We start from the raw sequence: 72089 nt of genomic DNA, 5'->3' as shown, positions 1-72089 counted from the left end.
ACGTTTCAAGGCTCCCATTCCACATCACAATCTGGGGTCTCGAGAGTTCAACTCAGATGCAGAGTCTCATTTTCAAAGGTGTTACATTTGCATAATTTTACATCTGGGGATATCAGTAGTTCAGGTAAATCAAATAAGTTTGTGCCTCTGCACAAATAAAAACTAGCTCCCTTTCCCCAGGCCCCCATCATCCTCTTATAACCATTCCTTCGGTTCTGGCTCTTCCTCAAACCTCCCCACATTGCATCTCATGCTCAGAAATGACTTGGGCTCCGTAGCCATTTCACTCTGCCCTGCCCCGTGTGCCTCCCTTAAAAACACAAAGCTTACTGTGGTGGTGGAAAAGGGCAGGAGCCTCAGTTTTAGGAGACAGGATTCAAATTCTATTTCTGTACCATCAGAAGCCTAGTGATCAATGTCTCCTGCCTGGCCAGTTGCAGTAGCTTCTTAATTGTCCCCTTGTACTATTTCCCACCTTCAATGTTTCTTTCTATTCAATGGACAGACTAATAACTTGAAACAATTTGCTTTTTTATTAAAAAAATAGTTAGATACAATGTATAAATGTAGATAAGAAAACATAGAGAAAAATTCAAATTTGCATGCAATCAGCAGTCTCTCTACTCCATTAGCTTCCTAAGAAGCAACCACGTTCACCAACTTACTGTTGATTTTGCAGAGATAGTCTATGCATATACACATATGTATAATATATATAGGCATATATTTTTGATGATTTTTTCTTTTACACATGAATATTTTTTTATATGTAAATTTTTTCATGACAGACATCAGAAACTCTACATTAACTTTAGGAAAATATCCAAGATTTTTAACATGGTCTTCAAGTCCCTGCATGATCTGGCCCTTCCTGATTGTGCAGCCTTGTCTCATGCCATTATCTTTTTCATTTAGAGGACTGTAAATCAAGTAAAATCTGGGCTATGTCTGTCTCATTACTGCTTGCAGTTGCAGGTTCTAGCATGTACCTGAGCCTTATTAACTGTTCAGTAAATATTTGTTGCAAAAGTGAATGAATAATACAATTTATTATAGATAACTTGATCATTCACAATGATTTTGAAATTGAAGTTAGTAATATTCCCATAAATTGAAATATATATATATATATTTATCTTTGATCCAACTCAGGCAAAATATTCTGAGTCCCCAGGATATTTTACTAGCTGTAATCTGATTCCCATCACTGAATCTCTGTAGAGAGGATGTGTAGGTAATAGTAAAGAGTTCCATTCTAGTGCAGATAGGAATCCTGGATTAGAAACTTGGGTCTTTCATATGCTAGTTTCTGGTCTTGGACAAGTTACTGAACTTCCTTAAGTCTTAGTTTACCTTTAATATGAAGATTATTATGGTATCTGCCTCACAGAGTTATTGTGAAGATTCAGTGACAAATCTAGATAGCATATTAAAAAGCACAGACATTACGTTGCTGACAAAGTTATGAATAGTCAAAGCTATGGTTTTTCCAGTAGTCATGGATGGATGTGAGAGCTGGACCATAAAGAAGGCTGATCAGCAGAGAATTGATACTTCCAAACTGTGGTGCTGGAGAAGACTCTTGAGAGTCCCTTGGACAGCAAGAAGATCAAGCCAGGCAATCCTAAAGAAAATCAAGTCTGAATCTTCATTGAAAGGATTGATGCTGAAGCTGAAACTCCGATACTTTTGCCACCTGGTGCAAAGAACTGACTCACTGGAAAAGACCCTGATTTGGGGAAAGATTGAGGGCAAGAGGAGAAGGGGGTGACAGAGGATGAGATGGTTGGATGATATCACCGACTCAGTGGACATGAGTTTGAGCAAACTCTGGGAGATAGGGAAAGACAGGGAAGCCTGGTGTCCTGCAGTCCATGGGGTTGTTAAAAGTTGGACACGACTGAGTGACTGAACAACAAGAGGTAATGCACCTATCTCAAAGAATAAGTACGTACATACAGTATTTTCCATCATGTAGTAAATACTTATAAAAATATTACATGATAACTGTAGCTACTTGCAGTTATTGTTATTACTTAGAGTTGAATCTTAATTTCTAGGGCCTCAAAATGAGATTACTTTGAACTCTATGCCAGGGCTTTGAGATGCTTTACTTATGAATGATTTAACATACATAGGATTGGCCAAATGCTGGATATTTTATTATTTCTGCTTGATTCAGATTCTTGTTTAACCCCGTGATTTTGAACAGCCATTGTTGTTCAAAAAACAAAATGGATTTGAAGGAGTATTCATATTGATTTATTGTTGGTTGTCTGCAGAAATGTAAATAGCCCTGAATGTGTCACTCACTGGGACAGGATAGTGCTTTTCATAATGGACAAAATAGCCTTGTTTCACTGTAATAACCTGCTTGTGGTGAAACCAGTCATGGGATTCCTTCAACACAGCAGAATGCCTGCTATTGTCATCTGCGTTATCAATGAGCAGACGTCTCTCTGCTGTAGCTATTACACAGCACTGAGGTTTCCCTGACCTGGGAACGGCACTGAGGGATTTAAATGGGAAATGCACACGTCTGTCTCTTTCATACAGACATGCATCCACTAAGCACAGGCAGTAGATGCCGAGGAGTTAACACAACTTATCTACTGTGTGTGTGTAGAAGTTGTAAGGGTTAGAAATAGATCGCCCATTCTCATTGTCTTATGGACATACATGTGTACTTTTCTTTTATAGAAGTATGCTCAGAATAAGCATTTGGGACTTTTTAAGTTGTTTGCATTAGATGAGGTAGGTTTACATAAAAATTTTTTTTTTAAATAATCGCTATTTACACTGACTTTAAAACTCAGTGGGGGAAAAAACCCCAAACTTGTTTCCTTTGCTTATCACCCTGTTCCTACCTAAGCATTTTCCCAGAGTTGGAAAGAATCCTTCCATTTTACCCATTTGGAAATAAATGGGCACATCAGTCTCTTGCCTAAGGGTCACTGTGGGTGATGCGATTGGATACAGTTTCCTGATCCTAGATGGATGCCCAGAAAGTGAGGACCACCAATTAATTGAGTGATCATCTCTAACCTTCTTTGACAAGCCCTGGCAAAGTGTTTTTTGAGTGTGTGTGAAATTTATTGCTTTTATTTTTGGCTGCGTGGCATGTGGGTGCTTAGCTCGCCACCAAGAATCAAACCTGCCCTCCTTGCAGTATAAGTGCGGAGTCTAAGCCACTGGACTGCCAGGGAAGTCCCTCTAGCATAATGCACTATATGTATATATATATATGAAATATATATATATATATGTATATGAAATATATATATTTCAGTGCCCTTAATCACCACAGTAGCATTAAACAGCAATTTCAAACCAGAGCCACACTTTGAATGAGGACTTATTACTCAGACCAGTTCAGTGAGAATGCCAAGCTGAAGATACAGAGCCTGCCTAACATTATCAGACTAGTTGCAACTGCACTTTATACAATGAAAGAATCAAGTATGGGAAATATCCATGTGATAGATTTTTTTAAAATTGAAAATGGATTATCAGCATCATCCTCATCTCTAGAAAAATGTGAGATGCACATGTGAAGTAATAATCATATTTATCATATGCTTGACACTGTTCTAAACCCTTCCCTGCTGACTCAGACGGTAAAGAATCTGTCCGGAATGCAGGAGACCCAAGTTTGAACCCTGGGTTGGGAAGATTCCCTGGAGAAGGGAAAGGTTATGCACTTCAGAATTCTTGCCTGGAGAATTCCATGGACAGACGAGCCTGGAGGGCTACAATCCATGCGATCGCTAACAGTCAGACATGCCTGAGTGACTAACACTGTTCCAGACCTGTTTGAGCATTAACTCATCAAACTTCTTTCCTCATTGGGACAATGAGACATGTACTGTTACTGTTCATGTGTTCGGTTGAGCGGCTGAGGCAGGAAGAGGTCTACGGCAGGTGTATAGAGGTAAAATCTCACATTTATCACTTTCATATGACACACAGATCTGACCTGGAGGCCACCAAGGTAGTTGGTTAATTTCTCTATTGTGTATTTATAAACATTGTAATGGTAGGAAATAAACTGCTCATTCCCAATATCTTACACTACACTAAGAGTAGATTGTAGAGGTGTTCATGAAAATGATAGTAACAACCATGAATTGATTATTTCCTGGGTTAAGCCAGGCACTCTTCTAAGGGCTTTATTATATATATTATTTAATTCCTACAGCAGCCCAAGGAGAGAGTTCTTATGTTCGTTTCAGAGCAACAAAAGTTAAGGACTTTGTTCTAAATCTTGGGAACAGGAGAGTACGGGTTTGACCTCCCAAGCTTATGTGAAAACCATTGATCAGTAGTGTCTCTGCCTGGACAAACTCTTCATCTTGGTGGTGAGGAGAATGGTGTAGGCTGTGCTGGCTGCAAAGACACTGGGCTACTGGGCTTATCTCTTGGGTTTCTTCTCCCTCTACCAAACCTCAGGATCATTCCAGCCCCTTGTTCTCACATCTCATTGCCGCAGTCCCCCGCTTTCCTTCTTGATGTTCCATGTCTCTAAGCGCATCCTCTGGCTAGTTAGCATGCGGCCCACTTGAGAATCTACTTCATAACTACATATACGGTGGTCTCTCCTGTATCCAGATTCACTTTCTACAGTTTGAGTTACCTGTGGTCAATCGCAGTTTAAACATGCATGTGTGCTCGCTCAGTTGCGTCAGCTGTGTCGACTATTTGCGACCCCATGGACTGTAGCCTGCCAGGCTTCTGTGTCCGTGGGGTTCTCCAGGCAAGAGTACTGAAGTAGGTTGCCATGCCCTCCTCCAGGGAGTCTTCCTCACCCAGAGATTGAACCTGCGTCTTCTATATCTCCTGCATTGCAAGCAGATAGATTCTTTACCCACTGAGCCACCTGGAAAACTCCATAGTTTGAACACATTAATTGAAAGTTTCCAGAAATAAACCATGAGTTTTAAATTGCGTGCCATCATTCTCAGTGGCGTGATGCAACCTCATATCTTGGCTTGTTCCATCCTGCCCAGGATGAGAATCATGCCTTTGTCCAGCCCATCCCACAGCTTAGTCACTTAGTAGGCCTCTTGGTTATCAGATCTACTGTTGTGTTCAAGTCACTTTTATTTCACTTAATAACAGCCCCAAAGCACAAGACCAGTGATGTCATTCGGATATGCCAAAAAAAAGCAGGTAAAGTGCTTCCATTAAGTAAAAGGGTGAAAGTTCTCCACTTAATAAGGGAAGAAAAAAATATCCTATGCCAAGGTTGCTACAATCTATCTTCTATCTGTGAAATCATGACAAAGAAAAAGAAATCTGTGTTGGTTTTGTTGTAACATCTTAAACTGCAAAAGCCATGGCCACAGTGTGATAAGTGCTTAGTTAAGATGGAAAAAGGCATTATATTAGTCCAATAAGATATTCTGAGAAAGAGACCACATTTACATAAATTTTATCGCAGTATATTGTTATAATTGTTCCATTTATTATTGTTGTTAACCTCTCACTGTGCTTGATTTGTAAATTAAACTCTGAGTATGTAAAGGAAAAAACATAAAACATAATATAGAGAAGATTCAGTAGCATCCATGGTTTTATGCATTCACTGCGGGTCTTGGGAATGGATGCCCTGTGGTAAAGGGGAGACCGTGGTAGTGGGAGCAAATGAGTTAATATGTTTCAGAGACTCACATATATTTGGCATAGACTCTAACCAATATAATCACAGCTTATTATCCTTTGCAGGCAACAATCATTCTTTTATTTGTTCAATAAACACCGAGTGACTGAGATGGTCTGGGCACTGCGTGAGACCTACATTAGTATTTGTGACAGGAGCATTTTGGAAATGCAATGCCCCATTCATTGGGGTGACTTTAATGGTGGAAGCCTTAGGCACCTTGGCAGCCAAGTTTTTTGGCTCCTCTCAAGTCACATTAACTCAATGGCCACGGACTCTGCTTATCTGAAAGGCTGGTCTCACTGGCACCACGTTAGAAAAAAAGTGATGGATTTGATTCCATGGAGAAGAAAAGAAGAAAATGGCTCATTTGAGGCTAGCTGAACTCTTTCAGATGTAGAAGGTGCCATTTCTCTGACCTGGGAATATAAAATATGTGAAATGGAACTTAGCTGACGTGAAATTCAGCTTCAGAAGAGAAGCTTAGTTTCCATGATAGAACAGTGTCTTTGTAATTTTTTTGTTATTGTTGCAAGTTCATTTAAATAACTGGGTTTTCCTCTCCCCATTACCAGGCCAGTTGAGAGGCCCTTTCTTTGGACTGGCTTTGCCGTTGCTGCACTGTCTCCCCCCGCACCCCCCTTTTGAACTTCAGCTTTTTATGTCATCCGGGATGACTGTCATCTGTAAGCACTTGGTGGAGAGCTCTCCCTGACTCTCCAACAGTCAGTTTGCTGTAATATGAACAAGTTGTGAGACTCGGAGCTACCTCAGACAGGATTTTTGGGTCTAATGAAGCCTCTCTGTCAGGCCCGATTTGGATCCAGTTAATGAGGGTCTGATTGAATCTGCCATCCTCATAGAACATTGTGAGGTCTTTTGGGGCCAATAAACGATTCCCCTTATTTTTCTGCACAGACGCAAGGGAGAGGCTGAGTTGTCAGTGGAAGCCTTTGTGTGTCACAAGCGATCAGGAGTCATGTGTTTGGTGGATGACTTGCTAGGTCATCTTAGATAGGCCGTTTAACCTTGTTGTGTTTTTGTTTCTCCCATCTGTGAAAGCATGATAACGCACAGTGGGCTTCTAAAGAAAGAGCTCTTAGGAAGGATACAGAAGGTGTGTTACTCGAGAGGCTTTTGCAAAAACTCTTGATCGTTGTTTACCAGAGATTGTAATCTGGAGGTGGCATAGTAGCTTTATGGCAAATTTGAGCCAAAGTCTTTGCCAAGGAAATTTCAGATCTGAAGGAAGGGAGGGGGCACTCCTGGTAATTCCTTCCAGAATGTCGTTAGGAAGTCTTTGACAAGGGCTTTGACGAGGGCTTGCTTGTTCATGCTGTTGTTTTGTTGTGAGGATACCATTTGAGAGGCTGAACTAAACCTTTTCACAGTGAGAAAAGGCAGATTCCTATGTGCTCAGCCTCAGATTATAAACCACCACTAACACCTGGGTAGCTTCGTTGCTTTGGAGGGACTTTTCCAAGCTTAGGAGCAAACTCAGCAGAAACCCTGATTTTCTGTCACCATCTTGTTTACCTGCTCTCCGCCTCCTCCCTCCTCCACGCCTCTGAAACTATGAGCAGAGAGGCTCCTGTGGCTCCCTTCTGTGTGAATTTTCCATTGGCGGTGACCCAACTCTCAGAATCATTCTATTTTCCCCAAAGGGGATCACCAGACGCTTCAGTCTGTGATCAATGAGCAGTGTGCTATTTGGCTTTGCCTGGGCTTGCCCACGTGTCTGCGCAAAAAAATGTAAACAGAGCTGCTGCAGCTCTGCCCTGGGGTGAGGGGAAGGACTTCAAGTCAAGAAACAAAGGGAGACAGATAGGAAACATTGTTCCTTTCCCTGAGTAGCTGGTACTTGCAGGAGGATGGGTTTTCTCTGTAAGAGTTCTGGGGCATTGGGTGGCAGTGTTCTAGCAATGAGGGGTCCCTAGGGTAGACAGTCATCTCCTAAGACCTGTGATAATTTGTCCATCTGTGTTACTCCACACTTAAAAAATTCTCAGCCATTTCATGTCTTGCAGTCTTACAGGAAAAATACAGAGTTATGTGGTTAAACTCTAAAGCAATAGTTGTATTCACTGTGTATTATTTATATCAGCCAAAAACTGGAATGGACCTAAATGTCTTATAAGAATAATTTGGTTAAACAGATCATGATATCTATCTGTATATTTCCCTGCAGATATTTCTGTTTCTACCATATAAAATGAGGATGTAAAAGAGTGGGTTTTTAATTTTAAATTTCTGATGAGCTTGGCAAGCTTGATAAAAGTGATCAACCACCTCCTCAGACAACAATGTCTATATGCTCAATATTTTCAGGGGATTTCAGCATAAACTTCTCTATCTCGAAGGTTAAGAGCACTCAATATCAAGAATTTAGTAGAAGTAATATTCATATATGGAGTAGTGGAACAAGCAGCTTATAAAAGTCTAAAATGTCATTAAAAAAAAAAAAAAACTCACCTACATATGTATTGGGAGAAACAAGTATTTCTCAGTGTTCTTAGGATCCCTTGCTGGGTCTGAAAATTCAACTGACAAAGACTAACAGAAGAAAAGCAAACACATTATTTAACACACTTATTAATACATTTATTAAAAATAAACACATTTATTTAACATCAGCTTTACATGTTACGGCAACCTTCATAAGGAAATGAACACCCAAGCAAAAAACAAACTTGAATATTTTATTCTAGCTTCAATAAAGAGGACAAGATAAGTTAAAGAGTATGAGGTACCTGCACCAAACTGGGGAAACTTAGCAAAGCCAGTTTTCTAGGATTCTTCATGGTGTTCCCTTGCCTCCAGAGATGGGGGTGCTTCCTTCCTTTGGGTGCTGGGGGAGCCCTTTCACTGGAGGGTTTTAAGCCTCTTTGGGGAAGAAAGGTGAAGGAGGAAGAGGTCAGGGTGACCTTCCAGTTTCTGTTGTTTGTTTGCGAACTCCTTTAGCTTAAAATATTCCAGAAGCCAAGGTGTCATCACAAAGTCTTTGACAGGCTAAACACAAAGATGCTTAACCACAGCTTCTCTGGAGGATGATAATAGTCTCTGTGTACTTATTTGTAGCTTCTGCCTTTCTAGAATTATCCACAGAATTGCTTTCATATGTTGCATGAAAGTGAAAGTGAAATTCACTCAGTCGTGTCTGACTCTTTGCGACCCCATGAATTGCAGCACGCCAGGCCTCCCTGTCCATCACCAACTCCCGGAGTTCACTCAGACTCACGTCCATCGAGTCAGTGATGCCATCCAGCCATCTCATCCTCCGTCATTCCCTTCTCCTCCTGCCCCTAATCCCTCCCAGCATCACAGTCTTTTCCAATGAGTCAACTCTTCACATGAGGTGGCCAAAGTACTGGAGTTTCAGCTTTAGCATCATTCCTTCCAAAGAAATCCCAGGGCTGATCTCCTTCAGAATGGACTGGTTGAATCTCCTTGCAGTCCAAGGGACTCTCAAGAGTCTTCTCCAACACCATAGTTCAAAAGCATCAATTCTTCAGTGCTCAGCCTTCTTCACATTCCAACTCTCACATCCATACATGACCATAGGAAAAACCATAGCCTTGACTAGACGGACCTTTGTTGGCAAAGTAATGTCTCTGCTTTTGAATATGCTATCTAGGTTGGTCATAACTTTTCTTCCAAGGAGTAAGCGTCTTTTAATTTCATGGCTGCAGTCACCATCTGCAGTGATTTTGGAGCCCAAAAAAATAAAGTCTGACACTGTTTCCACTGTTTCCCCATCTATTTCCCATGAAGTGATGGGACCGGATGCCATGATCTTCATTTTCTGAATGCTGAGCTTTAAGCCAACCTTTTCACTCCCCACTTTCACTTTCATCAAGAGGCTTTTTAGTTCCTATAAGTTTGTTTAAATTTTCTTTAAGAAGTTGTAATCTTTTTTGGCAAGTGTGTTAAAAACCTGGGGACATTTTTAGCACTGCTCTTTATTCAGCAAACGATGAAATGCTTGAAGGAAGGGACATTAGGATGAAGGGACACAATTTCCAAGTGACATTTAATTAGGGCCAAATAAGAAGATACCACACTGACAAATTTATTTTCAGTACGAAATCCACAGATAAAACAAATTTAAATCAGAACCAATTAAAAAATTCTAATCTTACACAGAGTGCACAAGAAAAGTCAGTTTATAAGTAACCTTTAACTTGTCACCACCAGCATTTCCACTCCCAGAGTGGCCTTTGGGGACCTGTTCTGGGTCTGTGCTTAGTCACTGAGTCATGTCTGACTCTGCGACCCCATAGACTGTAGCTCACCAGTCTCCTCTGTCCATGGGATTCTTCAGGCAAGAATGCTGGAGTGAATTGCCATTCCCTTCTCCAGGGGATCTTCCCAATCCAGGGATGGAACCCTGGTCTCCCTCACTGCAGGCAGATTCTTTATTGTCTTAGCTACCAGCGAAGCCCCCAAATGAAGGATCTGCCCTCCCTGAGGACCTAGGACACCTCAATATCTTGAGAGATTACGGGTCTGACATTCTTGTCTTGCATCTTAGAAGGCAGCTGAGAGAACTTGTTTCACTACTTCTGACCTTGCTATCACAACTCGAAGGTTAAGTTCACACATCCCCTCTTCACAGGCAAGAGTCTTTAATGAAAGAGAAATTAGTTTGGGAACTGCAGTGGTATCTACTTGGCATCCATGCCCCTTTTCATGGGTGGTAGGGTGCCTTCATCTTCCTTTGGAGAAGGGCCTTTTCCCAGCCTCAGTGGCCACAGATTCTGTGAGGCTGGAGGGCGGGTATCACCCTCCTCTCCAAGACAAACATGTGACCCAGGCCTGAGTGATTAGCGCATTCTCTCTCTCTCAGGCCAATGGCTTCAGGGATGCCCAAATGATCCATCCCATCAATGAGATTACAAAGGAATAGCTCTTGATGGAGATTTCTACACCGTGGTTTCTTTATGGAAACCTGGAATCCTTGAACGATCCTGCAGAAGAGTGAATGCCAAAGAGCAGGGCAGATGGAAGAAGGCAGGGAGGGATCGGGGTAGGAAATCAAGTCCTAGGGCTTCAGTAGATCAGTGTCTGCTTGAACCAAAGTGGCCACTGTGTGTGGGAATTATTTGTTTTGTTTTTTCTTTGTTTAAGTCAGCTTGTATTAGAGCTATTTCACTTACAGCCTATTGGATCCTCATTCATATACTACTGTGATAATAATAATACCTATTGACTGTGTGTGTGCTCAGTTGTGTCTGACTCTTTGCGACTCAATGGACTGTAGCCCACCAGTCTCTTCTGTCCATGGAATTTTCCAGGGAAGAATACTGGAGTGGGTTGCCATTTCCTACTCCAGGAGATCTTCCCAATGCAGGGATCGAACCCGTGTCTCTTGCATTGGCCAGCAGATTCTTTACCACTATGCCATCTGGGAAGCAATAATTCCTGTTGAGAACTCCCCAAAGAGCAGATCTTGTGTAAATCCTTTATATAGATTCTCCTATTTAATTCTTATGATAGATTTTTGTCTTTTTAAGAAAAGAAACTGAGGCTCAGAAAGGTTACGTAACTAGCACAAGATCGCTGAGCAAGTAGTAGAGGGACTCAAACCCAGATATGTCTAAAGCCTGGCATTCCTAACGAGCATACTCTGAACTTTGCAGGGATACTGGATGAAAGTCAGGCCTGCCAGCTAGTGTGCTGTTCATTTTTACAGAGGGAGGTACCGAGGAGAACAAATGAGTATTTAATCAGCATGGCCAGTTTTAGGGGGTTAAACTTTCTTCACCTTCAGTGGAGTGGTCGGTGCCCCCTTGTTATCACTTCGTTTTGTTTTCTGACTACCGAACAATATTTAATGGAAAGCTCTTAACTGTCTTCCGGTTTTAGTCAAAGAGTCTGGCAGAAACGAGCTGACCTGCAGGTGCACCTACAACAAGGGCTTTGGGGCTCCTTGGGCCACAGAGAAACAGACCTGGAGACAAAGTCCTTTAAGAGTCAAGGAGGAGCTACGGGCCACTTTGGCGCTACGTTATTATAAACCAGAGCGGGCTTTCTTTTCAACGATGACATGAAAACAAGGAGATGGATCAGTTCTGTGCTGCCCCATTCCCCGGGTAGCGTTTTCTTACACTTTTACAGAACGGAAGAGTTTTCTCTTGAAGTTTGAAGAAAACAAGGGAAAACATGTGCCTGGGAAGTGCCGAGTATGGTTTTGACTCTGGCTGTGAGGTTCACGCTGTACTCATAACATCCTGTTCTTCTCTGCTGGCTGTGATGTGGTAGATAGCAGTCCCTCCCTGGGCTGTTAACAGCTGAGCTCATTTTTCATAAAGATGCTGCTCTGTGAGACTGAGGAAGTGGGCCATGGCCACCTCCTCCTTCGTTACTCTTACGGTTAAGGATGGGTTTTCCCAGTGGCCCTTGCCATCTTCTCTAAAATTAGGTCTTTAATGCCTCTGGGATATGTGGCAAACTTAAAATTTTACTGGAAGCCCACAGAGTATTAGTGAGTGGGAAATGTGCCTCAAAAAAGTCATTTGTTTAGCATAGGAGAAGTCTGCTCTGTCAAAACCTGCAGCTACGGAGTCAGAAGAGGAAGAGTGGCTGCTGGGGGAAGGTGTGATGCCACCTGATACTGAGAAAAAGCAGAGTAAGAGCGATCATCCTAGGGACTGGGATTTCTGCCTTTGGATCCATCCCTTCAGTAGGGGACTGGAGCGCTTAGAGCTGACTTTTTTACACAATATACTTATCAGTTTCCAAATGACCTTGGGCCTAAAAATCACATCTATTACAAAGGCACAAATGGAATAAGGAATAGAATCTCACTTCTGTGGTCAGGGAGCTGACCCAAAATTAATTCATTGTATTTGGAGATTCTGAAGGCATAACTAGAATAGAAATGACTTCTGCTAGTCAGTTACAAAGGAAATTGTTCCCCTTCTGTCTTCAGTGAGTTGCAGAGTCACTGCTTTGCCATCCAGGAGATGGACAACATAGTAGGTGTGTTTTTTGAATGGCTTTTATTAGAAAGCAAGATGGTATCTATTCTTGTGATTGTGCTTCTCATTGAGCAGTTCCAAAATTTGCCTCATCACTGGAATCAGGAAGATGCTTTAAAAAGGACAGAGAGATCCTTTGTCAAACTGAGACCTACTGAATAGCACCAGGTAAGAACAAAGCCATTCATAATTTCATCTGGGTGATTATTTTAATCAGCTAGGGAGCCACCACTCTATTCTTCCCTCCTTGGGATAGATAAATTGATCAGATTAGTAACTTGCCATTTGAGATCTGTAGGCATCACCTATTGGACAGGCCAGCTTTCAGTTAGGGGTGGAAGGCAGGGTATGAAAAGTGAAGATTAGAGGGACATGGCAGAAGCAAAATTGGACTGATTGTTAGCAGCATGGTAGAATCATATATGAAGGCCCTAGATGGACATAGAGGATTCTTGAGATGGTTGGCTGTCTGGCTACCCACTCCAGTATCCTGGCCTGGAGAATTCCATGGACTGTATAGTCCACGGGGTCACAAAGAGTCAGACAAGACTGAGCGACTTTCACTTTCACAACTAAACAATAAAACAAAGGATACCACATGCCCATTTACTCATTCAGTCATTTAATTCAGCATCTTTTATTGAGCAGAACCCATGCTTGTTGGGTATGGGGGTAGGGGTTGGGGAACTTAATAAATAAAACACAGTCTCTTCTTCCCTCTAAATGGCCCCAGTTCTAAGGGCATGTAAGAAATTAAAAGGAAATAATCAGCTGTCCCTGGGCAGGAGAAAAGGGTATGCCAGAGAAATCTTAGAGAAGGAAGTGCCTGACCAAGGTGTTTAAGAATGAAAGGGAGATTCACCTGGAAAATAGATCCAGTCTTCTCAGGCAAAGGCAATAGCTTGAACAAAGGCAAAATGGCCTGTGGGTCTATAGAAGTTTATGAATCAATAACGTGCCATTATAGTGTGAGATGGAAAGTGGTGGGATATCTGGTGATTTGGCGGCATCCAAATCATGCGGGGTCTTCAGTGTCCACACTTCTGTTCTAAGGAAAGACCTTGGCACAACTCCAACACATGACCATATAAACACACAACAGAAGAGAACAGAGGCTGTTCAAAGACACAGGTGAGTATTCATGAACTCTTGCTTTTATTATGTATATACCTTGGAGTCAGGGTTGTTTAAGATTCTACTTCTCAGAGAAGCTGGATATATTAGTATAGCAACTTACAACTTTTAGAAAATTAGTATATTTTTTCCTTAGCTGCAGGATATGTTTTTTTAAAAAATGAAAACCACTTCTTGCTTCGATTTGAAAATACCTTAATTTGAGAGACTGTTAGTCATGAAGGTGTTTCCATAGCAAACATGTGTGGGACATCCTAGCTTTGTTGGCAGTGGTTCAGGGGAACTTATCTTATTAAATTGGGACAAGGCCTGGCTTGATGGAGGATAAGGTCATGGCACTTTTCCCATAGCATGAGGCCTCCATTTAAGGGCAAGATAAAGGAAAGGCAAAGAGCAAGAAGAGAAAGTGCTGGAATGAAAACAAGTAACAAAAGGAAGATAAAAATGGAAATCCCAGTTCAATGTGAATAATAGGCATGCAAATGGTGCTGCTAAAATAGGAAGGAACATTACTTTTCAAAAAGGCAAAGCAAAGGAAAATTGTAGTAGCAGAAGCATTTTGCATGGTAAAATTGTACACTGTGTATGCCTCTCAGAAGCAAAGCCACCTACTCTAATTTTTCCCAGCACGATGCTGTGAATCTGGTGAGTCATTTTTTAAAGGTTTACTACAAAGCTCCAAAAATCTGCATATATATATTTTTTAAGTATTTGGATTAAATCTTTTTTTCCAGCAGCTGGCCACTAATGCTCCTATTTTATAGCCAAATTTTTCACGTGGGCTACAAAATAACATACTTTTCAAAAATTAGTAAGCTTATGGAATGATCTCTACAATTATTGTTAATTAAAAAAATCATGGTGCAAGAAGTGTTTATGGTATGCTGCTCTGAGAATAAGGTAGTCTGAATATAAATTTGCTTATATTGAAAAAAAGACTCAGGAAGAAGATACTTTGAGGGAGTGAGAGAGGAAATGAGGTCAGAGGGGACAGGGTTAAAAGGTAAATGTGTGAATATATTTTTGTTTCTGATTTAAATTTAAAAAACACACAAGCATTTTACATAACTGTAAAGCAAAGCTAATCTCAAGACAAAGCAATCTTTAAAAATTGAAAGCAAAATGGCACAAATGAACACGAGTCTCAAATTAATACCATAAACTCAGAGAGAAAGTACTTCAAGTGGCTAACTCATCTGTAGAAATACCCTAAGGGAGCGGGGGTGGGGTGGGGGGAATGTCAAAAAAATTTTAAACTGCGTTTTCTAATTTTATTGTTGATGATAGTATTGTTACTGTTTTAGATTCTCTCTCTCCTTCTCTCCCTCCCTCTGTGTGTTAGTCGCTCAGCTGTGTCTGACTCTTTGTGACCCCATGGACGGCAGCCAACCAGGTTCCTCTGTCCATGGAATTTTCCAGCAAGGACACTGGAGTGGTTTGCCATTTCCTTCTTCAGGGGATCTTCCCGACTCAGGGATTGAACCCCAGTCTCTTGCACTGCAGACAGATTCTTTACCAACTGGGCTACCAGGGAATACTATGTGTATACTATGGAATAAAAAAATGAGAAATTATGTTGGTGTTGGGAATTAGATTTTTGGCACGGAAGAAGGTCGTTCAAATATAAGATCAAAGAGGTTAAGTAAAAACCCTGTGGGCTTGAATTTGTGTTGTAATTGTCAGTTGAAGTTGTGATGTATTTTAATACAAGAAAATGTAGATTCTCTATCTCTACTATCTTTTTTAGATGTGTAAGAGGTACTCACCTAGCTGCTGGTATAGGGGAGGACTTTGGGGGTCTGACTGCTCCTTATTTAGACTTTCTTTGAAGAGTCCTTTCTCTAGTTTTACCCTCTCATCCCTATCTTCAGAGATACTTGGAACCTTCAGTTCCTAAAGCATTCTGGGTTTCTTCTGCACAAATTGTCTTATTTCCTATTAGCATTCCTCTCTTCAGGCATAAAAATTAGCTTTATCTAATCTATCAAATATGTTACCACTTATTCAACTGTTTTCCTTTCCTCTCTTTGTTTCCCATACCTCATTTGCTATCATTTCCTCCTCAGTTCTTTGCTATTAGTATTATTGATTTAGAGTGTCAGTGTGTGCATGTATGCACTTAATTTCCTTTAAAGTTTTTAGAAGCATTTCAAAGGAAATAAAATAAATATGGGTATTTAATTCACTATGTTTAATCAGTAGATTTACCTTTAAATTTATTTATTTACTTATTTTTATTTTACTTTTCTGGCCATACCACGTGGCTGGTGGGATCCTAGTTCCCCAAGCAGGGACTGAAACTTGGCCCTTGGCAGTGAAAGCATAGAGTCCTAACCATTGGACTGCCAGTAAGTTTCCTAAATTCTTAAGAGATAGCTTTAAACATAATTAGTTTTGGATAACAAATAGAGCTCATCAGCATTATATGCTCCCAGAAAACAAAATAAGAATGTTAATACTGTTTCATTTCCTTGTGTTTCATCACTTCCCAATTGCGGATCATTTGAAATTTTAGTACAATTTTTTTTTCTATTAAGCATAACAATTTAAGTTCAACAATACACTTTTAATTCTTTTGTTCTTTTTACCATGCTTTCTTATATCCCACATCTTTCCTTATCTCAGCTTCTTAGTTTCATTGGTATATAAGATTGAATAACTTGTTCACATTTTAGTAGAAATTGGCTCAGATTATGGAGCTCATCCCAGCGACTGTGGAGACAGAAGAAGACATCCTGCAAGGAGGACATGTGAATATCTCTGGCTGCTTGTGACAATGAACTGCCCCAGCTCTCTGGTCTCAGAGCCCAGTCTTGTATTTTAGCCTGTGGGCAATCACTGCTCTGTCTAGCTCCATGTATTCAAGAGGTGGGGGGCTGGCTGACAAGCCTAGTTCCTTTGAATGCACTGCCCCAATTAATCACTGTGACAATTGCTCCCTGACCTCCTTCTGCCTGAAGTTCCCTGTAATCACTCTCATTCCACACTGCTTCTCTCCTGTGTGCTATTCTCTGGTCTTGTTTCCCTGAGAATTCAAACCTCTCTGCTCCATATCTCTTACGATGATCTTCCTCTTTGGTGTTGACATTACTCTTTCTTGTTCTCCAGTGCTGTTATGAATATATTTCTTTGATCATATCACAGACAGAGTGGGAGAGAGTGTGTGTTCATTCCACTATTTTGTTCCTATTTCTGGATTACATACATAACATGTAATAATGCTGCTAACATATATATCGTATGCAACAATGTCCCTGCTAACCAGCTCCTCTACTCTTGCTGTGTTGTTTCAAAAAGAAATTTTAATTTTTTAATTTGTTCTTCCTTTCCCTTCGTCTTGTCTTTTTTTTTTTTTTTTCTTAGCTGTTTCTCCTTATTTTTGTTGAGTATAATTCAACATGATGGTAAAAGTCTGTCTTTTCAGCCAGCCACACATAAAAACCAAAAATAAAATCTTAACTCTGTTACTTATTTACTATGTGTACTCTGCCAAATGGCAAAGAAAGAATTTCCAGTATAGATTCCCCTACTGGTACTAAGAGCATCTGTAAAATCACAGTCTTGTGAAAGAAAGCCAAAAACGTACAATGGAGGTAATGTTGTCCAAAATGGTTTTCTTTAAATGTACTTATCTTAAAAGGACTCTGTATGTTCCTTCAGCGAAATGGATACTTTCTCTTCCCACATGTTCAATTGGCAATCACCTTATTTTCTGGAACTGCATTGTCAACTTTTCTTGTTTGCTACTGGAATCATGCAAAGAATATTAATATTTTATCAGAGAGTTACTGTTTTCTATAAAAAACTATTATAAAGTTTTTATTAAGCTAAAAAATATATATTTCTGTGCTTTTTAAGGTAAATTGTTCTCATTAAGAGAAATTGTTCTCATTTATTGGTTCCAGTTATTGCTTTTGCCCTGCAATTCTATCTCTGAAATTATAATGTAAAACCTTAGAATAGAAGTTAATTTATATTATTTCATCTTAGGCATTTTTGGCATGAGTATTAAGGTTAGTGATAATGTTATTATATTGTATGTGATAAATGGATACCAGGAAGTGTGGTTTACCTAAATTAATGCAATTCTCATAGAGCAAAGGAATGGTATTTTCCTTTCAAATTCTCCAAACATACTTGAAGTTCCAGTATTATTCATGTAAATTCAAGAAAACTGATCAGTACACAAACAACAGTAGTTTGTAAAAAAAAAAAAAAAAATCTGTAGATATTTAATGCTTTTAACATCTTGAAATCTGTATTTTGAGAGTACAGTTTTACCAGCATCTTGAGATATATTTAACTTCTGAGTGTCACTTTATCATTTCTCTCTCTTTTTATTGGAATGTAATTGTTTTACAATGCTGTGTTAGTTTCTGCTGAACAACTATGAAACAGCTGTAAGTATGCATATATCCCCTCCCTCTTGAGCCTCCCTTCCACCCACCCCATCCACACATCTGGGTCATCACAGAGTACAGAGCCTTTTTTCCCTAATACGTGTGATTCATGTGTACCTTTAGATTCTTACCTGAAGCCTCCTTTGCTTTCTGCTTTATTCTTATGCCAGTTCTCTCTGTTCCTGGGACATATGTTGAGTCTTATTTAGATTTTGGAGCAAATAATAAAAGTGAGAATTAAAAAGAACAGGCTATTCTGATGCTACAAGGAACTAACGAGGTAATTTATCCCACTCTTCATTGTTTCCATGAGAAAACTTAAGCCTAAAACAAAAAATGCTCGGTTAAATTTTCATGACAGGCTCACACTAATGAGAAAGGGTGTACACCCTTGGTGGGTAGATTAGGTTTTCTGGTATCTCTTACTCCTGTCCCTGCTTTTTGAGCAGATGATTCAAGTTAAGATGATGCCAAATTTCAGGAGATTTAAAAATGTCTTTAGCTCTAGAATGTGGATAATACATACTAAACTCCTACCTTGATTTTGAAGAAATCTACACTTAAATTTTGTGTTTTTGCATTGTCTTTTTTTTCTTAATCATCTAAGCTTATGCTATTTGAATATGTAAAATAAATTAAGTTGCTAAGACAAATTCTGAATAACCACAGTATGGAAAGTACATGAATGTCACCTTGGGAAAAAATTTTGCTTGTCAAAGGCTGAGTATAATAATATAATATTTTGAGTCTTTGAAAAAGTTCCCGTCTGTTCCACATGAGCTTTTATGTGGAACTAACTAAACCATTTTCTGTATAAAATCAAACAAACCACACGCAGACAGCAAAGAATCTGGGGTAATTGACTGGACTTTGTCTGAAAGCTTCATTTAGGGATTGAATTAACAAAGAATACATATTTTTTTTTTTTTCTGTTTGTTGTGTAATTCTAGTAGTGGAAAGCTAGATTACTATTTAGTTGATAGCTTTTGCCTTAAGCATATTCTTTTATTTCTCTCTCTCTGTGTGTGTGTGTGTGTGTGTGTGTGTGTGTGTAAGAGGGAGAGAGAGAGGGGGGGATTTTAAAAGCAAACTCTGACCTGTTGGGTAATTAACACCCTTACAAAAAAATAAGGGGTTTATTGTAACTTGGTTTGGAGGAAAGAACCCTGAATGAGGAAACCCAAGTTTCACTTCCAGCTCTTACACACATATATTTGTGTGATGTTGAGCAAGTCACTTGCTTTTTCTGGATCTTAGTTTCCTCATCTGTGAAACTATAAAGGGGGATAGGATTTACTTTCAAAACCTTTCCCCAACTTTAAAGTTTCATAATTCTCTGAAATAAAGTATTTGTACTTCACTGATCCTCACAAAATAAATAGATAACATTTAGTAGCCATAAATATCAGAATGATTTTTTACATCACTTTCTTCTTGGAAAGAAATATAGTACATGAGAAAATAGGCTTTCTTACTGGACAGGCTTAGACTTAAGAATAATTTTATCTTCATCAACCCAGCAAGCTCTATCTTTTGGGGAGTTATTAGTAGCTTTTTGGTTATCATAGACAGAATTTCAATTATACCTTTTTTGAAAAAAATTTGCTCATTATATATTTTTTAATTAATTATTTTCTTCAAGAGGAATATGATAGTTTGTTCAGTTCAGTTGCTGAGTCGTGTCTGACTCTTTAACCATCTCATCCTCTGTCATCCCCTTCTCCTCCTGCCTTCAATCTTTCCCCGCATCAGGGTCTTTTCAAATAAGTCAGCTCTTCACATCAGGTGGCCAAACTATTGATAGTTTGTACTCATATATATATTTCTGTGATTATTTGATTACCTGTCTTCATACTAGACTATATGGCCCAGGAGGGCAGATATATTTTTGTATAGTTAACAATTCAATCGTAGAGTTCCATGTAGTGCCTGGCATCTAGGGTGTGTTCAATGAAGGAAGAAGTATGGTTTTACAGGTCTGACCGAGATGGTTATCCTTGAATCCTCCAAGAACATTTCTGAAAGCAAGTACGAGACTCACCTTCCTTTCTGAGTTCTCTGGAATGTATTGTTGATTCTGGAAGCATTTTCTTAGGGTTTTTCTCTTTGGAGAGGCGAATAAAGATGGCGTTGATCTGGCCTGATAAATTTCCCACAGTTACTAGGTGTTAGACAGTTTGCTGCTGCTGCTAAGTCGCTTCAGTTGTGTCCGACTCTGCGCCCCCATAGACGGCAGCCCACAAGGCTCCCGAGTCCCTGGGACTCTCCAGGCAAGAACACTGGAGTGGGTTGCCATTTCCTTCTCCAATGCATGAAAGTGAAAAGTGAAAGTGAAGTCGCTCAGTCCTGTCCAACTCTTAGTGGCCCCATGGACTGCAGCCCACCAGGCTCCTCCGTCCATGGGATTTTCCAGGCAAGAGTACTGGAGTGGGGTGCCATTGCCTTCTCCGTTAAACAGTTTATCTATTTTTCCTGTGTCATCTGTGTAGAAAGGCTGCTTGTAAACCAGATGTGAACAGCCAATTGATGATGCCTCCTCCTCTACCTCCCCACAAACTTTTATGACTTTTGATATAGATGCTTAATCTCAGTTTGCTAAAGCACTTGACCATGCATTCTGATTCACCATCCTCCACAAGAATGAGGGGATCAACACCAGCAAGCCAGAGAGATCTCACCAGAGCCAGGATAAAGGTAACAGATTCAGAACACACCCATCAATGATGCTGTGGCAAGAAGAGTCAGTGTGGTTAGAGCTTCACGTTGGTTATGATACCCAAGCAATGTCACAGCTCAGTGAGATCAGGGATTTTGATCATTAATATAATATTCCTTCATAAACCATGACTGATAGGTGGAGCTGGGTCCTATATGGAAATTGATGCAGTGATGTTGGTTGAGGAATTTTGCAAGGATAAGGTTTAAGCAGATTTAAAAGAAAAATCCTCTCAATCTTGTTTCCTTTCTTCTTTCTTTATATCTCTTCTCCCCTCCCTCCTGTTTTCTCTTCCTTCCTTCCTCCTTCCCTCCCTCCCTTTCATTTCATAAACAGGCTGTATTCTACAGTGAAAGATCTTGGATTTTAGGGTGAAGCAGTTATTATTTAGCATCTTGACAATTCCATTTTCTATCAAGCCACTTTAACCTTTCTCGGGCTCTTTCCTCAAGTATTAAAAGGCAGATCATGAATGCTTACTTACATCATAAGGTTGTAGGGAAGTTTAAGTAATATAGCAACATCAGCTACTATTTATTAAACATCAAATATGTGCATTATCTAATTTAATACTCACAATAACTTTGCAAGTATAATGTCTGGTACATGGTAGGTGACATATAAGTAACAAGGTAATGGAAATATTGGGTGCTCTCTATACCATGTTTTTTTTTGAATAAGTGCTTCCTTAATTGTCAGGTGTCATTTTTCATGCATTAGGCTGCACAGTTCCTGCCACCAAAGTGAAACTGATCATTCATTCCTTCAAAATATGTTCTTTGAGTATCTGCTACATACCAGGTATTGTGTGTGTTACTTGGGAGAAAACAGAGAACAAGGAGCAAGACACGATTCCTAACTTCAAAGGGCTTATAACTGAGGAGAGGTTATAGACAAATAAAGAGACCGTTATGACCAAATGTGTTAAGTCCATTGATAGCAGGAAATACAAAATGGATGTTTTAGAAGGAGGGATACCGTGATTCCAATTTGGTGGGTTTCAGTGAGAGTTCCTGGGAGGATATCATACCTACGCTGAGACTAGAGAGATGAGTAAAATACAGATTAGAGGTTGCAATGTGCGCTAAAGAACTCCATATTCCAAGGCACTAAGAGGCAAGCTCCAGGAGTTAGTGATGGACAGGGAAGCCCGGTGTGCTGCAGTCCAAAGAATCGGCATGACTGAACCACTGAACTGAACTGAAGAAGAGAGTCACTGTGACGGACCTGAGAAACTGAAAGCAGTTCCTTCTGGAATTTGAGGGGATCCATGGTGAGAGTAGGAAGTCAAGAAACACCTGGAGTAACAGGCAAATTTGGCCTTGGAATACGGAATAAAGCAGGGCAAAGACTAATAGAGTTTTGCCAAGAAAATGCACTGGTCATAACAAACACCCTCTTCCAACAACACAAGAGAAGACTCTATACATGGACATCACCAGATGGTCAACACTGAAATCAGATTGATTATATTCTTTGCAGCCAAAGATGGAGAAGCTCTATACAGTCAGCAAAAACAAGACCAGGAGCTGACTGTGGCTCAGACCATGAACTCCTTATTGCCAAATTCAGACTGAAATTGAAGAAAGTAGGGAAAACCACTAGACCATTCAGGTATGCCCTAAATCAAATCCCTTATGCTTATACAGTGGAAATGAGAAATAGATTTAAGGGCCTAGATCTGATAGATAGAGTGCCTGATGAACTATGGAATGAGGTTCGTGACATTGTACAGGAGACAGGGATCAAGACCATCCCCATGGAAAAGAAATGCAAAAAAGCAAAATGGCTGTCTGGGGAGGCCTTACAAATAGCTGTGAAAAGAAGAGAAGCGAAAAGCAAAGGAGAAAAGGAAAGATATAAACATCTGAATGCAGAGTTCCAAAGAATAGCAAGAAGAGATAAGAAAGCCTTCTTCAGCAATCAATGCAAAGAAATAGAGGAAAACAACACAATGGGAAAGACTAGAGATCTCTTCAAGAAAAGTAGAGATCCCAAGGGAACATTTCATGCAAAGATGGGCTCAATAAAGGACAGAAATGGTATGGACCTAACAGAAGCAGAAGATATTAAGAAGAGATGGCAAGAATACACAGAAGAACTATACAAAAAAGATCTTCAAGACCCAGATATTCACGATGGTGTGATCACTGACCTAGAGCCAGACATCCTGGAAAGTGAAGTCAAGTGGGCCTTAGAAAGCATCACTACAAACAAAGCTAGTGGAGGTGATGGCATTCCAGTTGACCTACTCCAAATCCTGAAAGATGATGCTGTGAAAGTGCTGCACTCAATATGCCAGCAAATTTGGAAAACTCAGCAGTGGCCACAGGACTGGAAAAGGTCAGTTTTCATTCCAATCCCAAAGAAAGGCAACGCCAAAGAATGCTCAAACTATGGCACAATTGCACTCATCTCACACGCTATTAAAGTAATGCTCAAAATCCTCCAAGCCAGGCTTCAGCAATATGTGAACCGTGAACTTCCAATTGTTCAAGCTGGTTTTAGAAAAGGCAGAGGAACCAGAAATCAAATTGCCAACATCCACTGGATCATGGAAAAAGCAAGAGAGTTCCAGAAAAGCATCTATTTCTGCTTTATCGACTATGCCAAAGCCTTTGACTGTGTGGATCACAACTGTGGATCACAAACTGTGGAAAATTCTGAAAGAGATGGGAATACCAGACCACCTGATCTGCCTCTTGAGAAATTTATATGCAAGTCAGGAAGCAACAGTTAGAACTGGACATGGAACAACAGACTGGTTCCAAATAGGAAAAGGAGTACGTCAAGGCTGTATATTGTCACCCTGCTTATTTAACTTCTATGCAGAGTACATCATGAGAAACCCTAGGCTGGAAGAAACACAAGCTGGAATCAAGATTGCTGGGAGAAATATCAATAACCTCAGATATGCAGATAACACCACCCTTATGGCAGAAAGTGAAAGGAACTAAAAAGCTTCTTGATGAAGTGAAAGAGGAGAGTGAAAAAGTTGGCTTAAAGCTCAACATTCAGAAAACAAAGATCATGGCATCTGGTCCCATCACTTCATGGGAAATAGATGGGGAAACAGTGGAAACAGTGGCAGACTTTATTTTGGGGGGCTCCAAAATCACTGCAGATGGTGACTGCAGCCATGAAATTGAAAGACGCTTACTCCTTGGAAGGAAAGTTATGACCAACCTAGATAGCATATTCAAAAGCAGAGACATTATTTTGACAACAAAGGTTCGTCTAGCCAAGGCTATGATTTTTCCTGTGGTCATGTATTGATGTGAGAGTTGGACTGTGAAGAAGGCTGAGCATGGAAGAATTGATGCTTTTGAACTGTGGTATTGGAGAAGACTCTTGAGAGTCCCTTGGACTTCAAGGAGATCCAACCAGTCCATTCTGAAGGAGATCAGCCCTGGGATTTCTTTGGGAGGAATGATGCTAAAGCTGAAACTCCATTACTTTGGCCACCTCATGCGAAGAGTTGACTTATTGGAAAAGACTGTGATGCTGGGAGGGATTGGGGGCAGGAAAAGAAGGGGACGACAGAGGATGAGATGGCTGGATGGCATCACTGACTCGATGGACGTGAGTCTGAGTGAACTCCGGGAGTTGGTGTGGACAGGGAGGCCTGGCATACTGCGATTCATGGGGTTGCAAAGAGTCAGACACGACTGAGAGACTGATCTGATCTGATCTGATCTGTGGTGAGAGTTGCAACTGGAGGTAAGCAGGACTGCTGGTCCAGGAAATGTTGGGTACCCTCCTAGCAGACATTGTTGAATTCCCAGCTACCTTTTAGCTGTTCCCACGTTCTCAGTTCCTTCTTCCTCAAGGGACGCTGATCTGAGTGGGCTTACAGTTATGGTGCTAACTCCTGATTTGCATGTAACCTTTAAGCTGTGTTCTTGGTCCTGAAAAGGGAAGGCTTATCTTACTAGTAACATGCCAGGACATTCTCGGTCAGTTGGCTGTCTGTAAATATCAGCCCTCCTCTTATCTAAGGTGGGGTTGGGCTCCAGGGCAAGGAGGCTCTTATCAAGGGGCTCTTCTAGCCAGCACCTGGCAGTCTGGGGCCCTTTTAACAGGCCAAGGAATCTGAGGCCAAGGCTGGTGAGGGTCAAGTTTCACTGAACTTGGCCTTGGCTCTAAGTGCCTTCTGGGAATCCCGAGCAATCAGGATACAGGGACATGATCACTTAATTGCTAGACTCTGGGATGTGACCATCTAATTACCGTTTCACTTTTCCTGGGACTAGAGAGATAAGTGACATATAGGTCAATAAGCTGGGAGGACTGATTCATTTATTGACTCCCAGATAGTTGATCTTTGAGCTTGTGTTACAGAAAGTTCTCTTCCAGAAGCTAGGCTGCCAGGGTGCGGAGAAAAATCTGAGGTGTGGTCAGGATCCAGAGATAGGAAAACAGATGGCCAGTTCTCAGCATTGCCTTTCTTTTGTGACGAGTTAAATGTTCACTAACTCAGTGTAAATGTGAATCTATATGTCACATCCAGACCCAGACATTTTGAAGATGGGAGACGCTGCTCGTCATGAGTGTCCCGGGACAGCAGGGATCAACTGAGACTGCTTCAGGCAGACTCAGACGTGCATGCTCAGTTGCTTCATTGTGTCCGACTCTGTGACCCGATGGATTATAGCCCGTCGAGCTCCTCTGTCCATGGGATTCTCCAGGCAAGACTACTGGAGTGAGTTGCCATGCCCTCCTCCAGGGGATCTTCCCGACCCAGGGACAGACATAGGGGTGCCCTAACCATGAGCTCCCTGTTGGTCTAACACTGCTCCCCAGTTCATGGGGTGTATACTTAAGGGGGAAGAACCTGTGGCCAAGGCATTTTTGGGTCTTTTTATGGCATTATGTGTTTATGCTCCCCAAAGCAATTTTTGGAACAGTCCCCATTTTATGTAATCCTCATGTTTCTGTAAGGCCACTCAAGTAGCCATTTGAGTACAAGACAGTCGGTTTCTATTCAAAGTAAAGGAATGGGATGGTAAAACAGAAAATCTGAAGGGAGAGATCATCCTGGAAAGGAAAGCTTGAGCTGTATATTCTGACTTTTTATAATCTTTTATTAGTTAGAATGTGGAGGTGGAGACATCATTCTCTTTAAAGGGTTGGCTTTTAAATTCTGTCTCATCCGTGATTAACTTGGATGATACCTGACTAAATGGGTAGGGGTAATTATTTGTGTTATTATTGTTTATTCAGAGAGGTAACAAGGAAGAAAATATGTCACGTGCAACTAACAGATGAGAGACTAAGGAGGCGCTTTCTCGATTTATGAACTGTTTTCTCCTGAACAAGTTTTTTGGTAAAATAACTCAAATGACAGTGTGCTGCGAAACCAATACCCATCTCAGCAGCAGTATTTTTCTCCACCTCAAGTCAAACAGATTGTGGGAGAATTTGGTGACTGAGTGCTACTTTCATTTCTTATTCTTTAGCCCATTCTAACAGTGTTAATAATAATTCTAACAATATTAAAGAGTAGCACTTAAGGCACTGACTCCCAAAGCAGATGTTTTCACCTTGGAACTTTTGCCAGTCAAGAGGTATTTGGCAACGTCGGGCATATTTTGGCTTGTCTCAGCTGCGGTGGAGTGTGATTGGCATCTAATGATTAGAGGCCAGTGATGCTGCCAAACATCCCACAGAGCCTAGGACAGGCCCCCAAACTAATTATCTGGCTCCAAATATCAGCAGTGTTAAAGTTGAGAAACTGCTCTGCAACATCCCAATCATTCATTCATTTACTCATTCAGTAATTATTTATGGAGCATCTACGATGTGTAGGTACTGCACTGCTAAGGATATAGCAGTGGATAAAAATTCACACTCTGTGGTTTGTTGCATTCTAATAGGAGAAAAAGATAATACGCAAGATAAATAAAAAGGTGTAAGTATTAATGGGGAAACAAAAAATAAGCTGGGAAAAGGTAGGGAATGCTGAGATGAAAGTGCTCACATGACTCATTGAGGTAGGGATGTTTGTCACCATTTATGATAAGGGAACTGTATCTTAGAGAGGTGAGACATGTCGTCAGGGGTAACACTGCTCCCAGGAGATGCAGCTGAGCTTTGATGGTGGATGTGTCTGATGCTTTAAGAGTCTAAACGGTTATTTCCACTTGTTCTCTGAGGTATATTATTCCCAGGGCTTTCCTTGCTTCTTTTGAGGAAATTGCCCTTTTTAATTCTCCCCTTTTAAATTACAGATAACCATCTCCTGCCCCACTCAAATTCTTCATTTTTAGCATCTGTATTTCTGTTGGTTCCCTGATTACATCCTTTCCCCAGACTCCTTACCCTTGTGACTTAAACAGGTTCCAAGCTCTCTGCCATTTAAAAACGAAAGTGAAAAAGTCCCCGCTTTCATTCTACAAATTCTTCCATCTGTAGCTGTAGCCCCTCCCTCTCCTTTTTCATAACTTAAATGTCTTTTAAAGACGCTCATTTATGCTGTCTCTTTCCCTTTACATTCCCTCGATTTACTTGTAAAATGACCTCTGTACTCTTTGCTCCACACACACTGTTTTTGTCGAGGTTCAGCAGTGACCCCATAGTCTCCGTTTTAATAGACTTTCCCCTGTTTGTGTGCATCTCTCACATGGCCTCCTCCCTGCACTTGGTGCTCATGACCCTTTTCCCCCTGTGTCTGACATCCTTCTTCTCTCTTGACTTCCATTTTTTTAGCTCTGCAAATTCCTCCTTACTCTTTGGCTTTTCCTTCTAGGTTGCCCTCATGGGTGCCTCTTTTTCACCCCTTCTCAAATCGGCATGCTTTTGTCTCTCTAGCTTTACTTTCAACTATGGCTTCTATTGATTTGTTGCTTAGAGTAATTGCAAAGGTATATAACATGTTCTGGAATCTGCTGAGATGCGAATGTGGCTTAATGTGATAAGCAGATGATGTGCGAGCATGAGGAACACCTCTGATGGTGGCCCACCCACCAAGAATCTACACTTGAACTAAACTGACTGAGCATCACAGCAGGGATCCCCCTGCAGCCCCTCAAGTGATGATGAGGACTCCCTAGCTGATCTCTCTATTCCCAGCTTTAGCTCCATTCTTTCCTCTCACCGTATTCAGCTTTCGAAAGGGCAAACCTGATCAGGATCTAGTTACTATCCCCTTGTATTAGTCTGTTCAGTCTGCTATAACAAAATAACACGGACTGGGTGGCTTATAAACAGCAGACTTTTATTTCTCACAGTCTGGAGGCTGGGGAATCCTAGATAAAGGTGCCGGCATGGCTGAATGAGGGCCTTCTTCCCAGCTCATCGATGTCTGTCTTCTCACTGTGTCCGTACATGATGAAAAGGGCAAGTGACTTATGTCTTTTGTCTTGATTTATGTCATCTAACTGGAAGCTGTACCTCTTCATCCTTTTCATTTATTTTGTCCACTCCCTAGCCTCCCCGACCCCTGGCAAGCCTAGTTTGTGTATATGAGTCTTTCTGTTACTGAAACAGTGTGTGGTGGGGTTCAGCTGCTCTCGGCTCAAAAGTCAATAAACGGGCCAGGTTTGTGGAAAGGAACATTTGCTGTATTTCAGACGCTGGCAACTGGTGGGAAGGTATGGGGAGGGTGGCAGACATCTGTCCAAAAGTCAACTGCCTCGCCCTCCTCCCCCCATGACCCAACAAGCAGGGGATGCGAGCTTTTAAAAACAGAGTGTGTGTGTGTTGGGGGGGGGGGCACTACATGCAGAAACAGCACAGTCATCTCTATCAGTCATCTTCAGATTGGCCATTGGTGGTCTGAGTAGTGTCATCTTGAATAGTTAACCTTCAGTTCCATTTGTTCCCATTTCTCTGAGGCTAATTCTCGGAATTGTTGCAGCTCATGTCCTGGGTACAGTCTGGTCATCATGTAGTTAACTTCTCCATCAGGGCATTTTCATATCTATAAGATAGATCACAGGGTATGGCTTAGAATATTATCCATAGCCCTTGAGAAAAGATGAACGGTCCTTGAGGATGCTTAATGACTACTTTATTACGTCGTCTGTGATTGTTTTCCTTTGTTTCAGCATTTCTCACTTCTCTGATTAAATTTATTCTTTGACTAAAGTTTTCCACAAACAAAAGGCAGGCAGCGGACATGGTGGTGTGGGGGCGGGGGGAGCAAGGCCCATAGGGTCCTGCTCCGTTCTTGCTCTGTTTCATTTGTTTTGTTTGTTCTTTCAGCTTTTAGATTCTCTGTATCAGTGAAGTCACACAGTATGTCTTTTTCTATTTGACTTATTTTACTTAGAATATGTCCTCTAGGTCCATCATGTTGCCCCAAACAAGATTTCATTCATTTTTATGACTCAGTAATATTTCACTGGACATATATACCACATCTCCTATATGGGCACAAATGATCTAATCACTCCCAAAGTCCCCACCTCCAAATATCATCATATTGGGGTTTAGGTTTCAATATATAAATTTGGGGGCCATAAACACTCTGTCTACAGGCCCCCTTCAACTTTCACAACACAGCTCATTTACACTCATGGTTTCATGCTCCTGCACAACTTTCCCATCTGCTTGGAACAAGCCTTCCCTCCCCACGCCTACTCCAGGCATGGACCATGGAGGTCTTCAGTCAGTTCAGTTCAGTTGCTCAGTCATTTCGGACTCTTTGCAACCCCATGAATCGCAGCACTCCAGGCCTCCCTGTCCATCACCAACTCCCAGAGTTCACTCAGACTCATGTCCATTGAGTCAGTGATGCCATCCAGCTATCTCATCCTCTGTCGTCCCCTTCTTCTCCTGCCCCCAATCCCTCCCATCATCACAGTCTTTTCCAATGAGTCAACTCTTCGCATGAGGTGGCCAAAGTACTGGAATTTCAGCTTTAGCATCATTCCTTCCAAAGAAATCCCAGGACTGATCTCCTTCAGAATGGACTGGTTGAATCTCCTTGCAGTCCAAGGGACTCTCAAGAGTCTTCTCCAACACCACAGTTCAAAAGCATCCATTCTTCGGCGCTCAGCCTTCTTCACAGTCCAACTCTCACATCCATACATGACCACAGGAAAAACCATAGCTTTGACTAGACAGACCTTTGTTGGCAAAGTAATGTCTCTGCTTTTCAATAGGCTATCTAGGTTGGGCATAACTTTTCTTCCAAGGAGTGAGCGTCTTTTAATTTCATGGCTGCAGTCACCATCTGCAGTGATTTTGGAGCCCAGAAAAATAAAGTCTGACACTGTTTCCACTCTTTCCCCATCTATTTCCCACGAAGTGATGGGACCAGATGCCATGATCTTCATTTTCTGAATGTTGAGCTTTAAGCCAACTTTTTCACTCTCCTCTTTCACTTTCATCAAGAGGCTCTTGAGTTCCTCTTCACTTTCTGCCATAAGTGTGGTGTCATCTGCATATCTGAGGTTATTGCTATTTCTCCCAGCAATCTTGATTCCAGCTTGTGCTTCTTCCAGTCCAGCATTTCTCATGATGTACTCTGCGTGTAAGTTAAATAAGCAGGGTGACAATACACAGCCTTGACGTACTCCTTTTCCTGTTTGGAACCAGTCTGTTGTTCCATGTCCAGTTCTAACTGTTGCTTCCTGACCTGCATACAGGTTTCTCAAGAGGCAGGTCAGGTGGTCTGGTATTCCCATCTCTTTCAGAATTTTCCACAGTTTATTGTGATCCACACAGTCAAAGATTTGGCATAGTCAATAAAGCAGAAATAGTTGTTTGGAACTCTCTTCTTACTCTTCCATCAAAGCTCACCTTGTATGTTACTTTTGTACCCCTCGTCAGCTTTCCAGGCCAAGTACTATCTCACATATGCCGCATTGTGCACCCCCTTTCTGATGAGATTGTGCTTTCCTTTAGGGTATGGAGAGGAGGATTCAAGAGCGAAGTTTTTGTCCTCAAGCAAACAAAGTTTCTGTCCACAGCAACTTACCTCTGGTTTCTCACTGTGAAGTTTCTGTACTCTCTTAAGTATCAAAGTATCGAATTCCTGTCACTAATATGCTGTGTGACCCTGTATATTTCATTTAGCCTCTCTGAATTTTCATTTTATCAACTTAAATTCTGTCTAATAATACTCTTGTTATATACCTCAAGGACATATATCAAATTCTCTGAGTTCTCCAGAGGAAAAGATGTCATAAGTCAAAGATGACATAAGTTGTCATTCATTAAAATAATAATTTTTATCAAACACTTCATTCAGATCCCAACAAAGTGAAACTATTTCCAGCAAAAAATGTCCTCCTCCTTATATATCTTTAAAGCTTGAAACCACTTATAGCTGGGCTTTGCCATATAAGATTTTTCTTGTTCACAGGATTATCAATCATTTTTTTCTTCGAGTTCTCTTTAAATTTTTGAAAAACGAAAGATTCAACTTTTGCTATTTTACCCTCAAAAGGAGAGTTTCATGTCAGAGAAGTGAGCAGATAGAAGTTTAAGATTATATGTCCTTGATCTTGATCTGAAGCTTTCTTATATTATCAGTAGCACTTACTGTCACAACCTGGGGAGAAGAAGTAAAGAAACAAGAAAGCAAGAATTGGAAGAAAAGAAATGTCGAGATGAATGCCAAGTACCTTTATTCACTTTATTACTGTTAGTTTTAGAATTAAAATCATCTTTTAAAAATCTCATGTTGGTGAGATGGCTAAATGTGTGTGAAATGAATAATAGTAAGGGAAAATACTTCCTTGGTGGCTCAGATGGTAAAGCATCTGCCTGCAATGTGGGAGACCCGGGTTCAATTCCTGGGTTGGGAAGATCCCCTGGAGAAGGAAATGGCAATCCACTCCAGCATTTTGCCTGGAAAATCCCATGGACGGAAGAGCCTGATGGGCTACAGTCCATGGGGTCGCAAAGAGTCAGGCACGACTGAGCGACTTCACTTCAAGGGAAAATAATGGAAGAAGAGTTTTAATCAGGACATTGTTCAGTTATAACACTTCTGTGTCCCATTGACATTTCCTTGGAATATCTCCATGCGTGGAAAACCGATACTTAGATAATAGGGGTGGGATAGTTATGAAGAGAGAGAAACAGAATGCACTGATTATGTCCTCTGTGCTATGCATTTATATAATTTATTTCATTTAACCTTTCCTATGTAGCATATTTACCTACTTTTGAGTTAAACCAACTGGAACTCACTATACAGTTAGTAGTACATAGAGTCAAAATGGAAACCTCAGATTTTCTGACTCAAATGCCATATCACACTGATTCTACTGATTATAAAAGTAGAAATAAATGTCCTGACGTCAATATTTATGGCTGAATATTATTCAGTCATAAAAAGGGATGAAATAGGGTCAGGACATTTAAACATTAAAATTGCTTTTAAAAAGCAATTAAAAAAATTGGAATGTAATTGCTTTACAAATTGTGTCAGCTTCTGCTGTAAGTGAAGGGCCTCAGCTATAGGTACTGGTTTATCCCCACCCTCTTGGACCTCCCTTCCACCTCTCCCCCAGTCCCAGCCATCTAGGCCATCACAGAGCCCCGGGCTGACCCTCCTGTGCTTATAGCAGGTTCCCACTAGTTATCTGTTTTACCCTTGGTGGTGTGTATATGTCAATGCTACCCTCTCAATGTCTTCTACGCTCCCTTCTGCCCCTGTGTCCACATGCCCATTCTCTACAGCCGCATCTCTATTCCTGAGCTAGACCTAGGTTCATCAGTACTATTTTCTAGGAAGATGTGGTACATATACACAATGGAATACTACTCAGCCATAAAAAGGGAAAAATTGGGTCATTTGTAGTGATTTGGATGGACCCAGATCCTGTCATACAGAGTGAAGTCAGAAAGAGAAAAACAAATATTGCATATTAATGCCTCAAGTGGTTTACAATCCAGAAAAGACAATCAAATGTCTCTCTAAAAAGCAAAATTGGCAGACCACATATTTATCATATTTTAAGTACTATAAAAATAATTTCATCTGCAATGATGATGAAGGTTCAGCTTCACTGTCAAGAAAACCCATTTTGAATTGTTGTTTTTTCCTCTACAGTAATGCAGAAACATAGAAGTACTATTTTTGCTAATTTTTTCCAGCAAATAATGTTAACATGTCACATGAACTTTGGAGTTATCCAGATTTAACTTCACTTGCTATGCAAATTTGGTGAAGTAATCTCTATCAGACTCAGTTTCCACCTGTTAAATTGGGAAAATGGTATTAATAGAGTTGGTGCTAGTGGTAAAGAACCTGCCTGTCAATGCAGGAGAGGTAAGAGACACAGGTTCTATCCCTGAGTCGGGAAGATCCCCTGGAAAAGGGAATGGCACCCCACTCCAATACTCTTGCCTGGGAAATCCCATGGACAGAGGAGCCTGGCGGGCTATAGTCCATGTGGTTGCAAAGAGTCGGACACAAACTGCTCAACTGAGCACAGAGCACAAAAAAATTAAAGAGCTGCCTGATTTATGCTTAGTTTTCAAAAGTGATGGGTGTGAGAATTTGCAGCAGCCTTTAATGTTGGCATGTGTTTTGATGCATTTTAATGTATTTTTAAGACCTTTAGTGGTAGGTGGAGGGAATGTGGTTCTAGATGAAGCCTCTGGACTCCTGACCAGTGGTTACAGTCAGTCTACTATTTGCACCAGAGTGCTAAGGAATTGGGTATGCAGAGGAGAGAGAGTCAGGGAGATATCCGAAAGATGGAATCAAGAGTTTCACTAAAAAGTACTTTTCAAAATTGAGTCAAGGAACTGGCATCTTCAGGGAGTCAGGGAGTCAGAGAGATATCCAAAAGATGGAATCAAGAGTTTCACTAAAAAGTATTTTTCAAAATTGAGTCAAGGAACTGGCAGCGATCTCAGGGAAGAAAGCAGGAAAGAGGCCGGAGTGGAAGATAAACATGAACATTTGTTTTTCCAAAACTGATCATAGCAGTTCTTGGGCCAATTATCACACAATTTTCCTCTCTTTTGAAGGACTAACCTTACAAAATACAAAATCACAAAATGATGTCATCCCATATTTTCCTCTCTCTTATTTCATTCTTTAATATCAGACATTGAAAGGAGAAGTTATTTCATGTAAACCTGAAGAAAGTCATAATGCATCCAAACCACTTAAATGAAGGGAAAGGAAATAATCAGGCTCCCATTATGCAAAATGGTGCTTAGTTAATTTATCGCACTGCACTGAATAATAAGCTGTTAGACTCCACATTATGTTTTTCACGTTAGATCAAATAGCCTACTGCTGCTGGAGCTTACTTCATATCGCATAAAATTTGGATATATTACAATGGAGTAGATATTAGTCCATTATAAGAGACAGACTTAAGTACTTCATTGATAGGATCTCTCCATTTGGAAAATGGCACGGGAGAAGAAGAGATGCAAACAAGGAAATGGACAGAGGGGGATTTATGTGCGTTGCCTATCAACCCGCTCTGCTGCGGGTGACTGCTGTTTGCCACACATGGGGCTGGTGCCTTGGAGAAAAGCAGCATTTCTAGTGGGAAGAAAATCCAAAGAGAGTTTATGTTCCTTTTCAGGGAAGTGTTGACATTTTAATTACTTTCTGTTTTCTTTGGAGCTAAACTTGAGAATTGGAAGCAAGTTAGAAAAATAAAAATTGGCTTTATTAGAAATCAGATGAATTGACATGCAGCCATGACCTGGAGAAAGTCCAGATTCAGCCCTTGACAAACTCAAGTCTCCAGCAGGACTCGGAGAGCCAAAAAATCCAGCCATTGAAAAACGAACCAGAAGAATTCCTGCTTGGGGCGTGTCATCTGTGAGAGCAGACTGCCTTTTTCTGAGCAGTTTCATCTTTTCTGCCCTGTGGGCCCCTGTTCTTCACTTTCATATACTTTTTCCTTTAAACTTTGGTCTCTCAGGGATTTGTGAGGATAAGTAGAACAGGGGTGCAAAGAGAATGATCTTGAAGAGTTACAATGAGTTGTGAAAACTGGTGGGTGGGTTTAGCATTAGTAGTTTTTAAGATAATCAGATAACTTTTGGTATTTCATCAAACAAAAGTGCCTGTCTTGGTGTAGGTGGAGCTGGAGTAAATGGTTTAGGGAAATGTGGTTTATTTGCACCCTCTTCTTACAAGGGAATCAAACTAGTCGATCCTAAAAGAAATCAGTCCTGAGTATTGACTGGAAGGATTGATGCTGAAGCTGAGGGTCTAATACTTTGGGTACCTGATGCGATGAACTGACTCATTAGAAAAGACCCCAATGCTGGGAAAGACTGAAGGCCGGAGGAGAAAAGGATGACAGAGGATGAGTTGGTTGGATGGCATCACCGACTCAATGGACATGAGTTTGAGCAAGTTCTGGAGTTGGTGATGGACAGGGAAACCTAGCGTGCTGCAGTCCATGGGGTCGCAAAGAGTCAGACACACTGAGCGACTGAACTGAACTGAACTTGCATCTGCCTGCAATGCAGGAAATCAGGGTTTGATCCCTGGGTCAGAAAGATCCCCTGGAGAATGGAATGGCTAGCCACTCCAGTAGTCTTACCTGGAGAATCACATGGACAGAAGAGCCTGGTGGGCTATGGTCCATGAGGTTACAAAGCGTCAGACATGACTGAGTGATTAACACTTGCACCTGTGGTTGCCGAGAACTGAATAGATATTTAACAAAACAGGTGTACCTACATGGGCTCCAGGATCAGCAAGACTAAAAACTGTAACTTGGGACAAGATTGAAGCTGAAAAAAACAAAACAAACAAGTCCAACCAGCATGTTCATGGTTCCCAAAAGGGTGGCACATGAGGATATAAACTCTTGTCCCCTCCTAAGCCTTCCTGGAGAAGGCAATGGCAACCCACTCCAGTACTCTTGCCTGGAAAATCCCATGGACGGAGGAGCCTGGTAGGCTGCAGTCCATGGGGTTGCTAACAGTCGGACAGGACTGAGCGACTTCACTTTCACTTTTCACTTTCATGCATTGGAGAAGGAAATGGCAACCCACTCCACTGTTCTTGCCTGGAGAATCCCAGGGACGGGGGAACCTGGTGGGCTGCCATCTATGGGGTTGCACAGAGTCGGACACGACTGAAGTGACTTAGTAGTAGTAGTAAGCCTTCCCAGTCTTACTACACTTCAGAGACAGTGTGGAAACTCTGCTAAGCTTAGATCAGTTAATTCAGTAATAAGTGATAAATCTGAGCCCCTAAAAAATAATTTCTCAATTATCTACAGCATGCCAAGTGTTTAAATCCATATTTTAAATTTTTCAAAAATCCTGTAAGGAGATGTTATTCCTGCTCTAGATAATATTATTTCTGTTTTACAAACGAAAACTAATGTTGGGCAGGTTAAGTAAATTTATAAGTTATACAAACCTGTATTATAAAACATTTCAAATACATGCAAAAAAAAAAAAAAAAGGAGAGAGAGATAAAATAGTAAAATGAACCTCTGGGCTTATTTTACTTGACCCACTCAGGACTGACACTTATCCCACCCCATTATTTTGAAACAAATCCCAAGCAAATATAGGTCATTTCTTCTATATATCTTCCAATAAGAGTCTTGAAGAGATATGGATTCTTTAAAATAAAATAACCATAATACTTTTATCACATCTAAAACATTAACGATAATACAACATATAGTAATATCAACAATTATGCAGTTAGCACTCACCTATCCCCAACTGTCTTACAATATTTTTTTTTTTAAAGTTCATTTGAATCCAGATCCAAAACAGGTCCATGCACTGTGCTTGCTTGTGAGTCTCTTAGGTTTCGTTAAAATCTGTGGGTTCCTCGTTTAACTCTATTATTTTTTTCCTTAGGATTTTGGCTGAAAAAATGAGAGTGCTTTTTCCTGAAACTTTCTAATATTCTGAATTGTTTTTCCCTGAAATTTCCTAACAATCTGAATTTTCTTGATTCTGTTCCTTGAGGTTTTCTCAAATATATTTACTGCCTTGTATTTTGTACTTCTTATACATTTATAGGTAAAGACAGAGTTTTTGTTAGATTCTGGTTCCATATTTTTAGCAAGGCTAAGTCATTAATTGTGGTATATATTTTCATCTGTAGAAATGTATTTGTGTGTGTGTGTGTGTAATCTTATCAATTATTGAGGCTTGTTGCTTGGTTCCATTATTTCATTAGCTACTGTAAAGTTGTGATGTCCTAATTTTATGATTTAAAAAGAATAGACTATTTTTTAGAGTAGTTTTTGATTCATGGGAAACCTGAGTGAAAAGTACACGTATATTCTTTCTTCCTCCACTCCCCTTCCCCTCGCCCCATCCTCTTTCACTTTCAGCATCCAACACCAAAGTGGTACGTGTGGCAAGGAGTGAGCCTGCGCTGACACCTCATTGTCACTCAAAGTCCGTAGTTAACATGACATCACTCCTTGTATTGTATGTTCTGTAGGTTTTGATAAATATATAATGGCATGTATCCATCAGTGATTTTATTTTATTAACCAGAGTCCTTTTACACTGAGAAACTTCCCTCTCATTACCTATTTGGTTTTATGAAGTAAAGTTCATATATATACATAAAACAGACTGGTTCCAAATAGGAAAAGGAATACGTCAAAGCTGTATATTGTCACCCTGCTTATTTAACTTATATGCAGAGTACATCATGAGAAACACTGGACTGGAAGAAACACAAGCTGGAATCAAGATTGCCGGGAGAAATATCAATAACCTCAGATATGCAGATGACACCACCCTTATGGCAGAAAGTGAAGAGGAACTAAAAAGCCTCTTGATGAAAGTGAAAGTGGAGAGTGAAAAAGTTGGCTTAAAGCTCAACATTCAGAAAACAAAAATCATGGCATCTGGTCCCATCACTTCATGGGAAATAGATGAGGAAACAGTGGAAACAGTGTCAGACTTTAATTTTTTGGGCTTCAAAATCACTGCAGATGGTGACTGCAGCCATGAAATTAAAAGATGCTTACTCCTTGGAAGAAAAAGTTATGACCAACCTAGATAGCATATTGAAAAGCAGAGACATTACTTTGCCAACAAAGGTCCGTCTAGTCAAGGCTATGGTTTTTCCAGTAGTCATGTATAGATGTGAGAGTTGGACTGTGAAGAAGGCTGAGCACTGAAGAATTGATGCTTTTGAACTGTGGTGTTGGAGAAGACTCTTGAGAGTCCCTTGGACTGCAAGAAGATCCAACCAGTCCATTCTGAAGGAGATCAGCCCTGGGATTTCTTTGGAAGGAATGATGCTAAAGCTGAAACTCCAGGACTTTGGCCACTTATGTGCAGAGTTGACTCATTGGAAAAGACTCTGATGCTGGGAGGGATTGGGGGCAGGAGGAGAAGGGGACAACAGAGGATGAGATGGCTGGATGGCATCACCGACTCAATGGACGTGAGTTTTAGTGAACTCTGGGAGTTGGTGATGGACAGGGAGGCCTGGCGTGCTGCGATTCATGGGGTCGCAAAGAGTCGAACACGACTGAGCAACTGAACTGAACTGATAAATGCATATAAATATGAACAGGACAAATGCTTTGTTCTTTGCTTTTAGCTACTAGTTTGTAGAATAAGGAGCTGCTTCTCTTTGGTACTCTCTGAAGTGAGCAAAGCTGTTGCTTTTGCTTTTACTGCTACTATCACTGTCACTAAGAGATGATGCATTTAAGCATAGTTGATGTTTCAATACTCTATTCTATATGTGAATATACATATACATGACAACTTGTTGGTAAACTTCTAGGTTACCAGTGTCTATAAATCTACATTATTTTGGTGTTTTGATTTGGAGAAAATAATTCTTGTGGTGATTTTACATTTTATCTTACAATCCTTTTCCACTTACTGATTCTTAAAAAGATTCCTCTGAGTCTCTGAGGATGGTAGAAAACCTTCCTCTGTTGCTAGAAAAACAAAAGCAGCTGGGTTTATCGACAAAAGAGCAGGAAAGAAAGAAGGAAGGAAGGAGGAGGAAAGGAAGAAGAAATAAAAACCAGAGCAAGCAAATATGTATTAACATATAAGCCACTTTAGGGGCTTCCCTGATGGTACCGTGGATGGGAATCCACCTGCCAGTGCAGGGGACATGGGTTTGTTCCTGATCCGGGAAGATTCCACATGCTGAGAGCAACTAAGCCCATGTACCACCACTACTGAAGCCTGGGAGCTCCAGGGCCAATGAGCTGCATCTACTAAGCTCAGACACCTAGAGCACGTGCTCTGCGCCAAGAGAAAGTCCACACACAGCAGTGAAAACCCAGTGCAATCGAAAATAAATACATTGTAAAAGATATAAGCTGATTAATTAACAGGCTACTGCATAGTCTGGGGAAATTATTGCAGTTAATTTATTTACATAGGGTCATGTGACATTACAGTGACGTGGTTAAGCTCGAAGCCTTGATATTCAGACACTTGGGCCAAATCTCTAGTTTTGGTTCTTCCTAGTTTTGTCAACTCACCCACTGTTACTTCTCTGCGGCTCGGTTTCCCTGCCAGTGAAATAGGAATAAAATAGCACAGACATGTAAGGATAAAGTAAACACTAGTTGGTTTTCTTGTCGTAGTGATGCTGATGCTGATGTGTAAATATGTGAATATTTACAAAGTAGGGTCTCTCTTTCGATGCAGAAGAGAAGAATAGTAGAAACCGATACTTGTTGAATAACTACTAGAGGCAGGTACCGAACTAGCATCTGTCTTATATTATGCAATTTATTATCAACTTTAATGTTTTTAAAATCTATGACCATCACTCATTATTTATCCTAGCACATATCTGGCATAGAGAGGAGATACAATAAACCTTTTCTGTCAGTTGAGCAATTAGATGTATTTGACCCATATTAGGTTTTGCAAACATCTGTGAAGAACTTTTACAAAACAAGGGAGGATATGATATTAGCAAAGAACAGAACTTGAAAAATCTGTTAAAAAACCTTAACGGTGAGTCCCAGTAAAGATGCTGAAGCACTAAAGTGAGCAGTGAGAGCCTAGTGAACCACACAATTCTAGTGTTGTCCAAGGCAAATCGATATCAGCATTCACCAGAGTTTTATCTTGCACAGGAAAAGAGAGAAAGCAAAGAGGCACAATTTTGGAATCACTCCTCCAACCACGGAAATGATTTTAATTACCAGTTCATCTGTTGGCATACTCTTCTGGCAGATGTACCTGCAACTTGGAAAGATAACAAATGAACCAGTTCCTTGCTCCGGAGTTGACGCTGGTAGTGCTTGCTGAATTTGTTCTCAGAAAAGAATCCCAGGCAACAATACATCTGGCACTCTGTTCGAGGAATTTGTCATGTCATTGACATGTTCAGCCTCCATTGTCCACACCACCCTGACAGCAGGTCCTTTATATTTCAAAGAAATTGCAGTCTGAATTAATATAATTAGAATGTAACTGCTATTCACTGCACAAACTCCTCGTTTTCAGGACTACAGATCTGATAGCATGTCTGTGTTCAGAATCTTTCCAGTGATGGCTGGAGGGGAGCAAGCAGATGATAAAATGATAGAATATACCCTCTTTCACCAGCCTCTTTAAGTACCAGCTAATAGAAATACAAAAGGAGCAGAAAACGGCTCTGTCTCTGGCATATCTAAGTAGAAGTACTTCTCAGTTTACCAGCCGGTATAACACTTTTATAAAATCAGTAGTATAGAGTGTCTGACATAAGAGAAAAAAATGGAAGAGGAAAGACAGTTGTATGAAGTAGAATGGATAATTTATGGATAGAATTAAAGAATTAAAAGGTGGTTAGATAACTACAGTCGTTCTTTACTACTTCATTTTGAACAGTCAGTGCCACCAGCCAAGCAATCATCACCAAGTAGACAACTAGATTCTTGAATTTCATTCTTTGTTATCCTTGTTTCCACAAATGCTTGCCTATCAATGTAGTAAAAACTGAATACCAGCATCTTTTTTGGGGGGGTGGGTATAAGATTGATTTACATTCTCTCAAGTATGTTAACTTTCTCACCTCAAAGAACTCATTTGAAGGGAGCAAAGACTGACACATCGATGTGATGCTCACAGCCTCTCCTCTGAAGAGCGTAAAGTTTATCCTGTGTACGCTAGGGACTGAATGTTTGTGCTCCTCCAAAATTCACATGTTAAAGTCCTAACCCCCAGTGTTCTGATAGTTAGAGGTGGGGAGGTGAGGCCTTTGGGAAGTGATAGCTCCAGAAGCAGTCATGAGGTTGGGGCCCCCATAATAAGATTAGTGACTTTATAAGAAGAGGAAGAGATGCCAGAGTTCTCTCGACCCCTACCGCTTCACTGTCCTCCCTGGCTCTGTCTCTTCCTCTCCCTCCCTCTTTCTCTCTCCCTCTCTGCCATGTAAGGACACAGTGAGAAGGCAGCTATCTGCAAGCCAGGAAGAGAGTCCAGGAACCGCATGGGCTGGTGGCTTGATCTTGAACCGCCCAGCCTCCAGAACCGTGAGAAATAAATGACTGTTGCTTAAACCACCCATGATTATGGTAGGTCCAGCTGACTGACAGTGCACAGGAGTCATTTGTTAATGAGTGTTAAGAACAGATAATGGTTTTCATGTTCTTGTTTTTCTTAGAGGTATCTCTTGATCTTCACCGGTGAAATTCTGTATCAGAAATTGCAGGGACTTCCCTGGGAGTCCAAGGTTAGGTTAAGACTCTGCACTCCCACCTCAGTGGGCGTGGTTCCATTCCTGGTTGGGGAACTAAAAAAAAAAAAAAGAATTGCAATATTAGAAATATGGAGAATGGGTAAGGTAGTTCAAAAATAAGGCCAAGGTTTGTTATGAGAGAAGGTTTCAACAGAAGAATACCAATTTCCCTTTTACTTTTAAACCAAATATATGCTATAAATAAAAAACATTATGTTACAGATCCATGTAGCCTGGTGGATGGATCCAGGGGAACGACTTGTTCTGGATTGAATCTGGATCCCGTCAGATTCACTGAATCAAAATTTTCAGCTGTGGGCTCAGATGGCACAAGTTGAAGACCACTCCAAGTGCTTCGGATGGATGCCAAACCTGAAATCCACAGATCCATCTTCTCTTTCACTGATACAAATACTCAAATTTACTACCGAGGTGCATCTTCCTGTAGATGATACGTGTGATTCTACAAATGGATACATTTAATTTCTATGTGTGTGTGTGTGTTAGTCGCTCAGTCGTGTCTGACTCTTTGTGACCCCATGGACTGTAGCCCACCAGGCTTCTCTGTCCGTGGAATTCTCCACGCAAGAATACTGGAGTGGATTGCCATTCCCTTCGCCAGAGAATCTTCCCAACCCAGGGATCGAACCCCGGCCTCCTGCATTGCAGGCAGATTCTTTACATTTGAGCTACAGGGAAAAATGAAATCTAGTTAGGATGTTTGGGGCTGGTTATTTTTAGGGGGACTTCTCAGAACACCTGTCTGTCTACACCCCTCTTCCCCTTTGCCATAGTTGCCTTGGTTTATGCTCTCAGTCTGTGTGTTCTGTCTTGGTTTAGGAAAAGAAATCTGGCACCTCAGAGTTTCAGGCAATTTACTTTGCAAAGAATGCAATAGGGATTTATAATTTCATGTGAAAATGCTTTAATAGAGTAAATAAACACCCCTCCCTCCAATGCATTTGTCTTATTTCTCTAGATGTTTAATAATAGGATTGTATGTTATAAATACATGTTTAGATATCCAAATATATGCACAGATGGAAAATATCAAGCTTGCAAGAAAGCCCAGCCTCTGAACACGAGCATTCAGTGGAACTCGTCTCTCCTTTCTCTATGGAATACGAATGTCAGACTTCAGTTCAGGGGGCTTAGGGAATTCTTGTCACTAGTCTCCTGATTTCTACCAGCTGTTGACTCTGACATCGTCTTGTTGATTTTTAGTGGTCTTAAGGGAACTCTCAAGGGGGTGGGTAGGAAGTGGATTGGGAGTGGGCGGTTCCTATTCCTTGTTTGACTGTGGATGTGGATTGCGGGATAGACTTGTCACGTGGAAAAAGCTTGATTTATCTAAGAGAGGTAATAGTGACTCCCAGGACCTAGCCTGCCACATCACATCCCACAGGACTTTATTCTGAGGTTTACAAAGACACTTGGTAATTATGAATTTTATCGGAACAAACTGATGGGGTGATCAACTAAGTGTAATATATGTATTATACAACAATTATTTTCCAAAAGGGAATTTTTTTTTAACTGTAAAAGAAGTACATATCCATGAAAGATTATGGGGGAAAATAAAAAGAGTAAAAAGGGGGGAAGTTTAGTTTAAGATGCCGATTTTAGAAAAAATTATATGGGGATTAGAATCCACCCTTATTGGTTGTGTACTTAAGTTAATACTATTATTATCAAGAAATAGATTTGTAATGTCTGTTTTCATAATTTATAAGCTGAAATTCCCTAATTTTTGCCTTAAGCCTAAAAGCATTCTTCCTAGTATGTAAGAATTCTGAAAAAAATATATCCTTGGAAACAATGTTCACAGGAAAGTAAGAAGTCTTTGTGGTGATGTTTCATTTTATTATCGTATTTTTCTCTTTCCTAAAAAATCAATGAAGAATGGCAGTTTTATATGTAAAACAGTAGTTAGCCTTTATATGGATGACATTTTCCTAAAAGCCTAGAAGTATTTCACATTTATAGAGAAGCACTGTGTTCCCAAGTTGGATCTGATTAAAATTCAAATCTATATTAACATCTCGTTACATCTTGAAAAAAGTGCATGCCATGCTTAATGGAAAATGCCTGGTGTCTGCCAGCTCTGTTTTTGTGGGTTCCTTAACAAGGCTGTCTGGGGACCCAGGAGGGCTGGGTCACAGCTACATCCTTGTTAAAACAGTCCGCCGGCGTGAATGCTGGCCCTTAGTTTTTCCTTCCCTTCCCCTCTCCCATCCCTACATTGTTTGGGCTGCCAACCCCTCATTTTTCTCGGAGGCAAGGGAAAGGGAAGGGCAAAAATGAGTTTGAAAGAATAACATTTCTTTCTATGGACTTAAATAGAATGCTCAACACAAAACATCCTGCCTGTGTTTTCTTTTAATTGATGACACTCTGACTATAATAACGGGCGAACTAAAACCTGAGGCTTGCTATTGGCATAGGTGTTGTTTTCGTGGCATTCTACCTGATCAAGGGACAGTTGCTTGCTACTTAAAACGACAGCCTGGCCTCTGCCCCCAGGTCTTCCTTGTCTTCTTCTCTGCGGTTTCTTCTCTCCACTGTACTTATTCCAGCCTTCTAACATATGTTTATTTTATTTTTGTTTATTCTCTGACTCCTCTGGCCATAACGGAAACCCATGATAGCAAGAATCTGTGTATTTTGCTCATTTTGGATTCTTTGTTCTAAAAACATTACACAAAGTAGGCACTTAATAAATATTGACAGTATGAATGAATATACTCCTTTCTTCCTTGGTGTCCTTTCCCATACAACTATGGGGAAAATAGTTGATAAAAATATGTTATAAAAATCCTGTAAGTATAATGTGTTTACATCTAGTAGGTGTACTTGAAATTATAGACCTCTTTGGATCTAATTTGGTAAAGAAAAGATACAAGAGTTAGATAAAAGAGAAACATCTTCTTGTTACTCTCTGCTCTCTTATTTTGCTTTTTTTTTCTTCCAAGCCTGACTTCCTTACATGATATCCCTACATGATATATATTTCTTTACATGTTTATTGCCTGAGTGACTGAACAACAAAAATAACCCCTTACTAGAATGTAAAGGGTAGGGACTTGTATATTTCATTCACTGTTATGGCCCCATTGTTGAGAATGGTGTCTGGCACAGAGGAAACTCTCAACATATATTTGGTGAGTACTTAAGTGTTTCGATGAGCGTGGAGACTGTCCAGGCCTGGCCCTGATGCTGTAGGGACTCTACAGGCTGATTGAACACTAAGACATTGGCTGTTGTTGTTGTTCAGTTGCTAAATCATGTCCAATCCTTTGTGACGCCATGGACTGCAGCACGCCAGGCTTCCCTATCCATCCTCATCTCCTGGTGTTTGCTCAAACTCATGTCCGTTGAGTCAATGATGTCATCCAACCGTCTCATCCTCTATCGCCCCGTTCTCCTCCTGCCCTCAATCTCTCCCAGCATCAGGGTCTTTTCCAGTAAGTCGGCTCTTTGCATCAGGTGGCCTGAGTATTGGAGCTTCAGCATCAGTCCTTCAATGAATATTCAGGGTTGATTTCCTTTAGGGTTGACTGGTTTGCTCTCCTAGCAGTCCAAGAGACTCTCAAGAGTGTTCTCCAGCATCATACTTGGAAAGCATTAATTCTTTGGTGCTCAGCCTTCTTTATGGTCCAACCCTCACATCTGTACATGGCCATTGGAAAAACCATAGCTTTGACTAGATGGACCTTTATTTTTATTTACTTATTTGTTTACATTTGTCTGTGCTGGGTCTTTGTTGCTATGCGTGGGCTTTTTCTAGCTGTAGCTATCAGGATGCTTTTCCTTGTGTTCCTTGGGCTTCTCATTGTGGTGGCTTCTCTTGTTGCCAAGCACAGGCTCTAGGTGCATGGGCTTTAGTACTTGGCTTTGGCACATGGGCTTAGTCATTCCACAGCATGTGAAATCTTCCAAGACCAGGGATTGAACCCATGTCCCCTGCATTGGCAGCTGTATTCTGATTCACTGTACCACCAGGGAATTCCAATACCTTGTTACTGTTTGAGGTGGATTGTGGGTAGGGAGATGAAAAAAGGGAAAAAGATGATCAAGATGATACTAATATTTCAAGTTTTCCATCCATAGTGAAAAAGACATACCACTCATTGTGCATATGTGGTATATAGTATGAGCCTAGGGACTGTGATTTGGATCCTGAAACAGCCACCTATTTTCAGAATAAGCTGAAATAAGTTCTTCATTTATTAATACCACAGTTCCATTGTTTGTAAAATTAAAACAATGTTACATAATTCATGGCTATGGTGGGAAGATAGAAAAGGTTGACACCTAAGAGTTGCCTAGTAAATGTATGTTATCATCGTCATCATTCGGGGGTTGGCAGACTACAGCAAGTGGGCCAAACCCAGCCTGTGACTGGCTTTTGTGAATACAGTTTTCTTGGAATACTGCCATGCCCATTCATTTTCTTTTGTCCATGGCTGCCCCCACTCACTATAACAGCAGAATCGAGGAGTTAGGGAGTCTGTGCAGGCTTCAAAGCCTACAATTTTACTCTCTGGCCCTTTACATAAAAGTTGGTGAACTTTTATCTAAAAGATGGTCTGTCAGCAATATAACAAAGCCCACAATCCAGCAAAGTGTGGTCCAGGGGCCAGTGTGATTCACAAACCATCTGTTACTGATCTGTGAGAAGCAAAGTGCAGAAGCTAAAAGCAGCTTTTGCACAGTAGCAGTATCATAACCAATGAGGTTTATTCTAAGCATGGTTATTGCTAATTGAAAACTTTCTGCAGAAACGAACAGTCTTTAGAAACATCTATAACAATCTGATGTGCGGTTGACATCCAAGTGCATGATTTTGGTATATATAAAAGCCTTAGTTTATGACAGATTGGGGAAAAAAAAAAATCCTTGGCCTTTCCCACCAGGAAAGAGTTTGGTGTTTTGTAGGGGGATTTTGTTGTATTGATAACTTTGTAAGACACATTCATGCGGTTTTACATGAGAACATCTGGGGGCCCATCAGGTGGGAGTGAAGAACGGGTTCTGGGATTGCAACTGACCTGGAAAGGTTGATGAGTGAGCCCATTAATAACGTCATGCAAATGGGTTTCATATGCAGATGCATGGGCAGCCGTAGTTCACTTACCTGCTAATATAGTCGTAATGTGTTGCTTCATCTCTGAGACAAGGAGACCACCTCAGGATATTATGTGTGACTCATGCACATATACAAACGAATTCCTTTTGAGGTAAATGAATTTTAAGTTGACAATTCATCTTCTCTGAATAGTGGTAGGCCAACAACTTTCCTGGAAATCTAGCAAAACAACAGTTCTGTGACCAGCCCTATGCTTTGTTGCCTATGCACTTAAAAAAAGCAGACTGACTTTTCCTTTTTCTGTTTTAGAGTCGGTTCCAAATGGTAAAGTCTGCCAGAAAAAACAGACACACTCTCAGGAACAACAATGCCCATTATGTGTGGGGTGGAAGCTGCCAGACTTTGATTTCTGTTCAGACATTAACCCCTTTGGTGTCTTAGCGGGGAAGTGACAAGTCTGCATCCAGACGCTTCCAGGATTTTACAGTCACTAGGTGTGAGACCAGGCGATTTGTAATGACTTGTGCAAAAAAGGACAATTGCGAGAAGGAAGTGCAAGTTCAAGGCTGCATCTCCGTGTTTCTTGAATTATGCCATGACTCATTCTAGCAAGTGGACACCGAGTTGACTCCTGTGCGTCTCCCTTTGCAGCTCTGCTGCTGGTAAGAGGCACGGTGCTCTTACCACCTGCTCCACCTGTGTTTTCAGCTGGATGTCACAAGGGCCAATTCAGCACTTTCAGAGAAAAATATGTGGATTCCTTGAGGTCACCATTTACAGTAAAGCTGCTAGAAAAGAGAATTCCTGCAAACTCTTTTGTGATCCTTTCTTTCCCTAGTCACATACCCCACAGGTCAACATCCCATTTTGAGAGCTCAGACAAGCAGAGAACAATGCAATTTATAGTAGGTGGATGATGGTTTGTATGTACATTCTGTGTATATATGTGTGTGTTTCATTTGTTCCTTTACTCTTTAATAAATATTTATTGATAGTCTACTATGGGATGACTGGGGATACTAAGTTAATTGCACTCATAATAATAGCTACCATTTATCTAGAGCTTATTGCCTGTCGGTATTATGTTAAACATCTTACATACATGTACTTTAATTCACTTAATTCTTTAGCAACAACTTTATGAAACAGCCCCATCTGACATTTTAGTAAAATGAGTTCAGAAAAGTCAAGGACACGTGGCTGATTGTTAACAGAGCTAGGATTCACATCCAGACCTACCTGATGTTAAACCATTTCCCCATTCATTTGCCTAAGTTGCCTTCCTGAAAACGAGTACAAATATAAAAAGGCATTTTACTCAATTTCTTGGAATTCACATTCCAGTTGGAGAGAAAGGCATGTGATACAGAATGGAAAAGGGTATCTTACAGCAATGTGCACAGCTATCTACATGATTAACAGTCTGCTGAAGAAGGAGGGAGAGGGTTAGAGTGAGGCCCCAGAGAGAAAGTAGTATTTGAGTTACTCCTCTATGGAGTGGGATGTGAGAGAGAGAGAGAGAGATCCGGTAGGGTGTGCTTTGTTGTGTAGGAAGCATGCTTAGTTGCTCAGTCATGTCCAACTCTTTGCAACCCCAGGGACTGCAGCCCACGTGGCTCCTCTGTCATGGAATTTTCCAGGGAAGAATACTGGAGTGGGTTGCCATTTTCTACTCCAGGGAATTTTCCCTATCCAGGGATTGAACCTGCGTCTCCTGAATTGGCAGGTGGATTCTTTACCACTGAGCCACGTGGGAAGCTCTGTGTAGAAAGAGACCCGGACTTATCAGAGGCAAAGAGACCTGACTTACATAGAGTGAGTCTATGCACAAAACCGTAGCAGTAGCAGTGGGAGATTCTTCAAGGTTGCTTCTCTATTTATGAGGCCCAGATCTCCGTCCTCTTTGTTCTCATGGCATTGCCACGTCTTAGTAAAAGAGGATGTAGGGAGAAAGTGAGTTCAGCTGGGGTAAATTACAAGTGATGACATATGGTGACTACAGGAAAAGGAGTAAAGGTAATCTGTCTCTGCTTACTGCAGTGGTGGGACCCTTATGGGATGACTGTCACACGAATGAAGATATCAGCCAGCCCTGGATGTGAAAATGCAGCCTTTGGCTGTGTTTTAGAACCAAGTGAAGGAAGGAAAAAGGAACTGATGCACTTTGTTCTTTTCAATTGTATGTTTGACCCTGAAAGGCATGGTTGCCTGACTCTTTCACCAGAGACACAGGGATGGATAAAGAACAGAAATAGCATCCACAGATAACCCTACGTGAAGATGACTGTTTTAAAGGCAAGGGTCTAGCTGGACACTGGGAAATAAAGTGATCACCTATTCAGTCCCAGCCAAGGGAGCAATCCAGCTCAAAGAAAAGGAGGACAATAGTGTTTCAGCCAGGATGCTTCTGAGCCTTAGGCTCTTCTGTTTAGGACGTATAAAAACAATCAACATGGATGGAGCCCACATATTTGGCAATCACAATATCACAGTTCTTTGGGGTTTCACTCTGAGAAGCTGAGACTTTGCAGTTTGCAAGGTTAAGATTTCAGACTAGAATGATCACTGGACTATTCCGGTTTTTTTTTTTTTTTTGATATTTTAAAAGGGATACTGGGCTGTCCCATATTCATTGCCAAGTTCTCCCAGCCTCCAAATCTTCCTATAAAATGCTTCTTCTCTAGTCTTTAACTATGTTCTGTGACTGAATATGATTATGGGATATTTACATGCATTCTTGTCTATTGTATCAAAAGATCGTGAAACAAAATGCCCATCATTAAAGCCCCAAAGTGATTGGATTGGCATGGGGACCAGGAATGGGGCTGGCATGGGAGAGAGGATCTGACTCTGAGATTTCATGAAATCCAAAACAATAGGACAGCTGCTTTTCCATAAACAGATTATTATTATTATTTCTACCTAGACAGCTTGATAGCAGCCATTATCTTCTTTCTGGGTGTCTTATCAAGTTCTGGCCGCATGCAGCATGGGAGATAAGGAAGGAGAAATGTCACCCATGGGATTGCCAAGGATTATTTCTATGCACTGCTGTTCAGCAACGGCCAACCCCTTAGAACTGAAAGTAGTCCTATTGTTCACGCTGGGCAGTTGCTATTCTGACAACACCGAGAGAGCAGAAAGAAGATGTAGCTGCCATTGTGTGAAGGATTGAAATTTCATTACTCTCAGTTCAAGTTCAAGCAGTCTTGATTTTGAAAAGCGAAATCATCATGGAATATCTTTGAAGAGGGAGAAGACAAGGAAAGGAAAGAAGAATAAAATGAGCTCAGGGCTTTTCAGGACTATGAAGGAGTATTGAAAAAAAAAAGACACACAGAGAGAGAAGTACAATATTTTTAATCACCAGAACTTAAAATGCCAGGCATATAAGCCTCAAAGGGATTGAATATCATCATACAACCGTTACCTGTGATCCAATTATCTAACATAAAGACCCCATCTTACATACTACATCATTTTCCATATTACTCACTGGAAAATAGTTAATTTACTGGATTTCTGTTTAATTGTCTCTGTTTCACACTAAGTTCTTGAATGAAATTAATCTGTTGATATTGAAAAATTTTCCTTTGCATCTCAATGATGTGTGTGTGGGATTTAAATATTTGAGGGAAAAATACAATCTTCTTGTATTTTTGTGATAATATCTCAGCTTCCCAAACTTTTATCTTCTTTGAGAAAAAGACTGCATTAGAAAAAGACAAAAGCAATAACTAATGCATATGATTAACCTGTACTATGCTCATACAGAATTTCCTCCCGAAATGTTCAGAGTACTTCAGGCATTTTCATACACAGTTTTAGGGTCATGCTGATATTATAATGTAAGCCACTTGGAAGTGAGCCAAATAAAAATTTTCCAACATCTTAAATCACTATTCTGAAATTGGAATTTCAAATGAATAAAGTGCTTTGCTCTTAAACCAACAACTTCAGAAATTAGATCTCGGTTGTGGAATCATTAAAAATGAGGAGTAGGAAGAGGTTGGGAAGGTAAAGAGCAAAGAGAAGGCGCAGAGGAAGGAAGGAAGATGTGGGACAAGGGGAAGGGGCCTGTCTCCCTTGGGACTAGTGAACTCCAGAAGGGCAAAACCTGCTCTCGAACAAATTCTTACAACAATTCAGACAGACTGTCTCAGGAGGTATTTGTTAAATAAATTAGTGAGAGGTGTGCAAAAATATGGTGTCAGTGTTAATGTATCCAAAGGAACAGGCTTCTAACTAGACACTTTAGTTTTTTTAGCCATTAAGCATTTATTAGGAAGCCTAGAGCATCTCCAGCTTGAACACATGTACAAATTATCTGGGGATCTTGTTAAAATCCGGATTCCAATTCAGGAAGCCTGGGAGAGGGTCTGAGATTCTGCATTTCTATCAGACTCCCATATGCTGATGCTGTTGGCTCATGGAAGCACTCTGAGTGGAAGTGTACTGGAATAATACTAGGGGAAGATGAGCCGGGAGTCAGGAACTCGGAGCTCTAGTTTCTGATGTCAACCATCTGCGTTTTTAAGCAAACTGATTCATTAGTTTCTATATAATAAGTGGGCTGCATCTACATAATTTCTAAGGTTCTTACAGACTTAATATTTTAAAACAAAAGGAAGAAAGAGGGGAAGGAAGAAAGAAAAGAAGGAAGGAAGAAGGGAAGGAAGGAAAGAATAGTTTAGAGAATGGCCAGTGTGTCTCTAGAAATCCCAGGGGGGCTGAATTATTTCCCTCCAGAGTCGCACAGGTAATCTGGCATAGCTGAATTATGATTCAGCTGACTCCTAATTTCTAATGGAGTAATTTTCCATGATCGTTTCTGTGGTTTTGTATTTACCCGTGGTTTATTCAAATGTATTTAGATTCTTTTTCCTCAACTTTTAATTTTTTTTGCAGAACAAAGTTATGTTCCACTTTATTTTAGAATTATTTTAAATAGATAAATTAATATTTTTAGTTGGAGTTTCAATATCAAACTCTCAAAAATTAATAGAATGAGTAGACAGAAGACTAGAAGGATATAGTAGACCTGAAAAGCACTATGAATCAACTCAACATAGTTAAGATTTATACAATTTTCACACAACATCAGGATACAAATTCTACCCAAGTTCCCATAGGTTATAAACCAGGAGACACTGGAATATATCCAGGGACATAAAACAAAGTACAAAAATTGCATGATCTAAAGGTATTGAAAGCATACAGAGTCTGCTCTCTTATCACTGTGGAATTATGTGAGAAATCAATATCAAAAGGTATTTGAAAATAAGTGTCATTTTTTTCAGTAGCAATGTGACATTTACCAAGAGAGATCTTTTATCATTATTAGTAACTTTTGTGGAATGCCTACAATCTGCCTGATGAGATGCAAAGTGTTGGGAATACAAAGATGAGTAAATTATATTTTATGATCAAATCCCTTGCCTGATGAACTGAGAGATTTCTATCCTGCAAAGTGAAGACCAACTGATCAATGCAAATGTCTAATATGTGTGTTAACATGCTAGGCCCCCATCCTCTTTGATATACTAAAAACATACCACTGGCTACAGTAGAATGCTTGCAAAGATGGCCAATTCAACTCTCCCCATACATTCTATTTGTTGTGTGATTTTCCAGCTGAATGTATCCAAAAGTGGAATTTCTTTCTCTGTTTCCTGATTTGGGGTTGGCTTTTGTGACTTGCTTTGGCTAAGAGAACACAGTAGAAGGAACAAAATTCTATTTCTACCTCTTGGCCTCAACAGGCTGTGTGTGAGTGTGTGCTAAGTGGCTTCAATCAGGTCTGACTCTGCAACCCTATGGACTGTAGCCCACCAGGCTCCTCTGTCCATGGGATTCTCCAGACAAGAATACTGGAGTGTGTTGCCATTCCTTTTTCCAGAGGATCTTCCCAACCCAGGGACTGAACCCATATCTCCTGTGTCTTTTGCATTGGCATGCAAGTTCTTTACCACTAGTACCACTTGGGAAACCTTCAAGATGACGTACCCACTTTTATTTCCTCTCTCAGACTGCTGCTGCCACCATAAAGAACAAGCCTGGGATAGCCTGTTGGATGATGAAGCATCACTGGGAGTGATGAGCTGTCCCAACTACATTAGCCGAGGCCAATCTAGGCTAGCCCACGGCAAGTCATCCCATAGACTTGTGTGAAAGCACTAGCAAGAGCAGCAGAGTTTCTCACTCAACCCATCGCTGACCACAGATGTACCTGTGAACTCAGCTGAGACTGGGAGAACTATCCAGTTCAGCCATAAACTTCTCAGCAATAATACATGCCCCTGGTGACTCAGTGGTAAAGAATCTGCCTGCCAATGCAGGAGGTGTGGGTTCAAGCCCTGGGTCAGGAAGATCCCTTGAAGAAGGAAATGGAAACCCACTCCAGTATTCTTGTCTGGGAGATCCCATGGACAGAGAAGCCTGGCAGGCGACAGTCCATGGGGTCACAAAGAGTCGATCATGACTTAGAGACTAAGCAACAACAACATCAAAGCTGCTTAGTTTTAGAAAAGTTTTTCTGCAGTTATTACAAGATGCATTAACTCTGATGCACAGATCAGAGGATGTGGTGAGATGCTTACAGTCTGGATTTATTTTAATGGTTGTTCTGATAGGAATTGTAGGTAAACTGGGGTGAGATTTGAGAGAGATAGGAGTCCAGGATGATGACTACAAGATATTTAACCTAAGTAACTGATAGATAATCAGAATTCCTTTTTTTTGGATGAGGAAGTAAATCGGGAATTGTTTTTTGTATAAGCATTAAACTCTAATCAGGGATTTATTGTTAATGCTGTAACAAATTTCTCAACAACGTCATGAATTAACACAAAAAAATTCCTTTCTCATTGAAAAAAAAAAGACTACTTAGTTTTGGGGTGCTCTGTTATTCAGCATAGGTATATGTTGTAATGGCCTTCTGGACACCGAGCTTTGATTCAGATAAATGGTTCTAGTTTAGGTTCTCCCTGGAAGTTATTAGGTAAGATATTAAGGGAGAGGTATGCATCTCACTATATCTTCCACATTTTTGAGCTGACTCTCACTTACAAAAGGGAGGAGCTTAGCTTGAATTATGTTTCATTTTACTGATAAAAGAAAGATGTGCACAACCATGACAGGAAATGCTGTTGAGAGACTGAAGCACAAGGTAACGCATGCATATTCCTTTTCTAAAGGAAGCATGAGGGACAGAGCCAAGACCAGGCATCAGAAAAAGGATGTTCAAATCCTGCTTTTGCTGAGTGTGTATGGTAGCTTGAGCTTCTGTCTTCTTTGTGGTAACCAGTCAAACTACAGTGTTTCTTCAAATGTAGTCATGTGTTACTCAACTTATTTTACTCTGTTTTCATATAATGTGCTGTGCTGTGCTTAGTCACTCAGTCATGTCGGACTCTTTGTGACTCCATGGACTATAGTCTGCCAGGTTCCTCTGTCCATGGGGATTCTCCAGGAAAGAATACTGGAGTGGGTTGCCCTGCCCTTCTCCAGGGATCTTCCCTACTATCTGAGCTACCAGGGAAGCCCAAGGATACTGAAGTGAGTAGCCTATCCCTTTTCTAGGGGAAATTTCTGACCCAGGAATTGAACTGGGGTCTCTTGCATTGCAGGCAGATTCTTTATTAGCTGAGCTGCTCAGGAAGCCCATTTTCATATAATGCTAAGTCACTTCAGTCGTGTCTGACTCTGTGCGACCCCATAGTTGGCAGCCCACCAGGCTCCCCCATCCCTGGGATTTTCCAGGCAAGGACACTGGAGTGGGTTGCCATTTCCTTCTCCAATGCATGAAAGTGAAAAGCGAAAGTGAAGTCATATAATAGTGTCTAGTAATTATCGAGTAGTCATAATTCTAACTAGCATATGTACATTTTGGCTTCCCTGGTGACTCAGTGGTAAAGAATCCACTTGCCAATGCAGGAGATGTAGGTTCGATACCTGGGTCGGGAAGATCCCCTGGCGAAGGGCATGACAACCCACTCCAGTATTCTTGCCTGGAGAATCTCATGGACAGAGGAGCCTGACGGTCTAGAGTCCGTGGGGTCACAAAGAGTCAGACTTGACTAAGCAAGAACAATATGTACATTTTATAGTTTTCAAATTGCCTTTATGGAAATTATCTCACTTTGATCCTTCAGTGATGCCTTGAAATACTTATTGGTAGACGAAGAACCTCTGCTGTCTTCTAAATGGTGGTGTTTCTGAGAAATGTCTGAGTTCATGACAGACTTGCTAAGACAAGTCTGTCTTACCTCACTTTGTTTTTTTATTATTTTTTTTTAAGAATTAAACCTGGCGAGTATATCAGATCTTTGACTTTTATTATCAAGTCCATACCTCACTTCCATTTACAAGTTTTTTTCGTAATGACCCTTGTCTATGAGGTGTATTCTTTTTCACCCCAGACATTTTTAAAGTGCAAGGAAAGTAATGGTTACTCTGAAATTGCATCTTGGTGCCTGGGATTTATATTCTTAAACCATCAGAAAGTGAGTGAAGTTGCTCAGTTGTGTCTGACTCTTTGTGACCCCATGGACTCTAGCCTACCAGGCTCCACTGTCCATGGGATTTTTCAGGCAAGGGCAATGGAGTAGGTTGCCATTTCCTTCTCCAGGGGATCTTCCCAATCCAGGGATTGAACCCAGGTCTACATGCATTGCGGGCAGATGCTTTACCATCTGAGCTACTAGGGAAGCCATCAGATTGTCTATTTAATGATGTTGGTAGATTAAACAAATAATTAAATTTTTATCATCTGTGCTTGAGCCATGAACTTTTATTTTGATTATGTAGTTGAGTTGGCTGATAATGTAGATTCTGGGCTCAGAAGTTTCTATCTGAAATATGTGTAATGGCCTAAGTATCTGGTGAATACCGCCTGGTCCCTGACCAATGATTTAAGTTTTACCTGTGGTTATGAGTCTTACAAGACAGAGCTGTTTCCTCTCTTCTACTTAATTTTAAGTGCGATCCTTATTTTTATCATCTCTTGTAACTGTTCCAGTACCCCATTTTGATAGAATGAAGGAGAGTGGTTATTGTGACATTATAATAGCCTCCATTTATTGAGAGCTTACTATGTGAGAGCCAACATGCTATACACTTTACTTACGTAGTTCTCACAACAGCCCATTGAGATAGATATATTGCTATTCCCATTTTACGGACGAGGGAACTGAAGTGCAGGGAGATTAAGTAAATTGCCCAAAGTCACACAGTGACTAGTGATAGAGCTGGATTTTTAGCTCAGACCATTTAAGTAGGAAATTCCTATTTCATAAACTACTATATTTCTTGTATATATATACTATATTTCTTGTACTATAAGATTTTCTTTAGATCAGAGACTAAGAAAAATGATGTATATCAATCTAGCCATCAATCTATCAATCTATATCAATCATCTGGATTGATGTATATCAATCCAGTATCATCAAAAATTGCATATGTTCACAAGCCATCTAGGTACTATGAACTCCCTTGAAGAAATCGTGTAGTAATCAGCCTGTGTGTGGTAGGATGTTTCCCTGTGGTAGACATGCAGAAGACATAAAAGAAATAGAAATTTTCCCTCTAATAGACCTGAAGATTTGTAGAAGTAGATAATTATTTTGGAGAGTTGGGAAGATAGAGTTGGTTCTATAGCATCTGAGGGTCACAGTGGGGAGGCAATGGATAGTCGTCCTTGAAATGACTTCATTGCCAGATATTTTCATCGGATTTTGGGTGGGTCTGCCAGTCCTTGGGCTTCCTAGGAGGCACTAGTGGTAAAGAACCCACCTGCCAGTGCAGGAGATGTAAGAGTCATGGGTTCAATCCTTGGGGTGGGAAGATCCCCTGGAGGAGGGCATGGCAACCCACTCCAGTATTCTTCCCTGGAGAATCACGTGGACAGGGCAGCCTGGTGGGCTACAGTCCATGGGGTCACAAAGAGTCAGACACAACTGAAGCAACTTAGCATGCCTGCATGCCAGTCCATCAGAAGTGGGCAGGCTTGTCTCTAATCCCAATGCCTCACATTGAGAAAGCACTAGGCCACTACAGAATTTCTTCTCACAGTCCTATTGATCAGGTTTGGTGGTTTCCATTTCTTTCCATGTCAACCCAGGTGTAGAAGTCACACTCTTTACAGGTTTCCACCAGGAAGCCAATCCATACCAGTAATGGCTTGAATTGTATACTGCAAAAATTCATGTGCTAAAGTCCTGACCCCTGTACCTCAGAATGTGGCCTTGTCTAGAAGTAGAGCTGTTGCAAATGCAGCTATTATAAAAGAAGATGAAGTCATAAAGGAATGGGGTGAGCTTCTAATCAAGTATAACTGGTGTCCTTCTAAACAGGAGAAATTTGGAGCAGATGCAGACACAGGGAGAACTCTTTGTGAAGATGAAGGCAGAGATCAGGGTGAGGTTTCTACACACCAAGGAACTCCAGTGATCACCAGCAGACCACCAGAAGCTGAGGAAGAGGCGTGGGAGCAATCTTCTCTGCACAGCCAGAAGGAACCAACCTTGCTGATACCTTGGTCTTAGACATCTGGCCTCCAGAACCATGACAATAAATTTCTGTTCTGTATCTAGTCAGTTGTGGTACTTTGCTATGGCAGCTCTGGTAAAGCAATACACCACCAAACATGTCCTGAGATGGGCAGATTTTACTGAAGATATTTAGATGGAGCAATGTCATGGGAGGGATCACATCACACAGCCCACAGCATTCCCCCTAATTATATCGCCTCCTCTCTCCCTCCACCTTCTTTCCTTCTCATCTCTTCCATTCTGGGTTAATCTCTAAATACTCAGCTACAAGTTTGTCTCACTATTTTTTTCAGAGTAGCTTTTTTCTTCCTCCGAAGTTATGGCAACAACCCATGTCTAGCTCCTAGGGCTCAGCTTCTAGCCCAACCATTAATCAAAATACGCATCAAACACAAGCAGTCCATTCACTTAGAGAAATTCCTGGGCCAAATATTACAGTAAGAACATTTTCTAGATGGTGTGCCTTCAAATCTTGGCTCTGCTACTTGGCTGTGTGAACTTGAACAAGTTACTTCATCTCTCTAAAATAAGAATAATAATAATAATTCACTGGGTCTGTCTTAAGTTTGGTGACCCCTCAAACAGACTCCGAGGCAGGTATTTGTGACAGATGATGCAGTGAAGAAGGCTCCCAGGAGTAACACGAAAGGGAGTGCGAGGCGCAGGAAGGGGTCGAGTGAGAAGTTGATACGTGAATCAGGTACACTTGGGGCCTCAGCCCTTCCCATGGGGAGGCGTGGAACTAAATGGCCCTTCAGAGTGGTCTCATATTAAAGCAAGGGGGCTAAGACTTTGTCCCCTCTCTTGGCAACTAGCCATTAAGAGTGGGTTACCCCCGTCAAGGGGCGGTTGGTGAGGTAGTCCCCCTTTTTATTTTTGGCTGTGCTTGGTCTTTGTGGCTGTGCAGGCTTTCTACAGTTGCAGTGAAAGGGGGCTGCTCTTCATCACGGCGCACGTGCTTCTCATCGTGGTGACTTCTCGTTGCGGGGCAACAAGGCTTCAGTAGTTTCAGCACGTGGGCTCAGTAGCTGGGGTTTCTGGGCTCTAGAACATGGGACTCAGTAGTTGTGGTGCATGGGCTTAGTTGCTCCTTGGCATGTAAGAAGTTCCCTGACCAGGGATCGAACCCATGTCCCTTTCATTAGCGGGTGGATTCTTAACCACTGAACCACCAGTGAAGTCCTGAAAGCAATTTTTTGAGAGCAACTTGGCTCTGAGTGGTCAGTCATCAGGACTGCTGTGGTACCTGGGAAATGAGTGTCTCAGTTGCCTGACTGTCCTGCAGGCATTTTTTAGGTGACACATCATAGCATTAACTACAGGGTGATTGTGAGTATGAAATAAATTAACATAGAAAACGCTTGGAACATTACCTGGTGTGAGGTAAGTGCTGAGTAAATGAGAGACATCATATATTGAGGGTTCACGTTAGCATTTTTTTAGCTTTATGTAATTACATACGGTTCACAGAATGGTTTTGCATGGATTTTGCTTCTCTATAAGAAGTGCTTATAGATGTGAGTGAAGCAGACATTCCATCTAAAATGCTTTCTATTAGGAAACAAGCTCAGAGCAGTTACATGACTTGTCTGGTGCCACTGCTAGCAGGAACCTGGTCCTTCCCTGTTTTCAGTTTCTTCCTCCCTATCTTCAACCACAGCTAATTTTTGAAGCCACAAGCACCCATGTGTAGGCTCAGTCTCACCAACCCCAATCTGAGGGCAGACTGAAGGATTTACAATTCCCTGGTCTAACACCCGGATTCAGCAGCAATGATGTTGTGGTTGACTTTGTCCTACCTTGAGCCACGATGACGTTGCAAAGGTGGTCAATGGGATGAACACATCTCACCCAGGGAGGTTGACCAGCTTACTGTAAGAGCCCTTGTGTGACAGCCTTTACCTTAGTGGATTCTCTGTATAATTGCTTATGTCTGGCCTCCCACTTCAAAGACTTATTTTGTGTTAACTGATGGCAGAGAAAATTTTCAGGGCAAGAGTACACTAAATAAATACAGAAAATACTGATATTTAAGCAAGAATATTGTTTTTTTTAAAAAAGTTACCCAAAGTACTCGAATCCCCACTGCAACACATTTCCCCCCCATAGGCAAACAAATCAAACATTTGCTTGGTGAGCATAACATCAGAGCAAAGAGAGCTGGTTGATCTTAAGAATACCTTAGCTAAGACAACTAGGGCATCTTTTTGTCTTCTCTAGGAGTATGGGCCTTAATATTTTTGTCTGGTGACCAGAGCTCCCCCACCCCTCGTTGGAGTTGTATGTGCACTGCTAGTCTTTGTCTCCAGGAGCCTCATTTTTCTGTGTTCCATGGTTGACCAACTCCTCTTTTAAGACCACCACATTAATAACTCTAATGAGTTTACAGGAAAGGCTGACTCTAGCCAGATGGCGATTCTGACTCCTTGGAGAGATTTTGTACATTTCTGTGTTTATTTCATAGCTTAACATTCAGAGGGCAGCTCTATACCCTTTTCTTAGAGGGGCAGCAGAGTGTTTAGAACTCAGGCTTTGAAATTGGGTTGCCCGGGCTATGCCTCAGTTTGCCTTTTGTTAATAGTGTGACCTGGGACCAGTTGCTCTCATTGGATGTGCCTCAGTTTCCCTATCTGCTCAGCGGAGATTATAATAATACAGATTTCACAGGGTTGTTTGAGGATTTAATGAAGAAATCTATATAAAGGACTTAGAACAGCTGGCAAAAAATAATTGCTAATTAAATCTTAATTAATGATGGTGGCGTAGTTTGTAAAGAATCTGCCTGCCAATGCAGGAGAGGCAGCAGATGCGGGTTCAGTCCTTGGGTTGGGAAGATCCCTTGGAGAGGGAAATGGCAGCCCACTCCAGTATGCTTGCTAGGGAAATCCCATGGACAGAGGAGCCTGGTAGGCTACAGTCCAGGGGATCTCAAAATAGCTGGACATGACTGAGTACATAGGCATGCACAGAGAGGGCATTCTGGTTTTCTGGTCTCTTTATCTTATAAACTATTAATCAAAGTGAACATTTATCAAGTGCTTATATAATCCATCAGAGAAGGCAATGGCACCCCACTCCAGTATATAATCTATGCACTGTTATAAGACTTTACCTTGAATGTCATTGTAATCCTTCCAAAATTCAGTCAGATGGAAAACATTTTGAGTCTATTTTATAGATGAGGAAATGGAGATTGAGAAGTGAAAAACCACAAAAAAAGATGTGGAGCAGATGAGCTGCCGGAAATCAAGATTTTTATCTCTATGTATCCGCTACATACTCCGGTAAATAAACTTCAATATTGTCCCCCATGCAGGAGTCCTTTCCTTGGTCACATGGCGACTCAAACTAGTGGTCTACTGTGCTTCTTCCAGTGTCACAAGGAAAAAACTAGAACTTTCATGTCACCAGGAAGCTGGAGTTGCCTACTGCTCCATGCCCCTGCTTCTCCAGTTTGTACTGAGCAGTACTATGTGTGTGGCCCCTGTGATTTCAGGCTACCTAATTAGTTAGCGTTTCTTTAACCCTGTGTCACAGTCCTCCAGTAGCAATCGCTATGGAAGTCTTTACCTGCTTGCCACTGCAGTTCCTCAAGATACCATGCTCTACCTGCCCACCTGGACATTCTTCCAACATAGGCAGTCAGGGGCCCCTGTCGGAGCCTTGGTGCCTACCTCTTCTGCCCTCCAAGTGGGAGAATGATCACAGCTCTTGGTCTCCTTTGCATTACCTGGTGGGTATCCTTAACCAGAGAAATCCCGTATTGGTCTTGGAGTGTAATTATAAGAGGTATAATTGGAATTGAACCCATGCTTCTGAATCTACCATCTTCATTGTAGGTGAAGCTGAAAGATGATGGCTAGGGCTAGTTGTTGAGGTGTAGACTTCATGGATAGAGGTAAGGTCTGGCATCTAAGGCTTGAGGTTCCAGCAAGATGCTTCTGCCCAATGTAGTAAAGGATCCTGGGAGCCAAAAGATTAAGCCTCCTTACAACAGAAGAAGCCCAAACTCCAGTGGTGGCATATAAGACTGCATGGTCAGAGAAACAAGAAGTAGGGATTGTGACTGAATTACTTAGGAAGAATTCAGAGGTAGCTGAAAACAGGCCAGAGGGCAAGGAGGTCAAGATAGGTGACAGGGAGATCCAGATGACTCTTTCAATGATCATTGCTCTTTGTAACTCACATTTTTCAGATTGGTGGTACATGGGGTGGGGAGGTTGGAGGAACTTTAAAGGGCCTGTGGCCAGTGGGGTAGGCTCATATTCTTTGTCCTTTACCATCTCGCATCTCCTCATCATAAGTCTTAGGAACACATATGGTTTTGATTAGAGAAAAGGCTCTTCTAGAGCTTCTCATTTTATTAAATTATTGCTGAGTCCTATCACTGAAGAGAGAAGATAGGATTTCCTTTCTGTGATTGACAAAAGCATGTTATTAGGCTCTTGGCCAGCCAGGATTGTGATATCATTCTTGGCTAGCTTTGGATAGTTGGGGCATTCTGTATTGCTATTTTAGCTTCTTCATTGCATTGCCCTTAAAAGCTTCGAATTGTTTCATGTCCATGAATTTTTTTCTATGCTGTCCCTTCTGGAGGTTGTACCCTCCATGCCTTTAAGACACAGCTGGAGTGTTCTCTGACTTTGTGCTTTCTTGTGTTGTGTTCATGCCTCTATTATAATAATAATGTCTGATATTTATTGAATGTTAATTAGCACATTTTTTCTTTTTCTTTTGGTGTGCTCAGTCGTGTCCAACTCTTTGGGGCCCTATGGACTGTAGCCTGACAGACTCCTCTGTCCATGGAATTCTCCAGGCAAGAATATTGGAATGGGTTGCGATTTCCTACTCCAGGGGATCTTGCTGACCCAGGGATCGAACCCTTGACCCCTGCATCTCCTGCACTGACAGGTGGATTCTTTACCACTGCCCCACCTGGGATACCCACACTTACACATTCAGTTCAGTCAGTTCAGTCGCTCAGTCGTGTCCGACTCTTTGCGACCCCATGAATCGCAGCACCCCAGGCCTCCCTGTCCATCACCAACTCCCGGAGTTCACCCAGACTCACGTCCATTGAGTCAGTGATGCCATCCAGCCATTTCATCCTCTGTCGTCCCCTTCTCCTCCTGCCCCCAATCCCTCCCAGCATCAGAGTCTTTTCCAATGAGTCAACTCTGCACATAAGTGGCCAAAGTCCTGGAGTTTCAGCTTTAGCATCATTCCTTCCAAAGAAATCCCAGGGCTGATCTCCTTCAGAATGGACTAGTTAGATCTCCTTGCAGTCCAAGGGACTCTCAAGAGTCTTCTCCAACACCACAGTTTAAAAGCACCAATTCTTCAGCGCTCAGCTTTCTTCACAGTCCAATTCTCATATCCATACATGACCACTGGAAAAACCATAGCTTTGACTAGATGGACCTTGGTTGGCAAAGTAATGTCTCTGCTTTTCAATATGCTATCACTTACACATTAGGCACAAGTAATTCATGAGCTAAGTATTAATGTTATCTTCATATAACAGAAAAATGAAAATTGACACTTTAGGTGAGTTAATAATTCTCCCAAGGTAATGTGTGTAAACAAAATTCAAACCCAGATGTCTGACTTCAGAATACAAGTTTTAACCACCATGTGAGCTGTCTGCGGCCCATGTACCCATTCATTCATCCATCTTGCAAATATTCATTGAGAGCTTCCTGTATGCAAAACATCTCTTGGATCTGAAAATACAGCCATTTACAACACAGATAAAATTATAAAATCTCTACCTTCATGGAATTTGCATTCTATTGGAGACTGACAATAAACAAATGTAATGTAATTCCAGGAAGTTATGAGAGCAGTGGGAAAAAAAAACACAGAAGAAGAAAATAGAGGACATCAGGGAGTTGCTATTTTAAGTGGCAGAGTGATGGAAACCTGCTCTGCAGAGGGGATCTATGAACAGAGACCTGGCTAAATAACATTATTTTCTGCACCACAAAAAATGTGATCTCTTTTTTAAAGGCACGGCTTGGTTTATTTATGTTTCCCCAACATGCTTCTAGATTTACAGTCCCCAAAAGATGTTTGTATGATGAAAAGAGGAATATGATTATGAACATGAAATGAGGGGCTAGAAAGTCATGTCTGAAGTAGCAAGTGATTAATGAGAGCATTTTCCTGGGGGTTTAATTGGCAGAGGCTGCAGTGAGCAAAGTTTCCTCTTAACTCCTTGTATTTCCAGGCCTGGTGACCTCCTGGCCAAGAGATACACGCTCTCCCTCTCTGCAGTGTTTTCTGTGGCTTGTGTTTTCATTGGCTAAATATATTTCAATCCACAATCCACAGCAGGGAGCCTTGGTCTGCTTTCTTTTCTTACAGGAACTTTATAAACAGGAATGATTGTATCTGACTACTGAATATTCGTGTAACTACCTCCAGCACCAAAGATCTTGAAAGCTGAAATGATCAAAAGGGGACTGAGTTCTGAAACTGTACTTTGCTTGTCAAGCTGGCACATTTGAGATTTAAGTCAGGGATACCTTGGTGATTTTATCACCTCACACCAACTCCTAAGAAGAATCTGCTTTTATTTTTGAACGCCAAATAAAGGAGACACAGAGGCACTTGCATTTTCTTGGTAATTGGAAGGGAAGGGAAGGCTTGGATATTCATTCAACTTTTCATTTATATTCTTTGTCTTCTGGATGCTCAGACACTGCAAACAAATAACCAACTCTCTATCCAAACCCATAGAAAAGTTAAAGGGCAACTCTGCAAATGTAGACAGTTTCAGAAAAGTAAACCAAACTTGGATGGACCTAGTGAAATCACACTAGGAGAAAAATAAGAGAACGATTTGCAATTTTCATTTAATTAAACTGTTTTGCATTTCAGCGTCAGTGTATAAACTTCATGCTGAACCTCTGTAGGTTAAAACAGGGTCACAAATGAGCTGGGAAGAGTCCAAGGGCAGAAGGCAAGGGCGAAGGTAGGAAGGAGAGCTACGTGTGACATGTTAAACACTTGCATTGAATTCTCGTGTTGAACTTTGATGTGGTAGCCCTCATGTCAGATGTTGCTGATATTTAGCAAGCACACTTCTAAATATCCTGATCGGTCTTGAAGAACACTCTTTTCCCTTCCTTTTTCTCTTTTCCAACATCACTGCTTTACTGCCCCACATACTGAAACATGCCCAGATGTTGGACTGAAGCTATTCTCAGGCTGTAAAATTAACCAGTGTGCCATTGATTAAAACCATTACTTGGAGTCCATCCTGAAGTCGACCTCAGGGAGTTCAAAATAAGTATGTGATTCTCTTTATAGACTGACATGTAAATTATGAATTTGCCTTTTAATGAAAGACACTTAATATTTTATTTCTTAGTCTGGCAAGATAGAATGCCTTCAGGATGAGAAGTGTCACTCCCTACTCCTGAAGCAATGACAGACATTCTTAATCAATCTCTTCTCTCCTTTTCCTGGGTCCCGGGCTTAGGCTCAGATTAATTTACAAAACACTGCTTCAGGCAGCAGCTATCAATTGGTTGGAGTAGGATTGTAATGGAAATCTTTTCACCGTCTTCACACTACATGGCATTCTGTTTTACCTTACTGCCGTACATATGTTACAGCAGATTTTCTCACATGTGTGTGCTTTACCTGAAAACTCATATATTTTAAATTAATAAAAGCATTAATTAAGATAATGAGTGAAGTGAAACTGCATAGTTATTGTTGGTTGGGTGAACCAGTCTTAAAATGCACCATTTAATTTACACCAGAGACCCATGTATTAGAATAGATATCAGCAAAACCTCTTTAATGTTGAGAGGTACCATTATATGGATTTTAGAAAATGATAGCAAACTAGCTTTGGAATTTGGTAAGGGAAATGGATAACTCTAAGATACAAAAATGGTTTAAAAAAAAAAGCATGTGGGAGGGGGTGGTGCAGAGAGAGGCATGCACGCATGCTAAACTGCTTCACTCATGTCCAACTCTATGCAACCCTATGGACTGTAGCTCACCAGACTCCTCTGTCCATGGGATTCTCCAGGCAAGAATACTGGAGTGGGTTGCCATGCGCTCCTCCAGAGAATCTTCCTGACCCAGGGATCGAACCCATGTCTCTTAGATCTCCTGCATTGGCAGGTAGGTTCTTTATCACTAGCATCACTGCAGAGAAAGGCGTAAGTGACTAAATGAAACAGTTCTTGCCCTTCCCTGAGAGCTGCCCTTCTCTCTCTTTCACACACACACACACACACACAACAGTTTTATTTAGTATTTATGATCATGAAATATGCCTTATTTTATTTGTGCCAACTTGTCTCCAGGTTTTACTGGAAAAGGCAGAATGGGAAACTTGAAAGTGATTTTGGAATCAAAATCCTTTTGTACCAATCTTGGTGTGCCACTGGTTCTTGCCTGTAGAAGTTGGGAAATTAGTTTACCAAGCAAGAAAGATAAAGTTTACCAAGCAAGAAAGTCTTGCTTTCTTCAGGAAAGTGGCTGGCATGGTAATATTTATCTCTCAGGGTTTTTATGAGGTTAAATGAGTGAACTTTTCTGACGACACTTTAAAATTGTCATGTACTGAGAAATATGAGCAATCTTTGATAAATGGTAAGTGGAGTACTTATAAAATGTGAAACACCCAGTTGGTATCTATTGTTATCCATCAATATGATGATGATCACTTATTTTCAATTTTGAATAGAAGTTTTAAAATGCAGAGCTTTCTATGTACTGTCAGTATCATTTATATGCAGTGTTACTTAACTTGGGTACTACTTTAGAATATTTCTGCTGCTGCTGCTGCTAAGTTGCTTCAGTCGTGTCCGACTCTGTGCGACCCCATAGACGGCAGCCCACCAGGCTCCCTCGTCCCTGGGATGCTCCAGGCAAGAACACTGGAGTGGGTTGCCATTTCCTTCTCCAATGCATGAAAGTACAAAGTGAAAGTCAAGTTGCTCAGTCGTGTCTGACCCTTAGCGACCCCATGGACTGCAGCCTACAAGGCTCCTCCATCCATGGGATTTTCCAGGCAAGAGTACTGGAGTGGGGAGCCATTCCCTTCTCTGAGAATATTTCTATTTCCTTTTAATTTTCTGGTTTTTGATAGCTTTATATACAAATAAATGTAGATTCAACAGCGGCTTTTGTTAGAATTCTACCTGCAAGTGTGAGATGTATCATGGTCACCACTGGTTGGCCATGTAGGGCAGTCGTAGGGGATACTCAGTGTACTTCAGGAAACTAAGCACAGTCCTGTCTTCATGCTTGTCTAAAATTAAATTTGGATTCCAGCTCACTGAATTCCAGTGCTTTTGTGGTTTCAGATCAGATCAGATCAGTCTCTCAGTCACGTCCGACTCTTTGCGACCCCATGAATCGCAGCACGCCAGGCCTCCCTGTCCATCACCAACACCCGGAGTTCACTCAGACTCACGTCCATCGAGTCAGTGATGCCATCCAGCCATCTCATCCTCTGTCGTCCCCTTCTCCTCCTGCCCCCAATCCCTCCCAGCATCAGAGTCCTTTCCAATGAGTCAACTCTTCGCATGAGGTGGCCAAAGTACTGGAGTTGCAGCCTTAGCATCATTCCTTCCAAAGAAATCCCAGGGCTGATCTCCTTCAGAATGGACTGGTTGGATCTCCTTGTAGTCCAAGGGACTCTCAAGAGTCTTCTACAAAACCGCAGTTCAAAAGCATCAATTCTTTGGCACTCAGCCTTCTTCACAGTCCAACTCTCACATCCATACATGACCATAGGAAAAACCATAGCCTTGACTAGAAGGATCTTTGTTGGCAAAGTAATGTCTCTGCTTTTGAATATGCTATCTAGGTTGGTCATAAGTTTCCTTCCAAGGAGTAAGAATCTTTTAATTTCATGGCTGCAGTCACCATCTGCAGTGATTTTGGAGCCCCCCCCAAAAAAGTCTGACACTGTTTCCACTGTTTACCCATCTATTTCCCATGAAGTGGTGGGACTGGATGCCATGATCTTCGTTTTCTGAATGTTGAGCTTTAAGCCAACTTTTTCACTCTCCTCTTTCACTTTCATCAAGAGGCTTTTGAGTTCCTCTTCACTTTCTGCCATAAGGGTGGTGTCATCTGCATATCTGAGGTTATTGATATTTCTCCTGGCAATCTTGATTCCAGCTTGTGTTTCTTCCAGTCCAGTGTTTCTCATGATGTACTCTACATATAAGTTAAATAAACAGGGTGACAATATACAGGCTTGATGAACTCCTTTTCCTATTTGGAACCAGTCTGTTGTTCCATGTCCAGTTCTAACTGTTGCTTCCTGACCTGCATACAGATTTCTCAAGAGGCAGATCAGGTGGTCTGGTATTCCCATCTCTTTCATAATTTTCCACAGCTTACTGTGATCCACACAGTCAAAGGCTTTGGCATAGTCAATAAAGCAGAAATAGATGTTTTTCTGGAACTCTCTTGCTTTTTCAATGATCCAGCAGATGTTGGCAATTTGATTTCTGGTTCCTCTGCCTTTTCTAAAACCAGCTTGAACATCTGGAAGTTCATGGTTCACATATTGCTGAAACCTGGCTTGGAGAATTTTGAGCATTACTTTACTAGTGTGTGAGATGAGTGCAATTGTGCGGTAGTTTGAGCATTCTTTGGCATTGCCTTTCTTTGGGATTGGAATGAAAACTGACCTTTTTCAGTCCTGTGGCCACTGCTGAGTTTTCCAAATTTGCTGGCATATTGAGTGCAGCACTTTCACAGCATCATCTTTCAGAATTTGGAATAGCTCAACTGGAATTCCATCACCTCCACTAGCTTTGTTCGTAGTGATGCTTTCTAAGGCCCACTTGACTTCACTTTCCAGGATGTCTGGCTCTAGGTCAGTGATCACACCATTGTGATTATCTTGGTCATGAAGATCTTTTTTATACAGTTCTTCTGTGTATTCTTGCCATCTCTTCTTAATATCTTCTGCTTCTGTTAGGTCCATACCATTTCTGTCCTTTATCGAGCCAATCTTTTCATGAAATGTTCCTTTGGTATCTCAGATTTTCTTGAAGAGATCCCTAGTCTTTCCCATTCTGTTGTTTTCCTCTATTTCTTTGCATTGATTGCTGAAGAAGGCTTTCTTATCTCTTCTTGCTATTCTTTGGAACTCTGCATTCAGATGTTTATATCTTTCTTTTTCTCCTTTGCTTTTCACTCCTCTTCTTTTCACAGCTATTTGTAAGGCCTCCCCAGACAGCCATTTTGCTTTTTTGCATTTCTTTTCCATGGGGATGGTCTTGATCCCTGTCTCCTGTACAATGTCACGAACCTGATTCCATAGTTCATCAGGCACTCTATCTATCAGATCTAGGCCCTTAAATCTATTTCTCACTTCCACTGTATAATCATAAGGGATTTGATTTAGGTCATACCTGAATGGTCTAGTGGTTTTCCCTACTTTCTTCAATTTCAGTCTGAATTTGGCAATAAGGAGTCCATGATCTAAGCCACTGTCAGCTCCTGGTCTTGTTTTTGCTGACTGTATAGAGCTTCTCCATCTTTGGCTGCAAAGAATATAATCAATCTGATTTCAGTGTTGACCATCTGGTGATGTCCACGTATAGAGTCTTCTCTTGTGTTGTTGGAAGAGGGTGTTTGTTATGACCAGTGCATTTTCTTGGCAAAACTCTATTAGTCTTTGCCCTGCTTCATTCCATATTCCAAGGCCAAATTTTCCTGTTACTCCAAGTGTTTCTTGACTTCCTACTTTTGCATTCCAGTCCCCTATAATGAAAAGGACATCTTTTTTGGGTGTTAGTTCTAAAAGGTCTTGTAGGTCTTCATAGAACCGTTCAACTTCAGCTTCTTCAGCATTACTGGTTGGGGCATAGACTTGGATTACTGTGATATTGAATGGTTTGCCTTGGAAACGAACAGAGATCATTCTGTCATTTTTGAGATTGCATCCAAGTACTGTATTTTGGACTCTTTTGTTGACCATGATGGCCATTCCATTTCTTCTGAGGGATTCCTGCCCGCAGTAGTAGATATAATGCTCATCTGAGTTAAATTCACCCATTCCAGTCCATTTCAGTTCACTGATTCCTAGAATGTCGACATTCACTCTTGCCATCTCTTGTTTGACCACTTCCAATTTGCCTTGATTCATGGACCTGACATTCCAGGTTCCTATGCAATATTGCCCTTTACAGCATCAGACCTTGCTTCTATCACCAGTCACATCCACAGCTGGGTATTCTTTTTGCTTTGGCTCCATCCCTTCATTCTTTCTGGAGTTATTTGTCCACTGATCTCCAGTAGCATATTGGGCACCTACTGACCCGGGGAGTTTCTCTTTCAGTATCCTATCATTTTGCCTTTTCATACTGTTCATGGGGTTCTCAAGGCAAGAATACTGAAGTGGTTTGCCATTCCCTTCTCCAGTGGACCACATTCTGTCAGATCTCTCCACCATGACCCGCCCATCTTGGATTGCCCCACGGGCATGGCTTAGTTTCATTGAGTTAGACAAGGCTGTGGTCCTAGTGTGATTAGATTGACTAGTTTACTGTGAGTATGGTTTCAGTGTGTTTGTCCTCTGATGCCCTCTTGCAACACCTACCGTCTTACTTGGGTTTCTCTTACCTTGGGCGTGGGGTGTCTCTTCACGGCTGCTCCAGCAAAGTTCAGCCATTGCTCCTTACCTTGGACGAGGGGTATCTCCTGAACGCCGCCCTTCCTGACCTTTAACGTGGGATAGCTCCTCTAGGCCCTCCTGTGCCTGTGCAGCTTTTGTGGTTTAGCAATAGCCAAATAAACTGCAATCAGTTTATTTACTGTTTAGTCTATGTGAGTGGGCTACATTGACTAAACACTCAAGATCTTCCCACAGAAAACTGAGTCCCTTACTGTGGTCTATCTTCTTTATTTTATTTTTTCTTCAGAACATTTGGTAACATAACCAGCTTTCACTGTGCTAATGAAAGCAAAGTTTAGGTGCAGATTACTTTAAGGTGAATGAGATCAGCTGTGAAACATTGCTTTAAAATACAAAGCAAGAGAATTGAGTTTTCTCAGGCTTTTAAAAGAATTCTCACCAAAATATTCTTTCCCTGAGAACTAAACAGGATTGCTCCCTTGAATCTCCACCTGGTTCTTCATTTTTTTTTTTTTTTGCTGATAGTTTTTTCTTTTTTTTTTTCTCACTCTTCTTATATGATGGTAACATTTGTTTCTGGTGGTGTCTGCTCACACCCTGTTTGCACTGCTTAACCACCCTGGACCATGATCCATCAGACTTTACCTTGGTGCTTCCCAGAAATGACTCCCAAACTTCTTGGGGTTGCATTCCACCCCGTTCCAGTTGTGGTCAGAGAGCAATACAGTGTTCCCGTGGCCTGTGCTCGTAGCAGAAGATAAGGAAGCACCTCTAGTTTATGTCCTCCCCTGTCCTCCCCTTCTGGAAGGAAACTCAGCAGGAATAGCTTGTGTGAGAGAAGTCACAGGTTGCCATCAGGTCTGTGTTCAGGGTTCTAGTGTTGCCTTTTTTTTTTAAAAGAAAATCTTGGGTCATTTTCTCTTTTATATAGTTTTGTTATTATTATTTAAAATTTATTTATTTTTGGCTTCACTGTGTGGCATGCAGGATCTTAGTTCCCCAACCAGGGGTGGAACCCATGCTTTCTGCCGAGGAAGTGCAGGGTCTGAACCACTGAACTGCCAGGCAAGTCTTTTGGTGTCACTTTTAAAGGGGCTCAATGTCCTGGCTGACCTCAACCCCGAGGTTGAGGGGTTGGTGCAGCACTTGGTTCACTGTGCCCCACTCAGATAACAGAAGCCCTAGTGTAGAGCTTGTTTGGGGATTGTGCGCTTTTCATTCTTAAGACACAGGGGACAATCAGAACATGAAGTGTTGGAACTGTGTGCGTGTCCACTTCTGTCCTCCATCACAGTCTTCTGAGTTCCCTGCTCCCCAGTGCATCATGGGAATGGACAACATCATTTCCCATGATGACAAAGGGCACCCTTGAATTCAACTGTTCCTCCTCAAGCTGAGAGTGTGATTTACATCTTCTTCGATAAACAGGCAACTGATTTGGACCAGTATCTTTGAAATACAGAGGATGAGATAGTTGGATGGCATCTCTGACTCAGTGGACATGAATTTGAGCCAATTCCAGGAGATAGAGAAGGACAGGGAAGCCTGGCATGCTGCAGCTCAAGGGGTTGTAAAGAGTTGGACATGGCTTAGTGACTCAACAATGACAAATAAATGGTTACTATTTATAAAGTGTACATAGATAAGAAACTATTTCCTCCTAGCACCAAAGCCATCAGCTGATAAGCACAATAACAATAATTATTTGATGTGAAAATTTGTGACTATGTGACAAGCCCAAGTACAAATAGTAGAGAGGTAAAGTTCAATGTTCTGAACAGTTGGTGAATTTTATGTAGCATCACACTGCCCAGTCGTGAAAACAACACACGCGGGCCCACAGGTCACCTTGCTGATCCTCAGATGGGTCAAACAGACTTCGGCATCAGAGCCTCTTGCCTGCGCTTTCCTCTATCTTCAATACCTACCCCCCAGCTACTTTTATGCATAACTCCACTCCTTCTCCCCCCAAGTTTCTGTTCAAATATTACATCAATAGATCACCTACTTTTAAGCACCCTGTGTAAAACAGCATCTTCCTATCACCCCCAGTCATTCTCTGTTCCTCTTACTCGGTTTATTTCTCTTCTTGGCACAGATTGCCACCTGACATATTTTTATTTTGGCTTATTGACTTTAAGTCTTTCTTTTGTTCTTTGGTGAATTCTAAGAGACTAGAACAATGCCTTGCACAGCAGAGGCACTGAGTATTAGTCATGGAATGAGTGAATACAGGCAGTCTGGAGACTTTATCTTCCAACCTCACAAGGCAAGACTTATTTTTGGTACTGCTTCAGGTCTGGGATGTTCTTTTTAAGAAATTAATAGAAGTCGTGGAAACAATTT

At 41.1% G+C, this 72089-nt stretch overlaps 1 long non-coding RNA gene across 1 annotated transcript; it reads left to right on the top strand.

Moving 5' to 3' along the window:
• The first annotated feature begins 11987 nt into the window (after positions 1–11987).
• LOC139183063 (uncharacterized) lies at positions 11988–57152 on the top strand. The gene is made up of 4 exons (XR_011566529.1): positions 11988–12287; positions 12715–12807; positions 13693–13770; positions 56918–57152. It is a non-coding gene; the product is annotated as an uncharacterized lncRNA (long non-coding RNA).
• The last annotated feature ends 14937 nt before the right edge of the window (positions 57153–72089 follow it).

This window comes from Bos indicus, chromosome 5 (genome assembly GCF_029378745.1).
Source record: "Bos indicus isolate NIAB-ARS_2022 breed Sahiwal x Tharparkar chromosome 5, NIAB-ARS_B.indTharparkar_mat_pri_1.0, whole genome shotgun sequence".
NCBI classification, from domain to species: Eukaryota; Metazoa; Chordata; class Mammalia; order Artiodactyla; family Bovidae; genus Bos; species Bos indicus.
Note: the sequence above shows the minus strand (reverse complement) of the source record. Positions and strands in the feature narration are given on the sequence as shown.